This window comes from Cannabis sativa, chromosome X (assembly GCF_029168945.1).
Source record: "Cannabis sativa cultivar Pink pepper isolate KNU-18-1 chromosome X, ASM2916894v1, whole genome shotgun sequence".
Classification (NCBI taxonomy): Eukaryota; Viridiplantae; Streptophyta; class Magnoliopsida; order Rosales; family Cannabaceae; genus Cannabis; species Cannabis sativa.
The window spans coordinates 55,261,767-55,333,855 of NC_083610.1; the positions used below are offsets into that span (position 1 = coordinate 55,261,767).

The 72,089-nt window shown below is 35.0% G+C and overlaps 2 protein-coding genes and 2 long non-coding RNA genes across 4 annotated transcripts; 2 read left to right on the forward strand and 2 right to left on the reverse strand.

The window, feature by feature from the left end:
* Positions 1–8,824: 8,824 nt before the first annotated feature.
* Positions 8,825–10,144, reverse strand: LOC133031918 (uncharacterized). The gene is made up of 2 exons (XM_061105694.1): positions 9,859–10,144; positions 8,825–9,787 (listed from the first exon to the last, which is right to left on the reverse strand). The coding sequence occupies exon 2, from the start codon at positions 9,783–9,785 to the stop codon at positions 8,988–8,990; it is 798 nt and encodes a 265-aa protein (XP_060961677.1). The 5' UTR covers positions 9,786–9,787; positions 9,859–10,144; the 3' UTR covers positions 8,825–8,987.
* Positions 10,145–19,614: 9,470 nt separating this feature from the next.
* Positions 19,615–20,961, forward strand: LOC133031893 (uncharacterized). Its single transcript, XR_009684940.1, has 3 exons — positions 19,615–20,177; positions 20,239–20,439; positions 20,622–20,961. It is a non-coding gene; the product is annotated as an uncharacterized LOC133031893 (long non-coding RNA).
* Positions 20,962–24,687: 3,726 nt separating this feature from the next.
* LOC133032518 (uncharacterized) lies at positions 24,688–25,649 on the reverse strand. Its single transcript, XR_009685148.1, has 2 exons — positions 25,331–25,649; positions 24,688–25,260 (listed from the first exon to the last, which is right to left on the reverse strand). It is a non-coding gene; the product is annotated as an uncharacterized LOC133032518 (long non-coding RNA).
* A 10,373-nt stretch (positions 25,650–36,022) lies between these two features.
* On the forward strand, positions 36,023–40,449 carry LOC115706853 (serine/threonine-protein kinase TOR-like). Its single transcript, XM_061106619.1, has 7 exons — positions 36,023–36,573; positions 38,059–38,168; positions 38,257–38,430; positions 38,755–38,820; positions 39,351–39,419; positions 39,504–39,614; positions 39,956–40,449. The coding sequence occupies exons 2-7, from the start codon at positions 38,157–38,159 to the stop codon at positions 40,109–40,111; spliced, it is 588 nt and encodes a 195-aa protein (XP_060962602.1). The 5' UTR covers positions 36,023–36,573; positions 38,059–38,156; the 3' UTR covers positions 40,112–40,449.
* The last annotated feature ends 31,640 nt before the right edge of the window (positions 40,450–72,089 follow it).

Here is a 72,089-nt window from a genome sequence, read left to right on the forward strand (position 1 = left end):
CCTACTTATTAATTCTTCGTTGAATCCATTCTTAGAACTTAGAATTGCACTCTCAGACTTATATAGAGCATATTGTATGTTTCACGATACCAATATACTATCTCATTTAACCATTGTTATAATCTTATTGTGATTTAAAGATCCTCTATATAGATGATTTACATCGAGATGGGATTTCTTTACCGTTCTCACCCCTCAATGTATTTTGCCCCTTAAAACACTTAGCTACCTGTAAATGGTGTTTAGTGATCTAATAATTAGTCAGTTAAACAAGAGCTCATCCATTTACTTCTATTTGCTAAGCTCGAAGGGAATCATCACTTGACTTCTATACACCAGTAGAAGCTATAGATTCCATATTTATGTTCAGCACTCCCACTCAATCATACTATCATGTTCCCAAAATATACGTATCACCCTGACCCAAAGGTAGGCTTAACTAATAAATCTAAGAACATGAATAGCACTCCTGAGTTGAGCCTAAGCATATCAGGATTTAGATTCTTTTAATCTTAAGATCAACTACTGATATTGACTTGGAAAGATATGTATAACGGTAAGTTTGTAATATCTTAACTTAGTTGCAATATCGGTCCAGTCCAATGTATACTCCATACATTCGAAACTAGTATACTTTACTAATGTCCTGGAAAGAACATAACACTTACTCCAAGTGTAAGTACACATCATCGCTGATTATCACATCAGTGTAAATCCAATAACACTGATGAAACAGGGACCAAAACTTTTGATTCATATGTTCACAATCACATTCCACTGTGTTGACGATACTGTAATTGTGAATAAACATATGATCTGGATTTAACTGATTTTGTGTGTATGAATGTAATAAACATATTAAACATATTAAACCATTAGCATGTAAAATTCATGCAAACATCAATCACTTCTAATTTCTTTTATTGATAACTAATCAGATTGTAAAGAGTTTTATTTAGGGCATAAAACCTAACACATTAGAGGCATGAAAAGTAGTATATATTTTTTCTAACATTTCATAGTCAGTAACTTTTTCTCCACACAACATTAATTTAGAAGTGATATTAAACATTGCAGAGTTATAATCACTTACTGATTTAAAATCTTGCAACCACCGGTGCAACCAATTATTCTTAGCCTTTGGCAATATGATAGTTTTTTGATGGTCATATATTCCTTTCAAATTTTGCCAAAGCACAAGAGGATCTTTTACGGTTAAATATTCAGATTTTAACCCCTCATGGAGATGATGGCGAAGGAAAATCATAGCCTTGGCCTTATTTTATTTTGTTTCAGTATTTTGATCTTTGATGGTGTCTCCAAGACCCATAGCATCTAAATGGATTTCAGCATCAATAATCCATGATAAATAGTTTTTTCCAGAAATATCAAGTGCCACAAAGTCAAGTTTTACAAGGTTTGCCATGAAGAAAACTATATCAATATAAAGTGTAAATTATTAGACATATACATAAATTTTGAAAAAAAAATACAACAAAATATAGTACAATACTAAAATATAGAATAAGATAATAAAATTAAACAATATAATATGATAAACAAATCAACACACATATATACTATATATGCATCTATATAGATATATATGTTATAGTGAGATTTCTCTCACCTAGAAACTCGAGACTAGATTCCTCCTTAAAAGGACACGTGTATTCAGATTCCCAATGAAAGCTGAAACGTCCGTGAGAGACTTCTCGGAGTTTAGACCTCGCCCAGGATAGAACCAGCGAGATATTGCGGGTGCGACCTAAGTCGCACCGCATAACCACAATCCTCATCATGCAGGGTAGACCCAACTCGCATATGTCAGAACATGTGCGAGTGTCCCCCTCTATACCTCCGCGACGAGTATGGAGACCGATGCTCTATGAGGCAGATTTGGTCCCAGCGACCCAACAGCCCTAACGGACCAATATAAGTTCGCATGTCCAGAAGTTACCAGCTTCAACATGCGACGTCTACAACAGGCGATTACTTAAGGACGCAGACGTTCCAAACGTATGTGCGATCCTACGAGCTCAACAGACGGAACATGAACGGTCAACTCGCAGATGCGAAAGACGCATACGTTGATGAATTCAGTAACTGTCATACATTTATTAATGTTAACGTTGTTTGAGTTTGATCATTGCAATTCAATGTGTAAATAATGGATTAACAATAAATGTGATCCTCTTGTAACCGATTGGGCACCTGCTTTGTATATAAAGGGGTGATCCACCGTGAAAATGGACCTACGAAGCCCTTGCTACAGTGGACTAAGCAGAACGAAATCTGACTGAACCACTATAATTCACCGTCTCATCTATTTTTCCAGCTTTGTTGTTTACTCTCGCATTCCTAATTCGAGTACTCGCCATTCTAGGTCGAATACTCGCATTTGTCATCTCTCAAATAATTCTCTCTTTTTCCAGTTAAATTGTACTTTTTGGTGTTGCGAAATATCAGTAACAACATTTGGCGCCGTCTGTGGGAAGCGACTGTAAGATTCTATTCACATTCAAAGAACATCACTCAACATGGCTGGAAATCACGCTAACGGAGCTAACAATGAATCCATCAACATTGGATCGATGAGCGTACCATTGCCTGGAACCGGAGTGCCACCGGTAGACGTCATCAACGGCGGGGTAGGGAGGAGCAATATCAGACCACTCAACCTATTTCCAGAGACGACTGGTCCTCAGGTCGGAGGCACGTCCACACCACCAGCAACCATGCACTTTCCCCCTGTCACCCCGGCGGTCGTGTCCGAAGGAGTGGTCCAGCTCACGACTGATCAATACGCTGCAATCCAGGATCAGTTGCGAGCACTACAAGCCGAGGTGGATGGACAGAGCCGAGCTCGACGCCCTCCTCGGGTCCCTGCCGTTCGTAACGAAAATCCTCAGGTAACGGTTTCTAGACGTCAAACTAACCATGCACGCAGGGAACGACGAACTGATCCTGAAGTCTTGGACTTGAATCACCCAACGTCAAGAGACCAATACGCAAGGTTACCTAACCAGAGCGCACAAACCGACGAGGATCCTGAGCGCCGCAACCCTCGCAGTCGTCACCCTCGGGATAACGACGCAGAGTCAGCCTCTTCCTCCTCGCATGACCGTACTCCAAGCAGGTATACGAGGTCTGGCTCTGTGCAGACACAGCAAGGAGGACGCTACCGTGTACACCGAGGTGATCTGCGTGATCATCTCAATGCATTCTTTAGGGCGCGCTCCCGCGGTCCTCATAACACGGAGACGCTCCATGATCCCCATACGGGCGATCAGGGTGTCAACACAGTTAACAACCCGCCCATCGCGCCGATCGCGACCACTGGGATTAATATCCCTTCGAACCTTGCCGCAGTGGCTGCGAGCCCTACTGTTGTAGCAACTCCGCCTCCTGCGACAGGAGGAATCGACCAAAGTATGCTTCTGCAAGCTTTGAAGATGCTCGAGCAGCAGCGTAAGCCCATTTACAAGCTGCACGGCACCTCGCCCTTCACCGCAGAAGTGCGACAGGCCCAACTTCCAAAGGGATTCCGTTTATCCGAATCCCTCAAATACAAAGGTACTTCTAACCCTTTAGACTACCTAGAAAAATTTAACACCATAATGGAAGTGGACCAGGTGCCGCAACTCGCGAAGTGTCGCATTCTCGCGGCCACACTCGAGGAGAATGCCCATGATTGGTTCACCCAATTACCAGAGGCATCAATATCGACATGGGAGAACTTCGTCGATCTGTTTCTCACACATTTCCAGGCCACAATGACGTATAGGCCACCCTATACGACTTTGGCGAACATCAAGCAAGAACCTGGTGAGTCTTTGCAGAATTATTTCAAGCGTTTTAACGCTGAAGTAACAAAAGTTGAGAAGGCCCCCGAGTCTTCGCTTGTGTGTATGTTAATAACAGGTGTCTTGCCAAGAACCGACTTTTGGAAAGAGTTACAGGCCCGCAGGCCAGAATCCTTGGTAGAATTCTTCGCCATGGCCGAACCTCATAAGAGGATCGAGAACTCCTTGGCGGAATTGGAGAAAGGCAAGAACAAGCGGCGATCACCCATACCGCGGTCGCGGTCCCGCAGTCCGCGAGGAAAGAATTCCAGGGGCCGAAGCCCCAGGAGACGCAGCCCACGCAAACCGCGAAGCCCGAAGTTGGCCAAGTCGCCTCCAAAAAAGGAGTCCTCACCCAAAAGAAAAGGAGGACCTCGCTTTGTCAATTACACCGAACTTGCCGTACCTCGAGACCACATCTATGCGGTTGAGGAAAGGAACGGCATCTTCAAGAAGCCACCCCCCATCAGGGGAAATCGCGATCGAAGAGACCCCAAAAAGTTCTGTAAGTACCACAAGGATATCGGCCACACTACCCTCGAGTGTTGGGTCTTGCAGGACGAAATTGAAGAACTGATCAGAAGGGGAAAATTCGATAAGTATAAAAGGAGCGAGGAAAGTCACCCCCGAGCGGATGACAAGGAAGAAAACCAGAATGCGAGTGGCTCTAGAGCACCTCGCAATATCTTGACTATAATCGGAGGGCCACACATCGCAGGCGACTCTCGCAAATCACAGGAACGATATGCCAGAGAAGCCAGAGAGAAGCCGCTTACCAATGTGAACAATCTTGGTGAACGGCCAGAGAAGCTCTTCAAAAGAGAATGCGAGGACATTGTCTTTATGGAGAGCGATGCGAGATGGGTCCACCACCCGCATTCTGACGCACTTGTGATAGTCGCCAATATAGGAGGAGACAATGTCCATCGCATATTGGTCGACAATGGAAGCTCAGTGAACTTATTGAATTTCCAAGCCTTCAAGCAAATGGGGCTACAAGAAAAAGATTTGCGGCCAATGACATCGAGCATCTACGGTTTCACGGGAGATGTCATAGCCATCAAAGGGATGATCAAACTCCCAATCACTTTGGGAACTGCCCCAATAACTGCCAAGTCGATGGCCGACTTCGCAGTAATTGATCAATACTCAGCATATAACGCCGTAATTGGACGGCCAATTCTGAAGGAGATGAAGATCGTGACTTCGATCTATCATCTAACCATGAAGTTCCCTACTCCCTCTGGAGTAGGGTCAGTGAGGGGAGTCCAATCTGACTCTCGAGAATGTTACAATGCGGCTGTCAAGCTCGCAGAGAAAAGGACGGTGAATGTTATCCACCTTTTGGACGCACCACCACCTCGCCAGGAGATCCTCAGGATCGAGGAGGTACCGCACATAGACAAACCGGACTTGGATCCGAGAATCCTTGATCACACCGCCGCAGCCCAAGCCGCGGAAGACACAATCGAGGTACCTATAGATCCTATAGATAATAACAAGGTTTTAAAAATTGGTTCTAGATTAAACATACAGTTGCGAGAACAATTAACAACTTTTCTGAAACAAAATCTTGATATCTTTGCCTGGAAACATTCAGATATGGTCGGGATATCTCCACAGGTCATGTGTCATCGCTTGAACATTGACCCCGAAGTGCGAGGTGTCCGACAAAAGCGCCGCAAAATGGACCCCGCGAGGTACCAAGCGCTGAAAGAAGAAGTTGACCGCCTCCTTGCCTGCGGCTTTATACGGGAGTCATTTTACCCCGACTGGTTAGCCAATCCGGTACTCGTGCCAAAGCCCAACGGCTCATGGCGTACATGCGTCGACTTTACAGATTTGAACAAAGCCTGTCCCAAAGACAGCTTTCCTCTTCCTAGCATCGACCAGCTTGTCGATGCCACTGCAGGCCACGCACTTTTGAGCTTCATGGATGCATACTCGGGATACAATCAAATCCCGATGTACGAACCAGACCAAGAGCATACCTCGTTCATTACTGATCGAGGATTATACTGTTACAAGGTCATGCCTTTTGGTTTAATAAACGCAGGTGCAACTTATCAAAGGCTAGTGAATATGATGTTCGCAGATTTGATTGGAAAGACGATGGAGGTATATGTTGACGATATGCTCGTAAAGTCGCAACGTGCGGAGGATCATATCACGCACTTGCAGGCCATGTTCGACATATTGCGACGATATAAGATGCGTCTAAACCCCTTGAAGTGCGTCTTTGGGGTGGGTTCCGGAAAATTCCTCGGTTTTATGGTGAATCAGCGAGGAATAGAGGCCAATCCTGCGAAGATTAGAGCATTGGTAGAAATGCCGTCTCCGACTAAGCCAAAGGAGGTTCAAAGCCTCACAGGTAAAGTCGCGGCCTTAAACCGCTTCATATCCAGATCCTCTGACAAGTGTAAAGAGTTTTTTCAGATCCTGAAGGGTAACAAGAGGTTTCATTGGGACGAGAAATGCGAGAAGGCTTTTCAAGCGTTAAAAACGCATCTGGGGCAACCTCCAATTCTTTCAAAACCGTTGCCCGGAGAGGTCTTGTCTATTTATTTAGCAGTCTCCGAGTATGCGATCAGTTCAGTACTTGTTCGCGAGGACCAAGGACGTCAGCACCCGGTGTACTACGTCAGTAAGCGGTTATTGGACGCCGAGACGCGTTACCCCCAGATGGAGAAACTAGCTTTTGCCTTGATAATATCCTCAAGAAAATTGCGACCTTATTTCCAGGCTCACAGCGTTGAAGTTTTGACAAACTTCCCCTTAAGGCAGATCCTGGCAAAGCCAGAGGCATCGGGGAGATTGTTAAAGTGGGCCATGGAGTTGAGTCAGTTCGACATCAAGTATAAACCAAGAACCGCGATCAAGGGGCAAGCCCTAGCAGATTTTATACTTGAGTTCCCGAGCACAGAGGTAGCGGTTGTAGAGGGTGGAAATGATATCGCCGTGATAGACAAAGAGGTATGGACATTGTATGTCGATGGGGCCTCAAATAATGAAGGTTCTGGCAGTGGGATATTGTTAATCAGTCCCAATAATTTCAAGGTACACGCTGCTCTACGTTTCGAATTCTCTGCATCTAACAATGAAGCCGAGTATGAGGCTTTAATCGCAGGTCTGAAATTGGCTCTCGAGATGAAAGTCGAATACCTACAAGCATTTAGCGACTCTCAAATCGTGGTATGTCAAGTAAGTGGAGAATACCTAGCGAGAGGCGGAAGATTGGTTAAATACTTAGCCATCGTTCGCGAAATCATGCAGAAGTTCAAACATGTAGTTGTATCTCGAGTACCGCGTACTCAAAATGCCCATGCAGACGCCTTGGCCCGACTGGCCTCCACTAGAGAAGCCGAATTACTCGATGTAATTCCGGTAGACGTATTGTCTCATCCAACCATAGATCGAGAAACAATCATGGAGATCGATGACGTTCAGGAGATTACCTGGATGACCCCTATCCTCGCATACCTCGACAAGGGGCTCTTACCTAATGATAAAGTAGAAGCAAGGAAATTGCGACAACGAGCAGCCCGCTATGTGATATATGACCAGAGCCTGTATCGCAGAAGTTTTAGTCAACCACTTCTCAAATGTATCAGTGGAGAAGACTGCGGTTATATACTGCGTGAAGTACACGAGGGAATTTGTGGCAATCATACTGGAGGTAATTCCCTTGCCCTAAAAATTATGCGACAAGGGTATTACTGGCCAACATTGCGACAAGATGCCCTCGCATTTGCAAAAAGATGTGATAGATGCCAGCGAATAGCCACTTACACACACCAGCCCCCAAGTAACCTCCATTTTATCACGAGTCCCTGGCCCTTTGCAATATGGGGAATTGATTTAATTGGCGAGTTACCCAAGGGAAAAGGAGGAGTCAAATATGCTGTAGTCGCGGTTGACTATTTCACAAAGTGGGCTGAAGCGAAAGCACTCGCGACCATCACAGCAACGAAGTTACGCGAGTTCGTCTACACTTCCATCATCTGTCGCTTTGGCATTCCGCACAAGCTCATTTCAGATAATGGGAAACAGTTTGACTGTAAAGAGATGCGACAGCTATGCGATGATTTAGGAATTAAAAAAGCCTTTTCTGCAGTCGCTTACCCGCAGAGCAATGGGCAGACTGAAGCAGTCAACAAAATAATTAAACACACCATAAAAGGAAAATTAGAAGACCGCAAAGGGGCATGGCCAGATGAATTACCGCAAGTCCTATGGTCTTACAATACAACCCCTCGATCTACAACTGGCGAAACACCCTTCTCACTTTCTTATGGGTGCGAAGCCATGTTACCAGTAGAAGTTGGGGCGGGATCCTTGCGCAGAGATGCTTTCGATATCTCGCAGAACAGCGAGAATCAGTTGTTTTGCCTTGACCTTTTAGAAGAAAAGCGTGATAAAGCGCAACTACAAAACGCGGCTTATCAACAACGAACAGCAAGGTACTTTAACTCGAAAGTAAAGATAAAACCTCTGCGAGTAGGAGATTTGGTCCTTAAAAAGTAATGCCAAATACCAAAGTTCCAGCCCACGGGGTCTTTGGAGACAATTGGGAAGGACCATACAAAATCGCAGATCAAATTGGTGATGCCACTTATCGACTCGCAACACTCGATGGAACCGCGATTCCACGAGCATGGAATAGCGAGAGCTTGAAATTTTATTATCAGTAATATTCGCGTTATTCAGTTATGATAATTCGAGTACTTATACTTAGATATTTTTTGTTCAAAATACTTCCTAAGTATAGGGGCATGGTACCCGCATGTATTACTGATTGCTTGAATAAAATCACTTATTAAGTTTTTCGAGTAATTTAATTTACCGAGTTACACCAAGCTGTAATTAAAAGTCACATATATAATTGCATTCACACCAAGCTGTGATCAAAGTTAAATATAATTGCGTTCACACCAAGCTGTGATCAAAGTTAAATATATATAAAATCGCAAGTACCCGTGTACTGCGTAAATATAAAACGTAAGCTATCCCTGCGAGGATAGAAAGATGTCCAAAAGTAAGATAAAATTCTCCAAGTACAGAAGTGCGAGTACCCGTGTACCGCATATATAAAAAAAAAAGAGTAAGAGTGAAAATTAAACAACAACATAAGATAGCAAATAATCAAACGCCTGGAACGATGGGAGTAGTCTCATCAGGAGCAGCCTCGTCTGCAATCTTGCTCACGACTTCATTCTCGACCTCTTCAGCCTGTACTCCCTCGGTTTCATCAAGAAGGTTACCCTGAGTCTGAGTAGGAGACATCGCGCGAAAAGCTTCAGCCATTTCCGCAGCCTCAGCTCCAAGCAGCGAGAAGTCGAAGTCAGGGACCTTGGAAAGAGTAGTGTAAATATAGTCAGACACAGCCTGATCGTACTGTTTCTTCCCACTCTCTTTTTCAGCCTCCAAGTCGCGAGCCATCTCAGCGTTAGTGTCCTGCGACTTCTTGAGCTCGAGCTCCACCTGTTCTTTGGCCCTGTTGACTTCCTCGAGCTCCTTCTCCTTGGCCTTGTTAAGCTCCTCCATCCTCGCCACCTCCTGCTTCAGCTTCTTTATGCTCTCTTGAAAATGGACGTTCTGCCTCTTCAGCGAGTCAGTTTCCTTTGAAGGAGTAGCCGCGGCTTTCATAAACAAAGCCATGGATTGCACGGCCAGTTCAGTAGATCGAGAAGCAAGATCCTCGTATGGAATCTCAGCCAGTAATTTTTCCTGCATGGCCAGAAAATCGCGAGCACGAACAGGAGAGTCGATGACGACTTTCTTCCCTTTGTCCTGAGTAGTCTTAGCCAACTTCTTGGAGGAATCTGCAGCAAGCGAAGTCATCACATCGCTCTTCCTCTTCTGGGCAACGACCGGCGAAGTCGCTGGTGTTCCACCCTTTTGCTTGATCTTCAGGACAGGGGCAGACTTCAAGAAAGTCATGTCTACAACACAAGGAACAGATAAGTAAAAATCACAATCCTATCCATCAATTTATAGCAAAAGGGCGAGTTACCTGAAGTTTGTCGAGGAGTTTGTTTAGAAAGACGTTTATCTATCCGCTCCTGCTGTTTCTCAGAAGGTTCTTTATATACTGGCTCCCGTTGAAGACTCGCGTTCTCAGGGATCAGTTTATGTTCTCGCAATTTGGCAGTCGTACACAGCAATCGCCAGTCGCGATCTTGTACCGGAAGACTCCCAAGAATTTCGGCTACCCCCTTCTTATTCGCGTCAAGCGTTGGTCGAGCTGGTCTATCTGCGATGACAACAAAGAAGAACGAGTTAGCAAAAGATCTCGAAAAGCAAAGTAACAAGTTTTATCTAAGTCAACAAAAATGCGACATACTGGGTCTGCGATTAAAGTCAGTCCTGATCCCAGGAACCTTAAAAATATAAAACCATTTCGACTTCCAATCGCCCATGTTCGAGACCATCCCCTCAATACCGTTTATTTCAGAAGTCGCCCATTTACTAAAGCAAAAGAAGCCATTATGAAGACCCACGCTCTTTATGTCATAGAAGTAACTAAACTCCTCTACTGACGGAGCCCTATGGGCGTACTCCATGTACATCGCATAGAATGCTAGAACAGTGCGATAACTGTTGGGTGTTAGCTGAAAAGGCGATACGTCATAACGTCTGAGAATCGCTGCAACAAAAGGATGAAACGGGACCGATACACCACATCGAAGAATGGGTATTGAGATGACCACGTCCTCTGTAGGGATGATCGCAGGGTTGGTGAACGGAAGATGCGCTCTCTGGGAGGGTTTGGGACTTTGAAACGCGAGTCGCAACAAATTCAACCTCACAAAGGTAGTGAAGTCAGATTTGACGACTCTCGAGACTAGGTCTTCGCATGAGAAAGGTTCGTTCAATTGGGAGTCATCAACTGAGTCCGTCCCACTCCCTTCCGCTTCCTCTTCTTCCTCACCTGACTCGCGGACTGGAGTAGTCCATTCCTCCTCCACCTCCTCCACCTCGATGTCGGGAGCGTGTCTCGTATGGATGAGGTAGTCGCGTGCTGACACTGTGGATTCGCTATCCCGGATATCGATTGTCCCAGGTTCAGCGAGCTCCTGTACCATCCTCTCGATGTCTACGGAGGACATCGGACCTAGCTCTATCTCCGCAGCCTCCATTTCGGAGATGTCCGTAGGGAGAAAACTGTCTCTCTCTTGTGACGACTCCCCGTCAAAAGCGCGACCTCCTGAGCCGAGCTGCTGGCTGTCCGATAGATCGCTCATCTGAAAGATAGAAGATCTTTTCAGCGTGATGAATGTGTGAAAAAATAAAGATAAGTGATCTCACCCGCAGTAAACTATAAAAGTCGCATTCAGCAAGAAAGTCAGACTCTGTGCGAAAACTGACCCTTCTATCGATATGCGAGAAGAAATGTAACTATCTTTGGGCGAGTAATTCACGCATCCTCGGTTGTGCGGTATACCTCCAGAAACGGCTGGGCGTTTCCCAGTGACTCAAGAAGTATGCATTTTCGAGCATAACCCTGAAGTTACTGGGAGACACCCACCGTTTCGAGACAACCTACCAACCAAAAAGTACGATCATTCGAGCATTAACGCACGTCAACAAATGGCTGGGCGTATCACAGTATCTCAAGGGACATATAATCGCATATATAGCCATTAGAATACTGTGACACACCCACCATTTGGAATGGCAATTAATGCTCTCACCACTCAGCCCGCGACATGAAAAGATCCTAAAAAGTCTAGTCAACAGTTAAGCGAAAATAAGTCTTGGAAATATGCGAGTATTCAAGTTGTTCAACTGAATACCCGCGAGCATTCAAAATTGTTCATCCGAATGTCCGCGAGCATTCGAGACGTGAATCAGTGCATATGAGTTGTATGCGATTATGTCAGTTTACAGGTCCTACACTATGAATGTTGCCCAGTTTCATTGACCCAGAACACATAAATACCCACTAGCATACACTCCTAAAAGTTTTCAAAAAAAAATCCTAACCCAGAAAACAAAGCACATTATCTCCAAAAACAGAAAGCGAAAATGCAGTAATTTAGAAGCTAACCTTCAGTTTTGATCCCTGCGGTTATTCTCGATCACTTCTGAGAATGAAAATGTTGTGGAGAAATGGCAGAAAATCTGGGAGTGGATTTTGTCTGAAGTATATGCACTGGAGGGAAGTTAAGAGAAAAGAGGGAAAAATGGGAAATTTGATTCGTATCAAAACGTTTAAATACCCACATCCCTTATTAATTGGGATCGTGACACGTGGCGGTCGGAATGCCTAAGGTCGCCCAATCTAACGGCCAATTATGGCCACGCCTACACGAAAACCGAAGGGTTTTTGTGACGTGGCATCCTAGAGATAATGAAAATTAATCATTACAGCCGTCATTTTTCGAAACCCTCGATGGGACAACCAAAAGGTCACCTCCTCGTGACAACCTTTCACCTGTCTCTCGAGCAATAGTTTCCCTCAGTGACCGCACTAGTCACATCGCGAAACTAGGGGCATGTGTTATAGTGAGATTTCTCTCACCTAGAAACTCGAGACTAGATTCCTCCTTAAAAGGACACGTGTATTCAGATTCCCAATGAAAGCTGAAACGTCCGTGAGAGACTTCTCGGAGTTTAGACCTCGCCCAGGATAGAACCAGCGAGATATTGCGGGTGCGACCTAAGTCGCACCGCATAACCACAATCCTCATCATGCAGGGTAGACCCAACTCGCATATGTCAGAACATGTGCGAGTGTCCCCCTCTATACCTCCGCGACGAGTATGGAGACCGATGCTCTATGAGGCAGATTTGGTCCCAGCGACCCAACAGCCCTAACGGACCAATATAAGTTCGCATGTCCAGAAGTTACCAGCTTCAACATGCGACGTCTACAACAGGCGATTACTTAAGGACGCAGACGTTCCAAACGTATGTGCGATCCTACGAGCTCAACAGACGGAACATGAACGGTCAACTCGCAGATGCGAAAGACGCATACGTTGATGAATTCAGTAACTGTCATACATTTATTAATGTTAACGTTGTTTGAGTTTGATCATTGCAATTCAATGTGTAAATAATGGATTAACAATAAATGTGATCCTCTTGTAACCGATTGGGCACCTGCTTTGTATATAAAGGGGTGATCCACCGTGAAAATGGACCTACGAAGCCCTTGCTACAGTGGACTAAGCAGAACGAAATCTGACTGAACCACTATAATTCACCGTCTCATCTATTTTTCCAGCTTTGTTGTTTACTCTCGCATTCCTAATTCGAGTACTCGCCATTCTAGGTCGAATACTCGCATTTGTCATCTCTCAAATAATTCTCTCTTTTTCCAGTTAAATTGTACTTTTTGGTGTTGCGAAATATCAGTAACAACAATATATAAGCATAGACATATATTGATTCATTACAAAATAAATAAAAGAATAAAAAATAGCTAACTCGAATGTGTTTCAGTCAGATGAGTATATATATATACTAATATATATTTAGTGTATCATGACTTTGAAGCAATTCGAGATCACATATAAAAAAAACATTATTATACCTTGGTTAGAGGCTCGTGCTGATAAGGTATTATGAAATATTAGTATTATGTAATATTATAATTTAGAGAAAGAAAATAGAGAAGATATGAGAATTTTCTGAGTGTTTTATTCCAATAAGTGATCTCCTATTTATACACATACAAGAGTCAAATATTAAGAAACTAAGAAAAAGGGAAACTAAGAAAAAGGGAATGTTGATTACATTAATGGTAAAAGATTTGGACATCCACATAATTAATAATATTTATAACAGTAACCTTATAATAACCTGAAAATTTATTTCCTTATAAAATTTTAATTAAAATTAATTATTTTTAAAATTAAATTACCAATAATTATTAATTAATTTTTTACAATTTGTTACTAAATAAGAATCTTTTAGAAATTAATTTTTTGGATTTAAATTATTAAAATATTTATAATAAATCCTCTTATAATTTAAAATATTACACCCATAACCTTAATTTTAAAAAATAGTAAGAATAACCTCTAATTAAATGTAATTCTACACTCAATCTTATTATTAATACTTTAAGTGCCAAATAAGTGTGCTAGTCCAAGATTGGTTCAAGTGATTTATTTTTTTTTTTAAAAAAAATTAAAATCTAATAGCAATTATAAAATTAAAGATAATTTTTTTTGCCGCACTCGACACATCTGTACTTCATTCCACCCTCTGCCATGTAACTTTTCTTTCTCAAAGAAAGTCACTTTATCCTTCCTTTTTTGCAGTTCTAAATTAATATATTATATATGTATCAATTGATGAGAGTGGAATCATAAAAAAATAAAAAATTGCAAAAGTTTAAACGTTATTGATCGTTATTGGTTATTGGTCTTGAATATATATTATTGAAAGGTTTGAAAGTTACTAGCTGTCATCGGTTATTGATCTTGAATACGTGTTATTGAAATAGTTTGAAAGTTAATAATTAGTATTGGTTATTGATCTTAAACATGCATTATTAAAAATTTAAAAGTTATTAATTGTTATTGGTTATAGATCTTGAACATGTGTTCTTGATAAACTTAAAAACCGATGTTATTGATTATTATTAATTATTAATTTTGACTAGGTATCGTCAACAAAGTTAGAACATCATTTACTGATTATTGATCTCGAATATATGTTAATGATAAAAATATACATATATAAAGTTGTTAGTTTTTTTTCAAGTTCTGTCTAAAACATGTAACTTGAAGATATAGAGATGAAATAAGAATTTAGATATGATGTATAAATCATGAATTCTCATATTCTAGTATTTCACACTATTCTTAGAATTTGTGATTAATTATTCAAAAATATATTTTAGAAGGGGTGAAAGTTTAAATTTTATAAAATAATAGAGTTTTATTGTAAATATTATAATTAAATATCTTAACTGTTAAAAAAAATATAATAGAGACTCAAATATAAAAATAAATTTATTAATATTAATTGCTAAAAAGGGTCTTATTAAATATTCAAATTAAAAATTAATTATTTTAAGAAATAGTTAATTTAATTTTAAAAAAGAAATTTTTACATATTGCTAACCTGCTATTATAGGTCAACAAAAATGTAACCATCATGGTTACAATAAAAATGTAACCATTGAGTAATTATCCATTATATATATATATATATACTAGGCGGCAACTACGTGCAAAGCACGTTGTGTTTCATTACATATTTACATATTATATTATTTTACATATTCATAAATTTTAAGTTCTATTTTTTTTTTACATAAGATGTTTAAATATTTTAAAATATTACATTAGATATCTAATTCATAAAATATTAGTTTTATGTTATTTATAATTTAAGATGAAGAATTAGCAACTTCTTCTTGTTTTGCTTCTTCAATTGAGTATACATTAAAATTTTTGTATCTTTGAGTCTTCATCTTCTCTTGGTCAACATAAATTTGTAGTATCCAATACTTAGTTTTCAATTCGTTTATAACATTTTCAATATATTTATTCTTTTCCTGAGAAATAGATTATAAAAGTTGGTATTAGTTTTTATTTATTATTTTTTTAGTATATAAAGAAATAAATATGTGTAAATTGAAACTATACCTCTTCAGAATATTCTATTATTTTTGTTGCATAACAACCCAAAACTTGTTCTGCTTCATGACCAAACATAATTACAGATACGCTTCCAGTATCATCATTTATTTGAGCATGTATTCTTGCACTGCAAATATAGTATAATTTATATATATGTTAATATTCTATTTTAAATATATGTTTGACATTTATATTTATTAGATTAGATAGGTACCGTAGTGTAGCTGTTGATTCATATCCACATAAACAAAGAAATCTTTCATTGTAGTTTTTTTGAGCTCCTTTGTTACATCCAGGACACGACATGTAGTAGAATGATTGTGATAAATTTGTAATAACAACTTTTCCTTGTATCCAGAATTTTGCAATCTAAATAATTAGATTATATAAAATTGTTAGCAATATTTTTAGATATAATTATTAATATATGGAAAGTAAATTTTACATTTGTTGGTTGTAATGCTATCATTAAATATTGGATATTTCCGATCTTTATAATTTCTCTAATTCCAACTGATGATGAAGAGGCTGATGGATACGTACAACTTTTTGCAATTATATTTTTTATTTTTAATTTATTCTTCTCTACCCTGAAAAATGTTATAATAATATATTGTTATAAGTAATTATATGTTGTAAGTTTTTATTAGTGGTTTATTCGATAATATAATGAATTTAGTTTTTTTTGATAATTTACCATTTTTTCATTGTTGTTGCTTGTTGTAGTCGTGGATTGATTATGACGTTAGTCATTTTTGTCGTTGACAAAGTTAAGCATCATATAAAATTAAAACAATGAACGAATAAATTATTATCTATAGGAAGAGGTTTCAATGGTTACATTTTTATTGTAACCATCATGGTTACATTTTTTTTAAGCCATTGGATTACTATTAAATGGTTGTGATTAATTTGGAAATTAAATAAAAATAAATTATAAATAACTTGTAACCTGAAAGTAACCTAATCATTTATTTCCTTATAAAACTTTAATTAAGATTAATTATATTTTAAAATTAAATTATTTATAATTATTAATTAATTTTTTGCAATTTATTACTATATAAGGATCTTTTAGCAATTTATTTTTTTATACTTAAATTATTTAGAATTTTATAACAAAACTTTTTATAATTTAAAATTATACACATATAATTTCATAATTTAAATTTTATTATTCTTGTAATCTTAATTTTAAATTATTACACTTAATTATTTAATTTTTTTATTTAAATATTTAAAAAGTAAAAGATGAAATAAGTTGAAGGATTTTTTTAAAAAAAAAATGGCTGCACTTGTTATCGATTGATTAGCTTGAGGCCTCATACTTAGTTCATATAATTGTAACAAAATAATTAAATATAATTTAAAAATAAATAATTAATTAAAAATTTATTATAAGAAGAGAATTTTAATTTGTGTCAAAAGAAGTTTAATTTTTGTAAAAAAATAAATTTTATTGTAAATATTATAATTAAATGGCTTAATTATTAAAATAATTCAAGTAAGGATTTAAATATAAATATTAATTGCTAAAAGAGGTCTTGTTAAATATTTAATTAATTATTTTAAGAAAATAGTTAATTATAATTAAATAATTCTAAAAAAGGAATGTCTATTTAATTAATTATTTTAAGAAAATAGTTAATTATAATTAATTAAATCTAAAAAAAGAAAGTCTACCTATTGGTAACCTGCTATTACAGGTTAAAGAAAAATGTAATCATATGGTTACAATAAAAATGTAACCATTGAATAGTCACCCATTATCTATAAAATCTACCCAATAAATTAAAATTTCTATATAAATTAATGTTATTAGTGTATTACTAATTATTAATATATATTTATAAATTTCATTAAATATATATAAAAATCTTTGATATAATATATAGTGAAATTAATACTCTAAAACTTATTTCGAAAATTTATATTTCTTTCTTTTTATTATACTATATTAATTTTTTTTTATAAATTTTACAGTTACATATTTTATAACTTAAATATAAAAGTAATTATATATAAATATAAATCTATTGCACATGCTGTGCTTGTGATTTTCCTGTGGTATAAATATATATATATATATAATTGTAGTAATTACCTTTGAATGGTTTTACAGATATATTTGTTGCAAGTATGATTGGTTTTTCTTCAATCATGTCCGATATTTTTTGGGCTTCATCATTGACAAAGCGACCCCACATGGTTAAACAAATTGGCTTGAAACTAAACATTATAAATATTTGTTAAGTTTATATAATATAATTTAGAAATTTAATTTATTTTAATAGGAATTTAAATTTAGTTTAGTTAAGTTTATTTTTTACCTCTTATCAATCAAGTATATTTCTTGTATTCTTTTTATTCCATAGGTTATTGTTACATCTTTTGGTTCCTTGACTTGTATTGCAACGGCTAATATATCTGCATTTTGATTATTAATTTTGTTTAGATTTAATAAAAAAATTTCATAAAAATAAAATATATTAAGTATATTAATATATAATTACCAATGTCTTCTTTAGAAGATATGTAGGGGTCTAAGTCATTAAAGTTGACTATTTTGTACTCTGGTTGTTGGTTTTTGTCTTCATTTTTTTTGTCAATTCTTCTATTTTTATTGTACAGGTGATTATCTATTGATATGGATAATCTTTATATTTAAAATGGTCATGTGCTTTAGTAACACGTGCATTACTGATGTAATACCATTAATACATATTTAATGTATCTCTCCAATTGTCGATATCAGATTCAAAAATTGTAGCTTCTATTTTATTTCCCTGTGTTAAAGTAAGTATTCAATTTCAATTAAATATATGAAATTTTAAAAATAATATTTAATGTTCAAAACAGTATTAAATAATTTAATTTACCTTTGTATCAATAAGAGTTAACTTTTGATATTTTTTATGTTTGTATGGACTTGTATGCACTAAGGACTTATAACCAACGATCATCTTTGCTTTCCAGTTACTTGTTGTTGGATTGATATTGTTGATTGTAGTCTCCATATTGGTTAATTCTGTATTTTTTAAGATTTATTAACTATAGTGTTAGAAACATAAAAATTTAATAATAATATAATTTATAAAATTTATTTTATATTATAATATATATCAATTGAATCATATATATGTGAAATAATATAGTACCAATTTATACTTATAAAAGTATACTATGATTATTATGCATTTGTTAGTTTTTCTTTCTTATTTCGTTTCCCTGTTCTTATCATTTGTTTTGTTTACTAAGATAAATGAATGGTTACACCATGCATGTAGTAATTAGTAAAATTTTTATTTTTGATCTGAATAGTAATTAATAAAGTTGAAATCCGAAAATTCCATTAAAATGATGAATAACAATTTAGTAAACTAATAGAATCACACTTATTAATTAATTAGGCATACAATAAAAATGGTACATTTAAAAATTAGCAATACAATCTACATGAAATAAATGCATACATGTAGGCATTTTTGCACCATTTGTGCCTATTTTAAATTCTTCTAAGCATACGGGACAATTTTCATCTAAACACTTATCATTTTCTCCAACTAAATAAGCATTAAGGTAAGAAATTACAATGCCGGCATTATCCGTAAATAGAAACCAATCCTCATCATTAGCCATGTATGCTTTTTAATTTGTAGCTGTATTTATCAATGTTGTAAAGAATAATTAATGAATTATAAAATATCAACAAATAACAGTTAAATAAAATAGTATATTATAATATAATTAAAATGAATAACATCATAATTAAGTGTATCAATTAAATTAAAGGTTAAACCTATAAACAAATTAATACAAATTGTTTTTGATAGTTTGGCTCAGCTGCTCCTACACGAGGTCCAAACCCTATTATCTTTTTTGGCCATTTTTATTGCATTATATTATCAGTTATAAGAGGAATAGAATTTACATCTTTTTTTATATAAAAAGAGATATCTACATAAAAATAAATCATTAATTATTTAGCTAAAGACTATCCTAAAATACATACAAATATTTATTAATTATGATATATGACTATATTTGACTAATACAGCAGGTGCTTACTGTATAATTTTTATTATTATTATGATTACCATGTGTATCATATCTGTATAGAGTTATAATTACTATATATATTTTTTCTACACGAGGTCCAAGTTGCATAGTCAAAAAGGGTCAAACTAAGATTCTTTCTATCAATTAGTTCAGCCCAACAAGAGATGAGATCAGCCCAATACACAAACAAACAAAGAAACCCTAATGCCATAACCCTACTATAAAAGGTAAATTTCCAAAACACTAATAACTACTTCATCCGTTCATCTCAACTTCCCTCATTCAAATTTTTCCAAACTTCTTCTCCTTCCTCAAAGTTTCTTTCTTTTTCTTCAACCTTACAGTCGCACCTCTACAATGGTTTCTAGGGTTAGGGTTCGCTCAAGATGTCAACTTCTCTTCTTCTTCTTCCTACCGCAGCTACCCCAAGAAAAGAGAAGCCCTAAATGGCAAGCCCTAAGTAATTTTCCATCTAATTATAATATCACTTAGGGCAGCCATTATTTTCTCTAAAAAATTCCTAATTATGAAATCTTCTTCTCCTCTCTTCTTATGGGAGAAGCTAGAATTTTTATGGTTGAGTAATTTTATTATGGTCGATGGTGGTAATGGTGGCGCCGTTAGTGTTCGTGGGTGGAGAATGTTTGGCCATTCACACTAAATCTCACAGGTATACGCTTTGTATGGTTCTATGTTTTTTTTCTGTTACATAGAAGCCATTTTTTTTATAGGAAATCAAAGATTGAAGGAAAGGTATAGAGAATGGCAGAGGAAGAAGACTCCTCTTTATCTATCGATTTTCTTCAAAAGTCGATTCTTTTTGCTTTAAAAAAATGATTGAAGGGAAGGCCATAGAGAAAGGGAGGGGAAGCAGAGCAAGAGGACTAATCTTATCATAGTCCAGTAATGAAAATAATCAAAGATAATTCCAGGTTTGTAGTTCTGTTACCTTATATATAATGTATATATAAATCAAATATATAATATACATATATAAAATAAAATTTCTTTCAATTTCCTTCTTTCAATCTGCTATTAAATTTATTAAGTTTTCTCTATAAATTTATTGGTATTAAATTTACAATAATGAAGCGTAAAAAAAATACCTTTACAGATTGCAGCGAGAACTTTGCAGATTTTATCAGATTATAAGGCTTCAAGAATGAGTGGAAATTAATTTGGAAGGCGGTAGCACACAAAGTTTTTGATTTGTATAATTGTTGCAAAAATGTTTAATTTTTCATGTATAACATGTGTAAATGAATGAGTGATTCTGTGAATAGGTATCTTCCGATTCCGAATAATTATGTCGTTTTGTATAATTATCGTAAATGGTTTCTTTTCAGTTGTGTATGAATAAATGTCTGTTAAAGTTAACTTGTTTTTGAGTATATTATGTTAAATAGATAACAAACTGTTAAAAGGACACAACAAAAACCGTTACATAGCCATTTTATATAAGGTAAGATATAAAAGACATACACTTTAATTATGTGAGATTTTTTTCAAAATAAAATAAATCATATAACATTTTTTATTGAGACAAAATATAAAACTCTACAATTATTTTAAAATAAAAAATAATAAAAATATCATCTAAACTCACTTGCACTTTTTTTAGACTATAGAATATATATTAATAAATTAATATTTACTATTATACATTATAGATGAGATGAATTTGAAATTATAAATTAATTAATTGAAACAAATAAAAAATAAAAAAATGATTTATTTATAATTGTTTATTGAAATTTTTGAAAAACTAATTATAAATAATCAGAACTTAAGAAATAAACAATTAAACGAGAAAAAAATAAAAAGACGCAAATAGTTTTGACGTGGTTAGGGCGTTAACTAGCCTTACTTCACGAGTCGATGCTACTAAATAGTTCTTTACCTTAAAAATCCTTTGGAAATACAATAAATATATGTAATATCCTGAAAAATGTTACTATATGTAATTTGACATATTTTATTAAATATGTAATTATATGAATATTAGAGTAACATTATAATCTTACTTAAGCCAATTATGAGATAATTCGAGATTTTTGAGTAAATGAATAATTGAACGTAATTATTAATTATGGAGATTTTATTAGAACATGTGGGTATTATATATACTATTTTTAAAATAAAATATTTTTGGGTTCGGCGACCATAGAAACTCGATGGTTTGACCAAGGATATCACGACGATAATAGAATGAGTTTTATTAGAATTGTACCGATTTATTTAGTATTCTCGTAGTGTCAGATTAATTGGGGTAGTTAGCATTAACCAAAGTACCCCTAAATTATAAGCTAGATTAAGTGGTTGATTGAGGGTAAAATAGTCTTTTGCTAAGTTTTATTGTTTTGTTTTATTTGATAACCTAGAAAATACTAGCTGAGTTATTAGATTTGTTAAATTAGTTTTATTTGGTCAGATAATTAAGAATTAAAATCAAAAAATAATAAAATTTAGCACAAACCTATCACCTCTCTCTCTCTCTCTCTCTCTCTCTCTCTCTCTCTCTCTCTCTCTCTCTCTCTCTCTCTCTCTCTCTCTCTCTCTCTCTCTCTCTCTCTCTCTCCTGTTTGGCTCAAGGAAACCAGCAAAATACAAGGAAAAACTCAGCTCAAATTCTTCATTTCTTGTCAATTTTTTCAGTCCTAGGAGTTATCCAACTTGAGATAAACTTTTCTTGGTACTCTTGAAGGTTTTACGGTTTCAAAGTTAGGTTTTGAAGAGGGTTTTTGATAAATTCTGTTCTATGTATGCTTACTTTGTTAGAGCTTGTTTTTAGATGTTAATTAGGGTTGTTTAAGCTTTAATTTAATGATTTTAGGTCTGTTGTGTTAAGAGTGGGGTAGTTTACTCAGAAACTCACTCAATAATGGTGAGTCACTAATATTGATGCATTTTTGTGTTTTGAGTGATGATGTATGTTTAACTATTACAAAAGTGGCTTTTTCTATCAGTTTATAACTGTCTTTTATACTATTTCCTAACAGTTCCGTATATCGTTGGCTATGTGGACGTCATAAAAATACAAAATTTTAAAAGATGTTTTATAACTGTTGGAAAAAAGTCACTTTAAATGACGATTTACAAATGTTGGAGTAAAAGTTTCTTTAAATGATTATTTATAACTGTTGACAAAAATATTATGTAGATGAAATTGAATTACTTGTTTATATATTTTTTTAATAATAAATATATATAATAATATTAATTTTCATCAAAAAATAAATAATATTAATTAAAATAAATAAAATTAAATATTTTCAAATTTCAGAAGAGATACAATTCAAAAAAAAAAAAATACTACAAATGCAAAATAAATTTTATATAAAAAATAAATACTAAATATCAATATTACAACCTAAGTGAAACTGATTAAAAAAACTTAAGTGAATTTGTACGCCTGGCGATGGCCTTCAAGCCAAAAACGAGCCTCTCCTTGATGGCAACCCTAACCAGGCCCGTCGATAGCCTTTCTCCGACCGTCCAAGCCAAAAATGAGCCTCGACTTCACTCCCCTTGATGGCAACCCACACCAGGCCCAGCGATGGCCTTCCTTCGGCCATCCAAGCCAAAAACTAGTCTCGCCTCTTTCCCATCCCTTCCCCCTCAAATCTCTCTCTCCTTTGTTCTCTACACGGTAGCGACCTCTAGTTCTCTCTAGCCCAAACAAACCCCAAAAAGCTTAACCCCAACCTTCTAATCTCGACCTCACCCCCTCTCTCCTTGTCTCTTTTTCTCTCGGCTCATATCGAACGAGCCTTGTCCGGTGGCTTCTTCTGCCTATCGATAATGGAGCCACACCCAACGACAGGGTTCAACTCCCTCGAAAGCCCGTGGTCAAGACTATTCCACCGTAAAATCCTTTGCAGCTTCATGCTCTGATCTAAGTACTTTGAGGCTCTTTCACAATATAGTCTTGAGTTAGAATGATAAATGAGAAGAGAGGGAGGCAGCATGTTATTTGTTAGGGTTAGAAAATAAATGTGAATAAGATGGAAAGAGAAAGAGATTTTTAGGGTTTTTTATTTTATATAATAATAAAAAAAATAAAATATATAAGTGAGAGAGAAATAATATAATAATAATAATAATAATAAATATTTACTCTTTATAGGCTGAAAAGAATCTTTCCAATATTTAATAATTGTACGGAATACTAACTATATCCAACAATATATAACTAACAAGTATAAACTGTTGGGATTCACTATTTTTTAAAGAAAAAATCATTTAATATTGTCTATGGTTCTCCACTGTTAGCATTGGTTTTTTCTAATAGTAAGCCATTGGGAAGAAAAAAATTCGCTTACTTTTTTCAATAGTTTTCATAATTGACCCTCTTTAATTGTTGGAAAAAGTCTATTTTGTAGTACTGTATGCTGTTAAACTAATCTGGAAGGTTTCAATAGGTTTGGAAGAACTTTGGGTTGGTTTTGGTGTAAAAACTAAAAGTTAAAGTTATCCGTTTGTGTTGTAGGAAACGGTTAACCGTTTGACCCAGTAGGGAACCCCATTTTTCTAAAAACAATTAGTCGTTTGGGTATTTTGAGTTTAGGGCCTATTACAGGTTTGCTTAAGTTATTTATCAAGTTGTCATTGTCGCATTACAAGAAAAAGTTGTTGTGCCAGTGACTAAGCTCGCCGGAGTAAGTAAGAGTAGCTCATTGACATAGTTTTATCGGTGACATTTTGTACCAGCAATGATTCGTGGGCATATCACCTTTCACTACTACAAAATTTACTATTCACGTCTGTTTTTAAGTGACACTTAAAGAATTTACGTCAGTTTTCTAAACTGACGTATATACCGTAGTCGCAAATAGTTTTTATTAGCGTCATTTTCCAAACGACGCAAAAAAACAATTTTTGACATTTATAAACTGACGCTAAATAATTACTTTTCTATTTTATTTTAAGCGTCGTTAAAAAATGACGCTAAATGTTTCATGGCATTTTAAAACTGTCACAAAAAACTTATTCCGTCGGTTTAAAAATGCCATATTTATTACGAAAATACTTTTTTTTTTACCTATTACGTCACTTATAAAATGAAGCACAAATATAAGTAAGGGAAAATTACAAATTTTTCATGCAATTTTCCCCACCTGCATTATCAAATTTTAGAATAACTCTATATAATAGTAAATACATAATACAAAAAAAAAAAATTAAAATAACATTTCGAAAACTTATATAAAATTAGTAATCGATTCTATTAACTAATCACACAATACCAAAATTGTTAATAAAATCGATTCTAAAACTTAAATTCCATGTATATCGTAAACTAAATATAAACTAATAATATATGCAAAAGATAACAATAATCATAAAACTTGTTACTCATGTATTATAACAAAAGTGTAGTAACCTTAAGTACTTAATCTATAATCAAAGGCTTCACAAATTCGGCCCACTCATCCCGTACGGCATTGATCTCCTCGTTACTATAGGGAGCATCTAACTTGAACTGTAAAACAAAAGATAAAAAAAAACATTAATCATTATATTAAAAGTATATATAATTAAAATACAAACTAAATAAAGAAGAGTAGTTATTCATGTTTACATGATTTTTTAAAAAACTTGTAGGATTAACAATTGTCATGAAACTCTGGATAATCTTCATAACATAATAACCACATTGTACTCCATCCGGCTGCTGTCGACACGTGTATTGGTTGATTTTTACTGGACCCTTGTTTCGTATATTTTTTTCGATCCTGTACATGTCCACAACACTAAACAAAAAAGAAATTAATTAATGAATTGATTTGTAACATAATCTAAATTTAAAAAATTATAACTTACTTTTGGATACATTTCATAATATCAGATCGGATAAAGTCATTCGTCGAGTTAAGATATGCAACACTTTGAGTATTGGCATGAATCATAATTGTCAACCAGTGATCACTACAGAACAAAACATGTTAATTCAGTCAACTCACTAATCGATCCATTAGTTTGTTACATTTATTAATATAAAAACATACTTACTCTGAATTCCACGGACATATCAACCATTGTTCAGGTTGCATACCCATTATTCGCTGACATAGATTCTCTAAACGTTGTTTGAGTTTACCAGCTTCAGTTGACACCGAAGCAGGATTATTAAATGCATATGTATTCCTCAACCCACCAAGATTAAATGTGTGTTCTTGCAAATAACTAAATTAAAACAAATTATTAATAAACAGTTGTATATATAATTTTTAACTTAGATATTAACTTAGTTATTAACTATTATACCTGCATCAAAGAGACATAACAATATTTCCAATCTTATAGAGCTCGCACACATCTTCCACCTCGTCAGTGCTGATCCAACACTCTTGGCCTTCTCCTCCGAACACTTCCGGTTTAATATAGTATCTCTTTGATTTCTTAGCAAGCCAATTCTTCACAATCTTTGAAAGTCCAGACAATAATTGTGTCTTTGCAGGCGAAATGTACCGTTTGACAGACTGTTTATTAGGCCCCTTTGGGTTTATCGGTGGCTGAGTCGGTGGAGCCAAATGATCTCTTGAAACTTTCTTCTTTCCTTTCATCAATATCAAACAATTAATTACAATTTCAAAATATAATAATATTGACAACCTAAGATGCAATTTTAAGGTTTTTGTAAGAAATTATTAGCATCCAAGAGTTTAGAAAACATAAAGTCATAAATCATAATAGATTTGTTTTCTCCTGAGGTTAAAGCCTTAAAATACTGACAAAACTAGCTTTGAATAGATCATGGCCACAAAATCTTCACCAATAATGCATTCCCATCCCACTAGACACTATCATTAGCTTCTTTAAAAAGAAAGTATCACCAAATAACTATTTGAGTTCAACCTACTCATTATTCAAGAAAATATACTTGAAAAGGAAAAAAATGATGTACCTTTGCTAAATCATCTGGATGTATGTTGATTAGGTTCTTTGGCCAAGCTACAAAATTGTTTACAGCTAAACCAACTGTGTCGAAGCCTTCATGTTCTATAGGGCATGGTAGAATGGCATTTTCTTCAACCACCTTCTCAATAAAGACACGTTTAAAATCATCAAACTTCTTTTTTACTCCATGTATTATAATATTGTCTTCTTTGTCTGCCTTTTCAAGTTTGACATAACCTGATGCAACTAAGGGCGGATCTTTTTCTTTGGGATCAATCAGGTACATATCACACCTCAATCTCTTCATTTGCAAACAAAACAAGAGACAGACAAAATTTATTTTAAAAAGAACTTAAATAATATGATATAAAAATTAAACATGCATAATGAAAATTATTTTAAAAAGCAAGTAAATAATACATTATCAGAAGTAACAGGAGATGGTGCTGGTGGAGCGACAAGTGGAGGTGTTGGAACAGAGGCCTTGGGAGCTGGTGGAGCAAAGGCCTTGGGAGCTGGTGGAGCAGAGGCCCTGACAGTTGGTGGAGTAGGGGCCCTGACAGTTGGTGGAGCAGAGGCCCTGGCAGTAGGTGTTGCTCCTAGAACTGAGGTAACAACAGCAAAAGTGTTGGATATTATTTTACTAGGATCTTAGATCTATTCACAAGTATGTTGATTAACACCCTAAATATGAACTTTCTAAAACGATGAAATAAACACATATAAAGTTTAGTAAACCTTACATTGGGTGTAGCGGAATAATATGACTCCTTCCGTTCAGATCTCTAACCCTTGTATCCTTTCTGTCCCAGAGTATTATCAAGATCTGAACCTGGATCTCTTTCTCTGATTCTTTAGTGCTGAAACTCCTTCTTGCTGAAATTCTTTCTTCACAATCTTCCTCACTATGATTGAGGTATCACTTGCTGTGTGTGGGCACTACTCTAATCACTAAGTGTTTCGAAATCTTAAGGAAGAAGAGAGAGAGGGAGTGGTCGGCCAAGGTATAGAGAGAGAGGCTCAGGTTTTTCTGAATGAAAAGTGTGTAATTTTCCTGAAGCCTTCACTATCTATTTATAGCATTCCACCAGGATTAAGTTTGAATTATTTGGCATTAAAATAATGAAAATATCAGAGGATAATTCTTATAAAAGTGGCCGGCCATGGCAGTATGGATTTGGGCCTCACTTTTTGCAATTTTGCAGTTTTATCACTTTTGCATCTGATTTTCTCAAAAACCCCAATTTTCTAAGTCAACCATTTAAATGCCAATTCTAACTATTTAATAACTATAAATAATTATTAAATAATATTGTCATTTATCATATTTATTAATTGAACCATACAAAGTATCATAATTAACGAATATGCCCCTAAAACTCTTTCTTTACAATTTTGCCCTTACTCAGTGAAAAATTCACAAATAGACATAGTCTAATTTGAGAATTATGATTGATTAATCAAAACCAATTATATGAGTCTTACAAGCAATATTATCTCAACTAGTGGGAGGACCATGGGTCTATATAACCAAGCTTCCAATAAGTAGATCAAGAATTTATTACTTAAATTCACTAACTTATTAATTCTTCGTTGAATCCACGCATAGAACTTAGAATTGCACTCTCAGTATATAGAATGCTCTATATGTTCCACCATATAGACACATCATTAGTTATCCATTGTTATAATCCTAATTTGATCAATGATCCTCTATATGAATGATCTACACTGTAAAGGGATTAGATTACCGTTACACCCTACTATGTATTTTATCCTTAAAACACTTGACCCCGTATAAATGATATTTCAGCTTATGTGAAATGAGTACTCCACCATTTATTTTCGTTTGGTCAAGCTCGAAAGAGATCATCCTTTGCTTACTATTCGCCAGATAGAAGCTATAGATTCCATGTTTATGTTAGCGCTCCCACTCAATTGCACTACCGTGTTCCCAAAATATACGTATCACCCTGACCTAAAAGTAGGCTTAACTAACAAATCAAAGAACACGAATAGCCTCATGAGATTGAGCCTAATCATAACAGGATTAAGATCATTTGATCTAGGATCAACTAGGCGATATTGACTTGAATAGATATTACGGTAAGTTTAATAAATCTAAGTCAAAGTTCAATATCGGTCCCTTCCGAAGCATACTCCATCCATCCAACCTGAGCTTTACTTTAACCAATGTTCTGGAAAGAACATAGCATTTCTCCAAATGCAAGTAAACTCTTGTTGTAGATTATCATATCAGTAAAACCCTGTGTCTGATAAATCTAGGAAACTTTATTCACATAGTCATGTTTACTTTCCAAAGTGTTGACAACACAATAAACAGGATCAAGTATGTGAAAAGGGTTTCAGATGAATTTATAAATCAAATAGACAAGCAATTGATAAGGTGAACCAAAACATACACAAATGAATGAAAAATACTTTTGTTTCTTTATTGATGTTGAATAAAATAGATTACATTGAAATGGAGTTTTATTTAGGGCATAAAACCCAACAAAAAGTTGGTTCGTTGGATGCTCCCCCAACACCTGAACCAGATGCAAGTGAGGTGCCCGCAACATCACTTTGGCTTTGGACTATTTGGAGGAGTTTATTTAATAATTCGTCTTGTCTATGACGATGTTCCTCTGACTCTTCAAGTCGCTTCTCCACCTCACTCATACGATCATTGTCATCGACTCTCTTTCTTTCAGGACGTGGGGTTTTGAAAAACTGTGTCTGTGTGACACCACCCCCCGTTCCTCTAACACGTCCTCCATGCTCTTCTGTTCCCAAGGCTAGAGTGAGTATGTCTTTTGAGCCTTCTACTAATATTGTCCCCTCCTCAACTTGCTTTCGTATATCAGCCTACATTCAAGAAAGTAAAATTTGTAAGAATTTGAACAACATAAAAGTGTTTAAGGATTTGATCAAGCACATATATGATAAATGGAACTTACAATTCGGTCAGCAACCTCCTAAGCAGGGTCATGGAGCTCGCCGTTTTTGTTCTTGTGTATTCTAATCCACAAGTCTGCCCTGTCATATATAGTCAGCTGGTGGCCCAACTCTTTCTCCAACTTTTCTTCAACTTTCTTAACACCACCTCGGCCCGCATGGTGATTGTATGTATTTTGACTCCTGATATCTTGCATTTTCTTTCTCTTTTTTTGCCCATTCAGGACTACATCTTTTGGCGACAAATTCTTTCCAGTCTTTGGGCTTGTAAAATGAAGCATAAGCATCTGGAGGACGATCGAGCATTGCTGGAACTTTATCTTTGTATTTTAAAATTAGGTTTCTTGTTAGGAATGCTTTCCAGTCTTTCCATCTTCGTCCAGCAGTTTTTAAGGTAGAATGCTTAGCTTCTGAGCCTAACTTGAACATTGACTGCAAGAATTAGCAATAATAGTTAGAATGACATTAAATATTCAACTACATAAGCAAATTAATCTTAGCTATTAGCATTACCTTGACGTACTCCTATAATAGATTTTTAAATTCCATTGGAACTTTTCTCCAATCATTGTATGCCAGTGGAAGATTTCGTCTTGCATACAAGCTAATCTGGCTAACCAGTTCATTTGCAGTGTCCCCAATGCACTGGCCCCATTGGTTGTACTCGACTTCGAGAAGTATTCCTTCACTCATATTCTTTATATGCTTCAGACCGTTATATGCCCCCCTACCATTTTTCTTCTTTGGTTGTGAATCAGGGTCAGGTTCCGGTTCTGGTGCAGCTGGATCAGATTCAGATTCACCACCAATGGATTGTCCCCAAAGGGCAAAATCATCATCATAGTCATCGGGGTCATCCATAGTCAATGTACCTACATATTAAAGCAAAATAATAATATATAAAAGTAACATAGAAATTTAGATTAGGCGCAAAAAAATATAAAATAATATAAAACAAAACACACCAATATTTATAGATTGATAGTTTACTCAATCCATAATCCTTCACCGTCTTCACGAGAAGAAATGATTTCGACCCGAACGGCGACATCAATTGGTGGTGGATTGATTTCAAAAGTTTTATCATTGAGATATAAATCTCCACCAGACTCTTGGTAATCATAATCTTTTGGTTGTGTTGTTAGAACAACTGACCAGCGACCATCTAGTGGGTCACTCATATAAAATACTTGTTTTGCCTGGGATGCCATTATAAATCGATTAGACTTGTTTCCTACTCGATTCAAGTCCACTAGCTTGAATCCAAACTCATCTTCTTTAACTCCATTATCACTCCTCACCCAATCACAAAGAAAAACGGGGATTCGAAAGCTAATGCAATCTAATTCCCAAATTTTTTTGATTACACCATAAAAGGTCATATCACATTCAATAGGGTTTTTGTCTTTTGAACTAGCTACTTGGATAGCACTAGCAACAATCATGACACCACTATTTTGTGTTTTTCTAGAAGCATCACGATCTTTCGTGTTAAATTGAGTACTATTTATGTAGTATGATTGATACTTTACTACAGTAGATGAAGGAAAATGCGATATCAAAAGTAGCAACTGAGATATATTGTTCGGGGAGTCACTCATTTCCACAATCACCTAGCATAAATGAAATTAATTAGTAGTTACATTAAATGATTTTGAAAAAAATACCAATTTCAAATCACTCGGTATTGCATAATACCTTTTCTTTCAACCATGTACTAAAATTTCAATAATGTTCATCTTGCACCCATTTGTGATTCCTCGACTTACTAGGATAAGTAGTCTTGATCCAATCAAAATGTTTCCTTCAAGATGTAGTTAAACATTATTCTTATTAGTACACTTTTGATTTGAATTGAATATTAAAAATTAAATTAAACTTACTCAATGTACGGTTGAACCTCATCAACATTTTGCAAAACGAGTCGGTGTGCTTCATCTCGATCAGCTCGACTTACGTCGCAAACAGAAACACCCCGACCCCCTTTACTAATTTCATTATCAATTCGAGGAAGACACGACCCAACAGTTGCTACATTTGACAAGAAGTCTGAACAAAATTCTACAGCCTCTTCAACGATGTAAGATTCAGCAATTGAACCCTCTGGCCTGCTTCTGTTTCTTACATAACCCTTTAGGATTTTCATGTACCGTTCCATTGGGTACATCCATCTCAAATACACTGGCCCACACATTTTTACCTCTCTCACCAGATGAACAGTTAAGTGGATCATTATGTCAAAAAAGGATGGAGGAAAAAATTGTTCTAAATAACACAACACTTCAACAATTTCTAATCAGAGATTTTCTAACTTTGACACATCTACCACTTTGCAACAAAGAGATTTAAAGAATAAACATAACCTGGTGATAGCATAGCGAACTTTCTTAGGTAAAACAGAACGGATACTCACCGGCAGAATATGTTGCATCAGTATATGATGATCGTGAGACTTCACTCCAGAAAAAATTAATTTGTCCATATCTACCAAATTGGAGATATCTGAAGAATACCCTTCGGGTACTTTAACGTGAGACAATGATGTACAGAAAGGTCGTTTTTCTTCCTTAGTCAGGGCATAACACGCCGGTGGTAAAAAAGTTCGTTTACCAACAATTTCTGGTTGTAAATTTCCTCTAATCTGTTGGAATTATATTTTACCAGGATCTTAGATCTACTCACAAGTATGTTGATTTAACAACCTAAATATGAACTTCTAAAACGATGAAAAAAACACATAAAAGTTAAGAATAACTTACAGTGATGGCAGCGGAATTAAGTGTCTCCTTCCACTCAGATCTCTAACCCTTGATTCCTGTCTGTAGCAGAGTATAATCAAGATCTGAGCCCGAATGTCCTTCAGTTGGATGTGATCCTTCACAGTCTTCCAAACTATGATTGAGGTATTGAGTGATGTGTGTGGGCACTTCTCTCTCACAAGGGAATTCGAAATTTCTCTCTTCTTTTCTCTCTTATTTTCGCAGGTTATGATGCATACAAGAGAAGAGAACAAGGGCTGCTATATATAGGGAGGAGGGAGAGCACAACTTTCTAAATAAGCAGTTTCCTCTTTTACTGTGTAATTGATTAACTGCCTTATTTAGTGTGATCCACCACTTTCCTATTTTTGCTAGGCTTTGATTAGCAATTACATGGCAATTAAAATTGAAAATAATAATTGGGAAACAAGCAAGCATGTGGCCGGCCATGGTGTGTATGGGCCGCCTCACATGGATTTTGCAGTTTCCTCAATTTTATTTCTATTTCTCCAAAAATGCTATTTTTCCAATTCTAATCATTTAAATGCCAAAACTAATTATTTAATAACTAAAATAGATTATTAAATAATATTGTCATTTAAAATAATTATTAATTAGACATCCAAAGTCTCTTAATTAGTAATTAAACCTAGAAACCCTTTTATTTACAATTTCATCCTTAAACTGTGAGAATTCACAAATTAGACATAGTCTAACTTTTAGAATTATAATTGATTAATCATAAATCAATTATGGAGTCTTACAAACAGTATAGTCTCAACTAGAATGGGGACCATGGATCTATATGCTGAGCTTCCAATAAGTTGAACCGATTTACCAAGTAAATCCCTAACTTATTAATTCCTTGTTGAATCCACTCTTAGAACTTGGAATTGCACTCTCAGACTTATATAGAGCATATTATATGTTTCACGATATCAATATGCTATCTCATTTAACCATTGTTATAATCTTAATGTTATTAAAAGATCCTCTATATAGATGATTTACATCGAGATGGGACAAATTTACCGTTTACACCCCTCAATGTATTTTGCCCCTTTGAACACTTAGTTGCCTGTAAATGATGTTTTAGTGATCTAATATATAGTCACTGAAACAAGAGCTCATCCATTTACTTCTATTTAACTAAGCTTGAAGGGAATCATCACTTTACTTCTATACACCAGTAGAAGCTATAGATTCCATATTTATGTTCAGCACTCCCACTCAGTTATGCTATCATGTTCCCAAAATATACGTATCACCCTGACCCAAAAGTAGGCTTAACTAATAAATCAAAGAACATGAATAGCACTCCTGAGATTGAGCCTAAGCATATCAGGATTTAGATTCTCTTAATCTAAGATCAACTTCTGATATTGACTTGGAAAGATACAACGGTAAGTTTATATCTTATCTAAGTTCCATATCGGTCCAGTCCAATGCATACTCCATACATTCGAAACTAGTATACTTTACCAATGTCCTGGAAAAGTAGGCTTAACTAATAAATCAAAGAACATGAATAGCACTCCTGAGATTGAGCCTAAGCATATCAGGATTTAGATTCTCTTAATCTAAGATCAACTTCTGATATTGACTTGGAAAGATTCAACGGTAAGTTTATAATATCTTATCTAAGTTCAATATCGGTCCAGTCCAATGTATACTCCACACATTCGAAACTAGTATACTTTACCAATGTCCTGGAAAGAACATAACACTTACTCCAAGTGTAAGTATACTTCATCGCTGATTATCACATCAGTGTAAATCCAAAACATTGTTGAACAGGGACCAAATATTTTGAATCATATAATCACAATCACATTCCACTATATTGACAATACTATAATTGTGAATAACTATATGTTCTGGATTTAACTGATTTTATGCATATATCAAGTATATATATTAAACCATAAACATGTAACATACATGTAATCATAAATCACTTCAAAATTCTAAATTGATAACTATTCAGATTGTAATGGATTTTATTTAGGGCACAACACCCAACATAATCCCCATCTCTTTCAAATCTAGACGGGATTTAATTCCATCTTTACTCCGACCAGGAATATTAAACAAGGTATTAATTAAGCTATCTGAGACATTTTTCTCAATATGCATCACATCTAAATTGTGACGTAAAACCAAATGCTCCCAATACTCAAGCTAAAAAAATATTGATTTTTTCTTCCACGGTCCCTGAGGTTCATTTGTGACACCCTTACCTCCTTTTCTTTTCTTCGATTTTGACTTTCGCTTTCCAAGATTGAATTGAATTTTATTCAATTTTTCTACCAATTGTCTTTCGCTTAAAGGTGGGGGAGGCATTTCAAATTCTTTCTTACCGTCAAATGCCTTTTTCCAGGTCCGAAATACATGTTCGGGTGGCAAAAACTTTCGATGTCTCATATAACAAATTTTTCTCGAATGTGTTAAATAGCGAGAGCATGTTTTCTCTTCACAGATAGGACATGCATTATAACCTTTCACACTGTAGCCAGAAAGATTCCCGAAAGAAGGAAAATCATTGATGGTCCACAATAACATGGCCCTAAGATTGAATGCTTCATTCCTAAAGGCATCATATGCATTAACACCGTCATACCACAATTTACTTAAATCATCAATAAGAGGAGCTAAGTATACATCAATTGTTAGAAATTATTTTACGAGGATCTAGATTTACTACCATGTATGTTTCATTAACATCCTAATATGAATTCTAAAACAATGAAATAAACACATATAAAGTTTAGGAAACCTTACATTGGGTGCAGCAGGATATAATGACTCCTTCCGTTCAGATCTCTAGCCCTTGATTCCTTTCTGTAGCAGAGCATCACCAAGATCTGAACCTGGATCTCTTTCTCTCCTTCCTTTGATGCTGATTCTCCTTCTTGTTGTTTGGAATCTCCTACAGTCTTACACACTATGATTGAGATACCACTTGATGTGTGTGGGCACTACTCTATCACTCAAGGTTTGAAATTTAGAGAAGAAAAGAGAAGGGAAGTGGTTCAGCCTATAGAGAAAAGAATAGGAGGCTCAAATTTCATCTGACAGAATTAACAAAGTTAAGTGTGAATGAGAGCCATCACTATCTATTTATAGGTAACCACCTAGGTTTAAGTTAAAATTATTTAGCATTAAAATAATGAAAAAATAAATGATAAAAGCCTATAAGAGTGGCCGGCCATGGGCTTTAGATAATGGGCCTCACTTATGCAATTTTGCTGTTTTATCATTTTTGCATCTCATTTTCTCAAAAACGCCAATTTTCAAATTCAACCATTTAAATGCCCATTCTAATTATTTAATAACTACAAATTAATTATCAAATAATATTTTCATTTAATATAATTAGACATATCAAGTCTCTTAATTAATAAATAAACCTAGAATCTCTTTTCTTTACAATTTTGCCCTTGCTTAGTGAAAATTCATAAAGTAGACATAGCCTAACTTTAGAATTATAATTGATTAATTAAAATTAATTAACGGAGTCTTACAAGCAGTATGGTCTCAACTAGTATGGGGACCATGGGCTTATATTTCCGAGCTTCCAATAAGTCGAACCGAATTTACCAAGTAAATTCCCTAACTTATTAATTCCTTATTGAATCCACACTTAGAACTTGGAATTGCACTCTCAGTCATATAGAACGCTCTATATGTTCCACGATATAGATACGTCATTAGTTATCCATTGTTATAATCCTAATTTGATCAATGACCCTCTAATAGATGATCTACATTGAATAGGCACTAAGTTACCGTTACACCTTCAATGTATTTTATCCTTAAAACACTTAGCTCCCACTACTACAAAATTCACTATTCACGTCGGTCAACGCGACTGTTCATCGCGTTGACTGACGTGAATAGTACCATATTCAATATATACGTCATTTGTAAAATGTCACAAAAAATAGATAAATTGCGTCGGTTATATATCCCTCACTAATTACCCAACCGACGGTAAAAGTCAAAAAATTGAAAAACTTTGTTCATTATTAACGTCGTTTTAAAAGCCTCACGAATGCTTTGTGTGGCATTTTAAAACCGACGGTAAAGATTTTGCGAGTGTGAGAAAACGACGCAAATCCTCCTATTGTTCAATACTTACCCCCAAATCGACGAACTGGTCTCCAACTTTTCCCTCTCTTTCATTTTCATTTTCGAACAGCGCCTCTCTTTCCCTCTCTTTCTCTGAAGGTCTGAAGGTCTCCCAACTGCGATTTCGAACCGGCGTAGGTCTCCCACCTCCGTAAGTCTCTCTCTTTCTCTCTTGCGTTCTCTCTCTCTCTCTCTCTCTCTCTCTCTCTCTCAGTCTCTCGTGCTCTGTGTTATAACAGCTCTTGCGCGTCCTCAGCTCTGAAGGTCTCGAACATGGGATGCGATTTCGAACCGGTGTAGGTCTCCTCTCCCACCTCCGTAAGTCTCTCTCTTTCCCTCTCTTTCTCTCTTGCGTTCTCTCAACTAATCTCTCTCTCAGCTAGTCTCTAGTGCTCTATGTTATAACAATAACAGTTGGTTTTTCTTCTCTGATTTTAATTTGGGTTTCTGGCTATAGGCTTCATTTCATATAGATTTTCAGATTTGGGATTTTGTTTTAGCTTTAGTATAAATGCCATGACTTTCCTTATGACTGAAAACAAAACAAAAATTATTTCTTTTCCCCAAGTATTATATGCTCTGTTTTGATGAAAGATGCAAGTGAAGATTGTTGATTATAGCAAGTTAGACGCTCCCTCTAGTAATATGATAAAACGTTACTGTTTCTTATATGTCACATTGGAAATGTAAGTGCTTGCATTTACCTTGGTAATTTCACCCTCCTATAATTATCATGATGTATTGGATTGTGTTTACGGGTTATTGTAATTTGTTAGTCTAATTAGCTTAAAAAAAAAATACTGTATATTGACAACTTTGAGGCTGTTTGGCAAACATTTGTGTTTCTCTTTCCTCTTTCCTTGAATTAAAAAAATCTGAATATTTTTTCAAAAACATTCATGGTAGAAGGTTTTTTGTTATGTCTTTTCATTTTGTTGTTTTAATTTGTAATCATTTTTGTTTTTAAGTTTGAAATGTAATGTCAAATGAGTTTGATTTGTCATCTCCTTGTCTCATTCTCTTTTTCCCTACTTTTGCTTTCCATACTTCTCCTTCCTTCCTTTCAGTACTCTATCTTCCACTTTCTCTCTACTACCTCTCTTATCCCTCGTTCTTACCATTTCCTTTCTTCGTTTCTTTCTTGATATAATACTATGTTTTAATATGTCAATATGTAGTTGGGTTTTCCAATGTTACATTCTTATAATAACAATTTTAAGAAGTAGTAGTTGCCAAGTGTATTCTGTTTTGTATAAAAAAGAAAATAAGAAAAGAAATATAGTTAACAAGCACTCTTTTTATTTATTTATTTATAATTTAATCATAAATGAATAAGAAAATACCTCTAATTTTCTGTTTTAAAAATTACAAAATAAATGTAGTATTTTTAGTTTAATATTAGCATAATTTTACTGTACTTTTGTTCCTTGTTTTAATTAAAGGTGGTGCCCATCATACCTTATATTTTTGTACATTATAGCTAAAAGAAAAGGACCAAGCTTTTTAATTTCTGTTTTTTTCCTTGTTAATAAAATTCTGAAAGTCAAGGTTTGCAATTTCAATGTGCAAATAGATTGCTTGTCGAGTATTGTTAACCTGTATGCTCTTCTGATTGCTTGGCCTCCCAAGAGAGAAAAAAAAGTTTGGATTAGAGCTTTTTGCCGTCTTATTTTTTTTATCTGCCATCTCATATTTTATTTTCAGTGAAGCATCACAACTATTACTTGATTTGATTTGCAATTTTTGTATTTGAAACTTTATAGCTATGCATTGTCATAAGGCTTCGTTTGGTATCTTATGTAGGCCGCATGAGATGCCTTGCTGCTTTGGCTAGGTAGGAAGAACTTAACAACTTTTGCAAGGAATATTGGAGTCCTGCTGAACCTGCTACTCGACTAGAAATGGCACCAATGGTCAGTTTGTGGTTTTTGCTGTCCTTAACTTCTTGACTATATTGATAATAATCCTTGATTGTATTCATAATAGATTTTATTGTGTCAGGCTGCAAATGCTGCTTGGAATATGGGGGAGTGGGATCAAATGGCTGAATATGTGTCTCGGTTAGATGATGGTGATGAAACTAAACTAAGGGGATTGGCGAATACTGCTGCCAGTGGTGATGGAAGCAGCAACGGTACATTCTTCAGAGCTGTTTTGTTATTTCGAAGAGGGAAGGTATCATTTACTCTAGACTTTTATCCTTACTTTTGGGAACATTGATCTTATTGTTGGAGGGGGAACTTTAGTGTTTTCTATCTGTGTTAATGATGCAAATCTAATTTCTTTTATCTGTTGTTGTTATTGTTATTACTTATTGTTATTGTTGTGGGGACTTATGGACCCCACACCTACTCAACCACTAAGCAATGAACAATGTAAATGATGCAATATTTTATGTAGAAAAGGGCTACTTTTTAGTAGTTCCCTTATTAAAGACATAACTATTTGTCAGTTAATTATACATTTTGTTATCTCTTTTAAATTTAACTTTCTCCCCAGTATGATGAAGCACGCGAATACGTCGAGAGAGCTAGAAAATGCCTGGCGACGGAACTTGCTACTTTAGTAAGTGTTCATTTTATATATATATATATATACATATATATATTTATACTGTGCTCCTCATAAACTGTTATTTCAGCATTCAACCAAAATTTGATATGTTGATTTGTATGGTCAAATTTGGATTGAAAAATATACTTTGTATGTTGATGCCAAGGGGAAGATTTCACCAATGGGTAGATATTAGGATGTAAACTTGAATATTTTTAATATTACTCTAATATAGTTACAATGAAATAAATGTCAGCCTGTTACGTTGTTGTCTTTACATTTTTGCCATGGCAAGGCAACATTTTAGGTGTTTGCGTATCATTATGATTCTTATAACTCCTAAAGACATCTTTAAGTTCCCCGTGTAAAATGAGCTGTATATTTCTGTCAACTATTAGTATTACAGTGCGTCTTTCAATTTTCATGTGGTTTAGCCCTATCACTTGATTTGCAATCCATATGGAAGTGGACTACACTACTCACATGTTATGTGTGAAACTTTTTTGCTTTACATACTATAGTTACACATATATATGTTGTAGGTTTCGGAAAGCTATGAACGAGCTTATACCAATATGGTCCGTGTTCAGCAGCTGTCAGAACTCGAGGAGGTTTGTTTTTTTTTATATTTATATATATATGTTTTTATTCTTTTTCAGTTTTATTTATTGTAGGTATAACATATAAAGTTATAGGTCATTGATTACTGCACGCTTCCTTTGGGAAATTCTGTTGCTGAAGGTCGTCGAGCCCTTATTTGCAACATGTGGACTGAGCGAATACAAGGAGCAAAACGCAATGTTGAGGTAAATTCAGCTATCTTTACTATATTCCACTCGCCACAAATAAACAAATAAGTCAAGAGTATTACAGATAATATATGTAGCTAGACTTGAAATTGGGTATGTAAGCAAACCTTTATTCTTGGAAATTTTCTTCTTGTTAGCAGAAGCTATTAAGTGATTGGAGAGTTCTTTGTTTCATTGTTTAGTAGATGGCTTCTTTTTGTTAAACTGATACAAGAATATATTTATTCAAATTTGTATTTTCATGGTGGGCTTAGTGAATTTGATCTGAAATCTCTTTTATGCATTAAATTCTTGATCTCCTCTTTCTAGTACTTATTCTTTTTCTTTATTTACTTCAGGTTTGGCAAGTACTTTTAGCTGTTAGAGCACTTGTGCTTCCACCTACTGAAGATACGGATAACTGGCTTAAGTTTGCTTCACTATGTCGGCAAAGTGGACGGATTAGTCAAGCTAGGTCCACTCTAGTGAAGCTCTTACAGGTCAGTGGTGTATAATGGCTTTATTGAGGTTGCTATAGTAACGAGTTAGACGTTAGACCCTCCCTATAGTAACGAGGAGATCAATGTTGTACGGGATGAGTGGGCCGAATTTGTGAAGCCTTTGATTATAGATTAAGTACTTAAGGTTACTACACTTTTGTTATAATACATGAGTAACAAGTTTTATGATTATTGTTATCTTTTGCATATGTTATTAGTTTATATTTAGTTTACGATATACATGGAATTTAAGTTTTAGAATCGATTTTATTAACAATTTTGGTATTGTGTGATAAGTTAATAGAATCGATTACTAATTTTATATAAGTTTTAAAAATGTTATTTTAATTTTTTTTGTATTATGTATTTACTATTATATAGAGTTATTCTAAAATTTGATAATGCAGGTGGGAAAAATTGCATGAAAAATTTGTAATTTTCCCTTACTTATATTTGTGCTTCATTTTATAAGTGACGCAATAAGTAAAACAAAAAAGTATTTTCGTAATAGATATGACATTTTTAAACCGACGGAATAAGTTTTTTGTGATAGTTTTAAAATGTCATGAAACATTTAGCGTCATTTTTTAACTGACGCTTAAAATAAAATAGAAAAGTAAGTATTTAGCGTCGGTTTATAAATGTCGAAAAAATTTTTTTGCATCGTTTTGAAAGTGACGCTAATAAAAAACTATTTGCGACTACGGTATATACGTCGGTTTTATAAACCGACGTAAATTCTTTAAGTGACACTTAAAAACAGACGTGAATAGTAAATTTTGTAGTAGTGTCCATATAAATGATATTTCAGCGAAGTGAAATGAGATCTCCACCATTTATCTCTGTTTAGCCAAGCTCGAAGGATATCATCGTTTCACTTCTAAATTCCTTTAGAAGTTATAGACTCCATATTTATGTTAGCGCTCCCACTCAATTATACTATCATGTTCCCAAAATGTACGTATCACCCTGACCCAAAAGTAGGCTTAACTAACAAATCAAAGAACATGTATAATACTCTTAAGATCGAACCTAAACATATCAGGATTAAGATCATTTGATCTAGGATCAACGGGTGATATTGAATTGAATAGATATTATGGTAAATTTTAATATATCTAATCAAAGTTCAATATCAGTCCCTTTCGATGTATACTCCATACATCCGATGCTGGTAAACTTTGCCAATGTCCTGGAAAGGACATAACACTTATCCAAGGTGTAAGAATATCTATCGTTGATTATGATGTCAGTCTAAATCCAGTGAACTGACCAATCAGGGAATAAACTTTCGAACATATAATCAAGATTATATTCCACTATGCTAACAACACTATAATCATTAACAAATTCATATGTTCTGGACTTAAATAGAATTCATACATTATATATATAATCATGAAATAATTCATGTGAACCATGCAACATCAAATGTTATTTCTGATCTTTATTAATAAGTAAATCTGATTATATTGAAATGAGTTTTATATTGAAAAAATCATTGATTTAAGTTGGTCCAAAATTAAAATAAATAATTTTCAACTTTAATCTATTTTTCAAATAAAATTTGAAATTTCTGCATTTAAGAAATGCAATTTCGAAATTGTGGGAAAAAGATTAATAAAATATATTTTGAAAATTATTCAAATTTAAGTTATTCTGAAATAAGATTTCAAACTTAAAATAATTTTCAATTTTAATTAAATAACATGAAAATAATAATATTTAAGTATCATGATGAAAATCAACTTAAATATTTAAATTTTCAATTTAGTTAAATGTATTAAATTCAAGAAATAAATAATTAAGTATAGAGGAGACTTAATTATTAATTCTAGTTTAATACTAGGAAAAATATACTTAACTTAGATTGTACAAAAATTAATTATTAAACAATTAATTTCACAATCTATGATATTTTCCTAATTAAATATTAGAAAAAAATAACTAGTTCTAGAAATAACTATTTAGAATATATTTCATTTACTAAGTGTTTTTCTAAAATTAACTTTAAAATATTAAATGAAAAATTAAATTTCATATATTTTAAAAGTTAATTATGTTGCTAATTCAATTTTAATTAGGTTATACTAATATAATTAACATAATACAATTATTTAAATAAGGCAAATGGGCCTTCACAATTGGGGTAGTTCATGTGAGGGGGAGTTGGGTTCAGTATGTCGTACCCACTTCTATTGGCCCCCAACTCTCACACAAGGCCCAAAAGAGAGGAATTTAACCTTTAAATAAACAATTGTTATTCATTGAATAACCTCAAATCTAATTGGGCCTAAATAAAATTACTTATGTCAAATTTTATTTTAGCAACCTAGTCTATTTACTTAGTAAAACTTAAATGGGCTTCCTATATGCATCTAAGCCCAATAGCAAACATATAGGCTCACACAGGTCAAATGATTTGGATGGGCCCTATCATGTTACTAGGTTTACACAGATGAAAGAAATTGCAAAATTTACCTGTTACAAATTATTTATAAGATCTATTGACAATTGAACTATGATTAAAATCAGATCATTGGATCTGTCAACAAGTTAATCATAGCAATTTAGATCAAATAAATATTAGGTTTGTAAAAATTTTTTTGTATATTAATATATATAAACAAACAATACAAACAAATAACTGATCTGGAATATCTGGGAAGTAAGCTAAAATATCTCAATTTTAAAATTTTTAAAAAAAATTTAAATTTTAAAATAAATATCTTAACTAGAATTCCAATTTAGGTTGTTAGAGAATATTTGAAAAAATTCAAAATTCAACAAACTCCTAAATTTTTTAAATTCTAACAAAAAATCAAAAAATATCTAACCGATTTTTCAAATATCAAGTTTATTCAAAATTTAAATTTATTTGAAATTTCTAATAAGATAATATAATAAAATATCTTGCATTTCAAATTTAGATATTTCATTATTATATTCTAAGTCTTATAATTTAATAAATTTAAATATTACATAAATAAACTAATTGAAAAATAAGATATTTTATATGGTTAGGAAAATAAAATAAAATAATAAGTTTGAAAAAATTGAGGTTTAAAAACTCTAAAATATCTATTCAAACTAAACTAACCAATTTTTCAAATTTCATGTTATTTTTCCCAAAATATAATTTTAATAAAAAAAATGTCTAATAAGATAAAATGTTAAACTTAACATATTCCTAATCTTATAATTTTAATTAATAAAATATATTTTGAAAATAACAAATTTGAAAAAGATATGATATGGTTAGCAAATTTTGAAATTAGTACAAGATTTTTTTAAAAGATAATATTTTAATATCAAAGTAAGATCATTCAAATTTAATAAAAATAATATCTGATCTTATAATTAAAATAAATAAAATAATCTAAAATTTCCAAATTAACCATAAGACTCCTTTGTGAGAAATCAAATTTTCAAAAATCAAAGCCTACTAATTTTAGAAACTAATTTTAATTAATTAAAAAAATAATAAAAATTAATTTTATTCTGACAATTAGATTTTTGATTGAAAATTCAGATTCTACACAAAATTCTACCAAAAATTGGCTTTTGTTTCAATGAAAACGATTTTTGAATCAAAAGTTATGACGAAAACAAGGACGTGGGCGAGGACAGAGGCTCAAGCAGCCTCATTTGACCCAGCATGCTCGGACACGCCTGTTGTCTGAAGCGCTTTTGTCTGAGCGAGCCCAAGTACCGTGCGCGCGCGTGAGTGATTCAAATCCTGATATTTTCGTTCAACGTCAAAAAATCATAACTAATTTATAAAAAATTCAAATTAGGTTCAGTAAAAGCCTAAACTTATTAATTTTTCGTTTAATTTCTAGAAAAAATAATTCCAGATCGAAATAAAAAATATTTCAGTAACATATATTGTGATTTCTAAACTATCATCAAATAAGCACATAAACCACATGAAACCATCCAAATCAACACATAACATCGTTTTAATTCATATTTCATGAAAGCAAATCATTACCATGGCTCTGAGGCTAGTTGTTGGAACTTATTTTACTAGGATCTAGATTTACTATCATGTATGTTTCATTAACATCCTAATATGAATTCTAAAACAATGAAATAAACACATATAAAGTTTAGGAAACCTTACATTGGGTACACCAGAATATAATGACTCCTTCCGTTCAGATCTCTAGCCCTTGATTCCTTTCTGTAGCAGAGCATCACCAAGATCTGAACCTGGATCTCTTTCTCTCCTTCCTTTAATGCTGATTCTCCTTCTTGTTGTTAGGAATCTCCTACAGTCCTACACACTATGATTGAGATACCACTTGATCTGTGTGGACACTACTCTATCACTCAAGGTTCGAAATTTAGAGAAGAAAAGAGAAGGGAAGTGGTTTGGCCTATAGAGAAAAGAATAGGAGGCTCAAATTTCATCTGACAGAATTAACAAAGTTAAGTGTGAATGAGAGCCATCACTATCTATTTATAGGTAACCACCTAGGTTTAAGTTAGAATTATGTAGCGTTAAAATAATGAAAAAATAATGATAAAAGCCTATAAGAGTGGCCGGACATGGGCTTTGGATAATGGGCCTCACTTATGTAATTTTGCTGTTTTATCATTTCTGCATCTCATTTTCTCAAAAACGCCAATTTTCAAATTCAACCATTTAAATGCCAATTCTAATTATTTAATAATTAAAAATTAATTTTCAAATAATATTGTCATTTAATATATTTATTAATTAGACATATAAAGTCTCTTAATTAATAAATAAACCTAGAATCTATTTTCTTTACAATTTTGCCCTTGCTTAGTGAAAATTCATAAAGTAGACATAGTCTAACTTTAGAATTATAATTGATTAATTAAAATCAATTAACCGAGTCTTACAAGCAGTATGGTCTCAACTAGTATGGGGACCATGGGCCTATATTTCCGAGCTTCCAATAAGTCGAACCGAATTTACCAAGTAAATTTCCTAACTTATTAATTCCTTATTGAATCCACACTTAGAACTTGGAATTGCACTCTCAATCATATAGAACGCTCTATATGTTCCACGATATAGATACGTCATTAGTTATCCATTGTTATAATCCTAATTTGATCAATGACCCTCTAATGGATGATCTACATTGAATAGGCACTAAGTTACCGTTACACCTTCAATGTATTTTATCCTTAAAACACTTAGCTCCGTATAAATGATATTTCAGCGAAGTGAAATGAGATCTCCACCATTTATCTATGTTTAGCCAAGCTCGAAGGATATCACCGTTTCACTTCTAAATTCCTATAGAAGTTATAAACTCCATATTTATGTTAGCGCTCCCACTCAATTATACTATCATGTTTCCAAAATGTACGTATCACCCTGACCCAAAAGTAGGCTTAACTAACAAATCAAAGAACATGTATAATTCTCTTGAGATCGAACCTAAACATATCAGGATTAAGATCATTTGATCTAGGATCAACGGGTGATATTAAATTGAATAGATATTACGGTAAATTTTAATATATCTAATCAAAGTTTAATATCGGTCCCTTCCGATGTATACTCCATACATCCGATGCTGGTAAACTTTGCCAATGTCCTGGAAAGGACATAACACTTATCCAAGGTGTAAGAATACCTATCGCTGATTATCATGTCAGTCTGAATCCAGTGAACTGACAAATCAGGGAATAAACTTTCGAACATATAATCAAGATTATATTCCACTGTGCTGACAACACTATAATCATTAACAAATTCATATGTTCTGGACTTAAATAGAATTCATACATTATATATATAATCATGAAATAAATCATGTGAACCATGCAACATTAAATGTTATTTTTGATCTTTATTAATAAGTAAATCTGATTATATTGAAATGAGTTTTATTTAGGGAATAAAACCCAACATCAATATCATTGCCAGGCTGTGAAGGGCCTGATATCATCAATGTCAACATAGTGAACTTTCTCTTCATAACAAGCCACGGCGGAAAATTATATATCACAAGCAAGATTGGCCAGGCCAACAACTATACTTACTGCTAAGGGAAGTATGTGGATTGATACCGTCTGCAGAGAGACCAAGACGGATATTCCTAGGCTCATTGGCAAAATCAAGCCATCCAGCATCAATTGTTTTCCAAGCGGGAGAGTCAGCTGGATGTCTGATCATACCATCTTTCACTCTATCACTGGCATGCCAAGTCAAATTTTTAGCATGGTCGGCGTTTCGAAAAAACCGAACCAAACGAGGTATGGGTGGTAAGTACCACAATACTTTTGCAGGAACACCCTTCTTTACCTCATTAGAATTCTTTTTCTTTTGCCACCTGGACTCACCGCATGTTGGACATGATACAACATCCACAAATCTCTTTCGATATAGGATGCAATCGTTAGGACATGCATGTATCTTTTCATATTGCAAGCCTAACGAACTCTGTCAAACTCTTATCACTCCACCCATGTTTTGCTTTCAAATTGTATAGCCTAATAAGCGTCGATAATTTAGTAAACCTACTACAATTAGGGTAAATCGGCTTTTCAGCATATTCTCACATAGTTTGAAATGTTTCAGGACAAACTTGAGATTCAAACTCTGCTTCGTTAATCATCTCTGCGATGTGATCATCTTCATACTCCACTCAGTTTTAATTTATTGGTTTTTGGCACACTCTGCGTTATATGTATTTGTAGTCCCGAGTATAGTCTAAGAAAAGATATGTATGAATAAAATGCATACATTTTTCATATTTAATTAATGGTCTTGTTGATACAATTATTTCAAGCTTATTAATTTGGCATTTGTTATTTTTTAATGAATTCCATATTTTCAAATGCCAACACTTGCCAAGGATAAGCCTTGGTATTCCATTGAACAAGGCAGTGTTCATTTCACTGTTATATCAACTGAGCATAATTGGAAAAAAATTCAGAACAGGTAATTATCAATCTTCACAATAATATTCTGTTGTACTCTTCTAATATTTTACTAATTCAGTAATTATCTTTTCTTAACAGTACCTATGGATGAAAAAAGGTCATGGCTTTTATCAATAGAGCTAAAACTCCTTGGCTAATATTTATGGGGTAAATAATTAGCTATCAATCATTGAAAACCAATATTTGATTATAAGTACAAATCTAATATGTACTCTTTTAACTCATATTATTTCAGGCACAGACCAATGTACAATTCCTCAACTGGACTGTTTAGTGTTGATACAGATTTTGCTAAAGAAGTTGAACCCTTATTATTGGCCAACAAAGTAAAAATTAAAGCCTTAATTTCTTTTCTTACTATAAATTGTTCTTAGTGATTTTTTTTTTTTTGCTAATGCTTATATGATCTTGAAAATGAATTTTACTTGACTTTAATTTAATTATAGATATATAGATATATAAATATTTGTATAGGTTTTGGCATTTAGTTGAAGACTTATATTTCACTTCTACATTATGGTAATGTTTGATGAGAAAGAGTTGGATTAAAAGCACAATTATTCTCCTGGATATTTTTATATAAAATCCACAACTTCATTAAGAAAGTGTAAAAGGGAAAATAAAGTGTTATAATTTTTTTTTGGATTATTTGATCTCAATTAAATGGACCCAAATTTTGTAATGAAATCAAAGAGAAAAAAGGAATATTTATGAGAATACAACAAAAACTAAGAGAGAATTCATTTGACAGCATAATGAATTTTAGGAAGGCATTCTAGAATGTATTGTGGGCTTTTCTATTTATGTTTTGTTGTTTTAAATTATGTGTATTGTTTCATAGATTGTGGTTGCATTGTAATTGGATATGTACCTCCAACTATTTGTTATGGTAAATTTTCATAACACTATTTTGGTCGTATGAAAAGTATTTTTTCTTGTAGTGATACTAATCCTACTGAAATTTTTACTGAAATTTCGGCAGCATAACATCTATAATTTGGACGTTCTCGAAAGTTTTAAACATGCAATTAATCTATTAAAACAACCACAATAATACAAACAAACAAAACTATAATCAACAGTACAAATATTACCACCCATCCGACCGCAGTCATGCAATTCCAGAACTTACTTCACTATGGATGAATATCTAGGATATTCAAACTCTTCTAGGATTTATAAAATATAAAAAAATAAAGTTTGAGTAGCTTACCAATTCCAAGCTAGCGTTCAAGCAATTTCTGCGAAAGATACTACCACAATTGAAAAGCTACATTGTGAATAAAAGTACTCTTAATTCAACCATTCACTAGAAGAGGGAAGCTTCTTGCATACTAATTCAATAAAAGTACTCTTCTCTGTTTCTTGACATAATATAAAAATTGAAAAACTCTAGACAGCATAATAAACATAACTAATTCAAAACCTTTGCTAACCTGAAATTTGACATACCTCCCTAGTAAGTTAAAAGATTTAGTCACTATTATTAAGTTTTCTTTTATCACTTGTTCACCTTGAAATAACTAACCCAAACTAACAATTTTAGCCATTTCAACTACATTTCATACTCTACTCATGAGAATTTAAGTCATGTGCAGTTCAATAAAAAAAATAAACTTTATTTCTTCTGTTTCTGGAAATTAAGAACTCAAAACCTTTTCTAATTTGAAATACTAAATTTCGACTTAACCTCCATTTCCATAGCCAAAGACAGCAAATCTCTCTATCTCGTTATCATCAATATCAAACAAAAAATAACTTCTCACCACAACAACAACAAAACAGACCTAATTGGTGCTAGTTTATACATTATAATTATAAATACATAAATTAAAAGAAAAAAAAAGAAACTCAAGAAACCTAAACTGAAAAAAAATTGAAAATAGTATAGAGAACTCACCAATGGCAGCTAAGAGAGAGAGAGGGCGACAGAGTGGCTCTCGACAGTGGAGAGGCAGCGGAGGTGTGTTGCTGGTGGTGGTGGAGGTGTGTCACCGTAAGAGCGAGAGACCCGAGTGAGTGAGTGATCGAGAGAGACGATAAGTCGTTTCTTGTCCCTATTTCTCTCTGTCTTTGCTCACTCCCTACAAACCTGAAATCTGGGAAATTAACTATAATCAATGGGAAAATCAACCTCTCAAACACCCCTAACGTACACAGAGAGACTGAGAGAGAGAGAGAGAGAGAGAGAGAGAGAGAGAGAGAGAGAGAGAGAGAGAGAGAGAAAGCAAGACAAAAAGAGAGGGAAAGAGAGAGACTTACGGAGGTGGGAAAATCGCCGGTTCAAAATCACAGTTCAGAGAGCTTCAGACCTTCAAAATCGCAAGAGAGAAAGAGAGGGGAAAGAGAGAGACCTTCAGACCTTCGAAATCGCAAGAGAGAAAGAGAGGGAAAGATAGCTGTTCAGAGAAAGAGAGGGAAAAGAGAGCTCGAAAATGAAAGTGTCATTCGTCTGTTTGGGGGTAAGTGAACAATAGGAGGATTTGCGTCGTTTTCTCACACTCACAATCTCTTTACCGTCGGTTTTAAAACGCCACACAAAGCTTGAGTGAGGCTTTTAAAACGACGCTAATAATGAACGAATTTTTTTAATTTCTTGCCTTTTACCAACGGTTGGGTAATTAGTGACAAACATAGAACCTACGCAATTTGTTTATTTTTTGTGCCATTTTAAAAATGACGAATATATTGAATATTGTACTATTCACGTCGGTCAACGCGATGAACAGTCGCGTTGACCGACGTGAATAGTGGATTTTGTAGTAGTGTTTTGCTGGCGACTTCAGTAGATGCGACGGCAAAAGTGTTTACACCGGCGAATGAATTTGTCAGTATAAGTTCATCGCCGCTAATTTGGTGTCAGCTAAGATGTCCTGTCGATGTTTTGCTAGCGAGTTAAAGCGCTGGCAAAAAAACATTTAATATTAAAAAATTATTTATTTTTGCCGGCAAGTTAATGTGCGCCAGCAAATATATTTTTTTAAAATATATAAATATTTATAATCTACAATTAAAATTAAAATTAAAATAGAAATAATAACAAATAAATATAATATCAAATATATTATAAAACTAAAATTTATATTGTAATTGTAAAACTACATAAAACGTAGTAACCTAAATAAAAGTAGTTTTAGTTCGTAAACAATAATATTATGTAAAAAAAAAATACAGATCCATAGCAGTATCGTCGTCATCGTCGTCACTGAGATGGGCAGTGTGTGAGGAGGACCCAGCAGCATGGCCAGGAGGTTGAAATGGTGGAATCGGTAGAATTGAAGGCATGGCAAGCATGTTAAAGCCTAGAACGGTGCTAGCCAATTGGATCATTTGTTGCTGAAACACACTCATGATTTGATTATGAGTCTACATCATTTGTTGTTGCCACTCGTTCTGTGCTTCCTACTCTTCCACCCTTCACTTCAGTGCCTCATATTCCTCTTGAGTGACAGTGGGCTGCTTGGAGGGACCTGCCCTGGGAGTTGCTCTTTTGTCCCTGTCTTAAGTCTCAGCAACTGGCCCAGTCCTCTCAAGTGACGCGACTGCTCACCTAGCACTTGTGTCATAACAGGCATATTTGGGGGAAATTGGGTGGGGTTGACATTGTACTGGCACACGACATTAGTTGGCGTTGGTTGAGTTTCACGAATCTCAACCATTTTGGCGTACAAAAAATTTCATCAAACTGTTAGAGTTAAATAGAAATTAGAATATACAACTAGTTCATTAAAAATATAAAATTACTTATATGCAGTTGTTGTGTGTGCTCATCGCACCATTTGTTGTCTTTACAGTGGAACTTTACAAAAGTATCCACAGCAATAGGAAGTTCCCCCGTCTGGGGATAAACCTATTTTTATAAAATATAAAAAATTAGAAAAATATTATTAAAAAATATAAATTTTTAGACAAATTACTATGTTGAAAATATCATACCCCGCTCACAATGTGGCCAACTATGGTCTTAGATCCCCATCCTCCTTGAATATCTCTAAAATAATGAAATTAAATACATAAGAATTTAAAAAACCTTACATTGATTGCAGCGGAATAATATGACTCCTTTCGCTCAGATCTCTAACCCTTGTTCCTTTCTATAGCAGGGTATAATCATGATCTGAGTCTGGATCTCCTTCTCTCCTTCGAGTTGGTTACCACCGTCTTACCCACTATGATTGAGTACTTGACTTGCTATGTGTGAGCAAGGCACTCTATCATTATAGGCCGAATAGGTGAAGAACAAAAAAGGAGGCAAAATTACTATAGAAGGAACTCTCTCATTTACTAGTTGTCAGAGAATTAAAACTAGGTTTGATTTGGTTGAAGGTAATAGTTGGATGAGATGAGAGCATTGTTGGAAATTTATTTTACCAGGATCTTAGATCTACTCACAAGTATGTTGTTTAAACACCCTAAATATGAACTTTCTAAAACGATAAATTAAACACATATAAAGTTAAGAAAACCTTACATTGATGCAGCGGAATTAATGAATCCTTCCACTCAGATCTCTAACCCTTGTATCCTTTCTGTAGCAGAGTATAATCAAGATCTGAGCCCGAATGTCCTTCTTCTTCAAGTTTGATCCTTCATAGTCTTTCAATCTATGATTGAGTTACTGCTTGCTGTGTGTGGGCACTTACTCTCTCACTAGGGTTCGAAATTGATGAAGGGAAAAGAGAATAGGGATTTCCGCCAGGTATAGAAAGTGGGGAAGGCTCAGTTTTTCTGAAGAGAGAAATTTCTGTCAGAAAGGCTTGTGAAAACTTGTGAAAGCATGTTTTGTGACTGAGCCATCACTTTCTATTTATAGGCAACTACTAGGTTTAGGTTAGGAATTATTTGGCATTAAAATAATGAAAATATTAATTTGAAAAAACTCATTAAGTGGCCGACCATGGTGTTGTAGTGGGCCCCACTTGATTTTGCAGTTTTATCAAATTTTATCTCTATTTTCTCAAAAACGCCAATTTTTCAATTCTAACCTTTTAAATGCCAAAACTAATTATTTAATAACTAAAATAGATTATTAAATAATATTGTCATTTAATTTAATTATTAATTAGACATATAAAGTCCATTAATAAATAAATAAACCTAGAAACTCTTTTCTTTACAATTTCACCCCTGCTTAGTGAAAATTCATAAAATTAGACATAGTCTAACTTTAGAATTATAATTGATCAATCACGAATCAATTAATGAGTCTTACAAGCAGAATATTGTCAACTAGAATGGGGACCATGGATCTATATGCTGCGCTTCCAATAAGTGAACCAAATTTACCAAGTAAATTCCTACTTATTAATTCTTCGTTGAATCCACTCTTAGAACTTAGAATTGCACTCTCAGCCTTATATACAGCATATTGTATGTTCCACGATATCAATATGCTATCTCATTTAACCATTGTTATAATCTTATTGTGATTTAAAGATCCTCTATATAGATGATCTACATCGAGATGGGATTTCTTTACCGTTCTCACCCCTCAATGTATTTTGCCCCTTAAAACACTTAGCTACGTGTAAATGGTGTTTAGTGATCTAATAATTAGTCAGTTAAACAAGAGCTCATCCATTTACTTCTATTTGCTAAGCTCGAATGGAATCATCACTTGACTTCTATACACTAGTAGAAGCTATAGATTCCATATTTATGTTCATCACTCAAACTCAATCATACTATCATGTTCCCAAAATATACGTATCACCCTGACCCAAAAGTAGGCTTAACTAATAAATCAAAGAACATGAATAGCACTCCTGAGTTGAGCCTAAGCATATTAGGATTTAGATTCTTTTAATCTTAAAATCAACTACTGATATTGACTTGGAAAGATATGTATAACGGTAAGTTTGTAATATCTTAACTTAGTTGCAATATCGGTCCAGTCCAATGTATACTCCATACATTCGAAACTAGTATACTTTACTAATGTCCTGGAAAGAACATAACACTTACTCCAAGTGTAAGTACACATCATCGCTGATTATCACATTAGTGTAAATCCAATAACACTGATGAAACAGGGACCAAGTCTTTTGATTCATATGATCACAATCACATTCCACTGTGTTGACGATACTGTAATTGTGAATAAACATATGATCTGGATTTAACTGATTTTGTGTGTGTAATTGTAATAAACATATTAAACCATGAGCATGTAAAATTCATGCAAACATCAATCACTTCAAATTTCTTATATTGATAACTAATCAGATTGTAAAGAGTTTTATTTAGGGCATAAAACCCAACAAGCATCATGTTCTTTATATTAGGGCTTAGGTTTGAATTATATGGACCAAAAATGAACAAAATATTAGGCATAAATCACTAGAGTGGTCGACCACTAAAAGGACCAAACTCTAGTTACAATTTTGCCACTTTATTTTAACTAGTTATTCTTCTTTCAATAATACCATATTTTTTAATTCAATCATATAAATGCTAAAACAATTTATTTAATAATTATAATTAATTATCAAATAAAATTATCGTTTATATTATTTATTAACTAGACCATGCATAGTCTCTTAATTAATAAATTGACCCCAAAACCTCTTTTCTTCACAATTAAGCCCTTGTTTAGTGAAAATTCATAAATAAGACATAGTCTAATTTTAGAATTATAAATGATTAATTAAAATTAATTAATTGAGTCTGGAAGCAGTATCATCTAACCTAGTGAGGGGACCGTGGGCCTATATAACCGAGCTTCCAACAAGTAGATCAATAATTTACAAAGTAAATTCCCTAACTTATTAATTCCTCCTTGCGCCACTATAGATTTGGAATTGAATTGCACTCTCAATTATATAAAACGCTCTATATGTACCAAGATATAGATACGTTATGATTATCTATCCTAATAATCAAAGATCCTTTACAGATGATCTACACTGAATAGGGATAGATTTATTGTTCTACCTTTCAATGTATTTTATCCTTAAAACACTTAGCTACCTATAAATGATATTTTAGTAAACTAATATAATTACTGAAATGAGGCCTCAATCATTTATCTCTATTCAGCCAAGCTCGAAGGAAATCATTGTTTTACTTCTAAATACTCATAGAAGTTATAGATTCCATATCTATGATTAGCACTCCCACTCAATTGAACTATCATGTTCCCAAGATGTAAATATCTGCCAAAACCATTGGTTAGCTTCTACGAACAACTTGAAGAACACAAATAGTACAATTAAGCTGAACCTAACCATATCAGAATTAAGATCCATAGACCTAAGACCAACCAGTGATATTGAATTAGAATGATATAACAGTAAGTTTATGATATCTTGTCTAAGTTCAATATCGGTCCAATCCAATGTATACTCCATAAATCCGATACTGGTAAACTTTACCAATGTCTTGGAAAGGACATAACACTTATCCAAGGTGTAAGTGTACCTTATCACCGGTTATCGTGTCAGTCTAAATCCAGTTAAATGACAAATCATGGGAATTAAACTTTTGAACATATAATCATAATTATATTCCACTGTCCTGACGATACTGTAGTCATGAACAAATATATATATATATATATATGTATATATATGTTCTGAACTTAATAGAATTTGTACATTAAACATAATCAAGAAATAAATCATGTCAATCATGCAACATAAAACGATTTTTGATCTTTTATTAATTAGTAAATATGATTTTATTGAAATGAGTTTTATTTAAGGCAGACAACCCAGCATTCAGTGCTTCCAATCTCACTGGGTCTAAAGGTCTCTACTTTGGTCAAACTAAATTAGCTTTGGGATCTATATTCAGTATATGACAAATCACTCGGGGACTAATTCCAGTCATATCAGAATGACTCCAAGCTAATACATCATTATTTTCCTTGATTATGGAAATAATCTTTTCTTTCACTGCCAGAATTAAGTTCTTCCCCACTCTAATAACTTTAGTGGGATCTTCATCATTGATGCCTACTTCTTTTGCCTCTTCCATAGTTTTTATTGTTCGTTCCACGCCTACATGTGGATCTAACACATATTCTTCTTGGACCACCCCAGTGCTAGCTGGGAAGATGTTCTAGCTTCTGCTACATTTCCGACCTGGACCATGAGAATGATCTTAGTTGAAATGTTATAGCAGCTTCTGGCACTTTTCTAATTACCTCAAATTGTTCTAATGCTTCCGGTATTGTTGGGAAACTTTAGGCACAAGTGGCGGATGGACGTCACTCTCCAAAATCAACCAGAAATGGTCATCCTAGAATAACATTGTAAGCTGTTGGACAATCAAATATTACAAAAGTGTTGTACTTGAAAGAGGATATTGCATTGCTTCCAGAGACTTCTCCATTTATTGTTATTGGAAGTTGTATTTTTCTCATTAGGACCAGCGTGTCTCCATTGAGGCCTTGCAATTGAATTGCACAAGGTAACAGATTGGCTTTCACCAGACCAATGGCTTTGAAGGCATCTTTAAAAATGATATTGACAGAACTTACATTATCTAAGAGAATCCTAGAAACTCTTCTATTCGATATCTATGCTTCTATCACCAATAGATCATTGTGAGTGAAATGCACATGCTTGGCATCATCTTCTTTGAAATTCATTGGTAAATTCATCATTCGAGGACGTTGTGCAGGTGACCGTACCAAGTTACATGTGTCATCCTGATCCAATTCATTCAAGTACCTCTTTTGTGTGTTTCGAGTGCTTCTAGCAGTATGTGGTCCACCAAAAATGGTTGCTACATGACCATCTAATGTAGGCTAGGCTACTCCAGGAGGATATGGGTCTCCAGGATCGGGGGCTATAACAATTCTCACTGCTAAAGCATTTTGTGCCCACTGAAGGGCTTGTGCATTTGAAGCTTGAATTCTAGGAGTTTGTGGATGGCCTACACTGAGGAGGATTAATGGCTCCATGCTATCTCGGAATGAAAATTTTTCCATGTGCAACCCCCTGTCTCGGATAAATGACTAGAATTCTCACCTAATAGGACAGACGTTTGTTTTGTACCAATCCTACAATTTATTCCTTCAGATAGTCACACTCATTGGTGGTGTGTCCTATATCGTTGTGGTATTCACACCTCTTGTTTGGGTCTCATTTTTATCCTCTGCCCTTACACATTGGCGGAGCCTTCTTGTAATGGACCATGTAACAAGTAGCCTTATAAACATTCTCTCGAGTATCCACAAGACTTGTGTACTCGGAGTATCTTGGCCCTTGGGTATTTCCTTTCTTTTCAGAAACACTCCAGTTTAGACCTTTTGAACTCCTCTTGCTCCATGGTTGTGTTACGTTGGACTTTGGAGCTTCTGCCTTTTGGTTTGTTTGTGTGGGAGCGACACTGTATCTAGCTTGTACAACTTCAAACCTAGAAAAACTAGCATGTGCAACTGGCTGTGCAAAAGCACTTGGTCCGTAAACCGTTGGAGTCGTAAAGGTAGTTTCCGAAGGAAAAATTGATGGAGCAGTCATCAGTGAAGTTTAGGCATTTGGTATATCGGTGGAAAGTGTTGGAAGTACTCTGTATGCGTGGGCATAAGCATCTTCTAAATTTACGAATCCTTGGGCTCTTGCTAGGAAATAAGTCAAAGTATCTACTCTTTTACATTGGAGATCTTCACATAACAAAAATCTAGTAGCTAGTCCTAATGTTAAGGCCACCACCTTCATTTCATCAGTAACTTTTATTTTTGCTGCTACATCCATCATACTTTGAATGTACTTCTTCAGGTTCTCTCCTAGTTGTTGATTGACATTGGTCAGGGAGCTAACTTTTTAGATCGAACTCCTTCATTGCCACAAATTGTTTTTTGAACATTGCTTCCAGGTCCTTGCAACTGTAGATGGATCCTAGAGATAGTCTTTTCCACCTATCTTTCGCGGACTTACTCAAAGTTAGTGAAGCAAAAGTATTTTGCATCATCACTGGCCTTGGCAACTTGCATAATGCGGTTGTACTTACATAACTCGTACAGTTCCATCTAAGGCATTCTGAAACACTCTGGCAGTAGTGCATTTATAATTCTATTCACGCAGGCTTCTGTATCTTCCTCCTCAAAATTTGACTCAGTACCGTTTTGCTTTCTAGAGATCTTCTCCGTGATTTTCATCAACTCCTCGAATTTGCATTCCAGGTGTTAAGTTTTGTCATTTGAAGACTCTTCCGCGAATGCAATCATCTATATGATTTCTCAAATCGTTCTCACGGGGTCTAGCTTTTTCAACTTTGGCTCTTTCTTTGTCTTACTCAATCTTCTTCGAAGATCATTTGTGAGAGACTTCCACAATTGCCATATGAAACTGGGTATACTTCATCGACATCATCATCTTGATTGCTATCATCACTAGGGTGATTTTTGTCATTCTAGAATTCAGGCTTCTTGACTCTGGCATCAGTCTTATTCTTTTGTGACTCTGCCTCTAAAATTAGTCTTGTCACCATGTACTGAAGCATGGTTTCCTTTTTTTTTTCTATTGAGGTTGGTTGACATTTTTGGACTTTTTTTGCTGCTTGGCTGAAGGAGTCTTCTTTGAAGTTTCACTGGCTATCCATTTCCCTTTATCCTTGCGAGGATTTGAGGTTCCAGGATCTTTTGGATAAACTCTTTTAGGAGCATCAGTTGTTGGAGGTGTTTGTACATCAGGAGTTCCTTTGGTCAGGGGTGTCATCACGGCCTCAACTCTTGTCAACTTTTTGACCAGTATCTCGTTGAATTGTTCTTGATGAGACAACGTACTTTCTGTTAACTAAACTTTTTTGGCCATAATGACCATGTGGTCTAATTTTTCAGGTCGGTCCTTCCCTCCAACATCATCTCTAGCAGTCTTGTCCTGAGGAACATCTTCAGGTGCATCCTTGGGTAAATCATGGGGATCATCCTCAACATCGTCAAAACTATTCTCTCTTGACTCTACATCTTCGATTATGAGATCGTCTCGAATCTGATCTTCATCACATTGATGTTTCTGATGGCTAGTCGCCTCATGTGGATCACTAGTGCTCCCTACTTTGGTGCTAGGACCAGTAAAGTGTAGATCAAATTTTGTTCGGGTGAGTACCATGATTACTGAACGTAATCTCTAGCTAGTATCACTGCTTCATTCAGCTCAATAAAAGTACCAAAATATTTTAGAAAAACTAATTATAAATAATTAGAACCGAAGAAATAAATAATTAAAAGAAAAAGAGTAAGAACGACACAAATATTTTTTACGTGGTTGGGGTGTTAACTAGCCTTAGTCCACGAGTCAGTGTTATTATGTAACTTTGAGCTTGAAAAGCCTTTGGGAATACAAGGAGCATAAGTTCTCAAGTTTCCGTGAGCAAATATTACCAGAGAATTCAACTCTTAATCCGTAGAATTCGTTTGGTATTTATAGTAATTATAATATTACACTTAGTTTCTCTTTTCACTCTATTCGGGAGTTAATACTTAATTACATAACTTGAGCTGTCTTGTGAAGTCCATCCCACGAAGGAGATAATATGCTAACTAGGTAGATTAGATACGATTGAATTAGTTAAAATCGTGTTCTATAATTATGGGTAATCAATCGTGAATTAATTGTTTGATCTTTGTTTAGGAAGTTTCTCCTTTTAGCTTGATACGATCTTCTGTCGAGATCTGGGAGTATTTATTTTCTTATTTGTGCGTAGGAATAAAAGAGAAACCAGACTGATCTTCCAAGAACACACTGTTTGACTCTTCTGGTATCACGGTACTGGATCTCCTTTCGGATACGAGCTATCACTAACGGAAGATCATTTGGTCATGGAGCTAAAATATATTTTTGGAAGATCCTAGATAATGTGGATTTGGCCCACACTATCTTTCTTGAGACCCACTGGTGGGCCTTTGATGCTGACTTGGATTCCACGTGTCGCTTGCCAGGAACACAGATAAAATAAACATATTTTTGATAGTGTTAAAAAAAATATTTTTTTACTTTTTTTTTTAATTAAGTAGCTAAATTAAGCATAGAAATTCAAATGTCTCTTTTATTATATGTCATTGGATCAAAATCTAATAATTTAATATTTTTAAAATTAATATTTATAGTTAAATTTGTTTAGTAACTATTAATAGATAGTACTCATTGAAAAATATTCCATATATTTATATATATATGGGTGTACTTTTAATGGGTATTACCCATGAATGTGTATTTAACTATTGACCATTAGATTTGATCAAATGGATGATATTTATAGTTATTAATTATTTATTTTAAAATTAATATTTTTTATTTTACTTATTACATGATGACATATCAGTCATCATATTTTTCAAACCTTATTTTTGTATTCTATTCTTATTCCCGACTATAAAACAATTAAAAAAATATTAATTTATAAATATTCTCAGTTTCTCTCTTTCTATTTTTGTCATAACCATCCTCAAACTCAAGCTTTCTCATCAGCATTTCTCATGATCATTTACAATCTCAAGCTCTCTCATTAGCATTTGCATGGGTAAGTAGTTTCTCAACTTCATTTTTGCTATCTTTAATCATCTTCCCCATGTATAGATCTATCCTTATGTACATATCATCTTGCGTTAAATTTCTCTCTCTTTTTTTTTTTTGATTTCTCAAACTTCAAATTGATTTCCTCAACTCAATGTCAATCTGAGATGATAGATCGACGAGGCTTCTCAACATATTCGAGTGTTCTTCGATGTATGGGTGGTACTTCTTGATACGGCTAGTTAAATTTAGGTGTGATATTTGATTTCAAAGTTTAGATTACTTTTTTCCCATAGTGGTTCGCGGTCCATCGAGGTTCGTGGCTGTTTGGGGTTGACGATTAGTGGTTACTTTTTGATGGCGATTAGTGGTCGACGTGCTTCTTGGACTCGTGGTTGCCATTGAAGAGGCTGAAAAATATTTGGGATTAATTTTCTTTTTTATTTTTGTTGTTTTGGTCATGCTCATGTGTTTGTAGTCTTTTTTCTTGGCTATTTTGTTCATGCTTATCTTTGAATTTGTAGTCATTTCTGTTAAGATTTTATGTTTTTATTTTATTTTGAAATGCTTGTGTTGTGTGGTATAAGATTATTATTTCTATACTGAGTCCACTTTTTCTCATGACTACAATTCCTGCACAATATGAGAAAGTTAATGCTGATCTTGTTCAATATATTTTCAAATATTTTAGTTAATTTTTTGTTTTGTGTGTTCATTTTAGTTCATTCTCAATATATATTAATACATAAGATTATATAAATAGAATAATGACCTACTATTACCCCAAAGCATTACGTATTTGTGCAGATTCTTCGTCTTAGAAAAATATTAATTACAATTTCATCTTAGAAAAACATACAATTACGGTCAAAACATAATAATTGTTTCAACAATAGAATATGACAAAGAACCTGAGTTTTAAGCCAGCACAACAGAAGAGGAAACAGAAGGAAATACATGAGATAATTTAACAGACAAAGATAAAAAAAATGATAATGATTAATTATTTTTATAAATACCATCCAGATGACTTAATTTTTTATCATATAGTGGTCTTGAAGTCACCGAGAAATATGAGAGTTTGTGGTATGCTAATATTATAGCCCACATAGAGATTTTAACGAGAGGAAATTACATTGTATACCCACTTTACTTTATTTGTTTTGATTTTTACTGTTATTTTCATTTTTTTTTAAGATATACCCACTTTTATAGATGATATCTCCATTAGACCTCTTAGGTTAATGTAAATTATATGCTAGACTTAAGTAGAGAGTAAAGGTATATTGGACAACCCACTCAAGAAAGTGGGTATATTTTAATAAAATATAATATGGGGTATTTTTAATTAATAAATACAAAAAAGAGGTATTTTTCAGCTTATCCCTTTTAGTGCCATATAAAAAAGATGCTTCTTTATCTAATACATTTTTATAAGAAAAAAATTTAAATATAGACTAAATTTTAGATACATACACTTAACACATAGTGACACATCATCATTTAAGAACAGAATGGAATTCATATCAAATTTTTAAAATTGGTAACAATCTGCCCCATAAATTACACACGAGTGGTTACCATTCAATTTCATCGTCGACACTGCACGATGCCTTGACAAAAAAAAACCGTCATTATCAACATTGTAAAAGATTCAATAAAATCCACCGCCAAGGAAATTGCAATCGAAAAAAAAAAAAACCATTATCACTACAATAGACCCTCAAAAAAAGTTTCTACCACCTATAATATTAGTCAACATAGATTCCAGCGATCATAGTAAATTTCTACCAGGAACTTAATCCAGAAAACTAAAGTCTAAAGCAAGGTTGATAATACGATCAACAACCAATAAAATAAACATTAAAATAATGCTGAAAGGTCATCAAATTGAATAAAACAAAAACATAAAAAGAAAAAAAAAAAACTAACTAACAAGAGCTCACATATAAATAGCAACTCTAACACAGTAAAGAAAAAAATCAAACACTAGCACAAAGAGTAAATTATACATATAAACATGTTCCAATTACACCAATTATCTTGATTAATTTTTTAATTTGAAGTTATCTCTTATGCGAAGCAAATAAGAAACTCATAAGTATTTTTTTCATTTTAAAATGAACTCTTATACGAAGCAAATAAGAAACTCATTAGTAACTTTCAATTTAAGAAAATAGCATTTAAATAAGAAACTAAATAGTAACTTTTCATTTAAAATTTAACTCACATACGATTTAATCCATTAGATAAGAAAAGTAATAAAAGTACTAAAGTGGAGTACTGATGAAATGACATCACTATTTTAGTATACCAAATTCAAAACTTCATGTATTATTAAATCTGAATGTATATCAAATCTAATACCCTAAATAAAATACATTGAAAAACTACATTCTTAATAATTAAAGATATAAAATATTATTTTTTTTTAAAAAAAAAAAGAGAAGAGATAAAATAGTGTGTGGGCTTAATAAATGAAGTGACATTCTTGTTTTAATATATATATATTAAAAAAAAGAATAATTACATAAGACGCCATTTTTTATAAAATATTTACATTTTTACGTTCAAAGAATGTTTTTTTTACATTTTTACGGTTTTCCAAAAAATACCACGAAAACAACATAAAATTAACAAAAAAATAACATAAAAGTAACATGAAAATAACAACAAAAAAACAACAAAAAATAACATACATATAACAAAAAATTAACAACAAATGAACAAAATTTCAACTTAAAAAGACCGTATTTTATGTAAATAAAATTAAAAAAATCGTAAAAATATTTAAAATTCCGTAAAACCGTATTTTTATTGTTTTTTTGTTGTTTTTGTGTATTTGTGAAATTAACCCATAATATGTATCATATTAATGATCCACGTTATACAATAATAGCAAAATTAATATTAATTTAAACAAAAGTAAAATTGTAATGAAAAATAAATAAAAGGTTGTAAGTTTGAATTTCCCTTTCTATAAACCTTTTTTAATGAACATTATAGTCCATCAACAACTCTCTTTTAATAAATATTTTTTAAAAAAAAAAATAAAAATGAATGTTTTGTTCCTCCTAAAAAAAAAAGAAAAACTCCCCATATTTAATACATTTTTATATTTAGTGTAAGGATAATATAGTTATTTAAGCAAAGTAAATTTATTTCTAAAAATAATTTCTAATTCTTTAATGCTATTGGTTGGAATCATCATAATTAAAAAATAAATATATTTTTTTAAAAAAATAAATATTGTTGGTCACCTTCTATAGCAGGTCACCAAATTGCCACCTCATTAGTTTTTTTATTACCCATGAATGAGTATTACCCATTGAGAAATCATCCATATATATATACTAGGTGATTGTTACGTGCCAAAGCCACGTAGTGTTAGTTTTATTTAATATTTTAGTTTTTTATTTTAATTAATAATTAAAATAGTATAATTATTTGAACGATTTGTTTTATAAAAATAAAATATTTGTCAGTATATTTAGTAAGTAAAACATAGTTGTGTTATAATAATGTATGTTATTAATAGTAAAATGTACATTAATTTTCTAATTGAAAAAAGTTCTATTATCTCGTTTCATATCTAATAATAGCTACACAACTATATATTTATAGACTTTCACATTATTTGCAAATTACTAATAAGCACCAATAATATTTTCATATTCTAATATTTTTCAACCTTCTCCTCTTGGTGGTAAAATTAAAAATAAAACTAAAAATAAGCACAAACATATAAGGTAAATACTAATTACAACCCATTTCATCTTTTTTTTTTTTAATTATTTTTTTAAGCCCAAGCCCAAAAATCTGTAAGCCAACACAATATATTCTTTTAATTTTTTGGGTTTAATTATTGGGTTTATTTTTTAACGGGAGATCAAACCTAATCGTTAAATTTAACAGAATATTCTTTTATTTTTAAGTATATTCTGTTAAACCAAGAATGTTAAACCAATAAATGTCGTTAGATAGGCACTTTTAATATATAAAGATATATACTAGATGAGAGTTACGTGAAGAACCACGTAAATATTAATTTAATATAATTTCTAGTGGTTTTTGTTTAAGAATTCAGTAACTAAGCAACGGCAACAACAATGGTAGATATATCTATTTAAGTTTTTCATATTTGTAAAGATTATAAATCTAAAATTTTAATTTTCTTCATTTGAGATTTTGAATTGTTCTGATTTATTTGTTTATGAATTTATTGAAATAGTTGAATATTTATTTGTTCTTGTTGACCGAGTTTTTTGGCAACTAATAAAATATTATAAAGTTATAGAGCTGTAAGAAAATTAGAGAAGGATTTTTACGTGGTTGGGGCGTTAATGAGCCTTAGTCCACGAGTCTTTGTTATTTATGGATGTATTTAATACAGAGAATGTATTTGGTAAGTGTTTCACTCTTATAAATACAGAGAATGTTCTTGGTGAGTATTTACTCTACTTGCTCTTATGCAGCCCAAGATTCTCGATCCCATTTAATGAGCTTTGAGGGGGTATTTATAGTGTTTTTGGTGGGGTGATCCCCAGAATTATCATTACAAATGTATCTGTAAGTATCCATAAAGTTGGACATTCCCAATGAATATACCATGAGTTACGCATGGTGAAATCCCTAGGTGCTGTAGGGCTTTTATGTGGAATGTCCTTATTGTCTTTTGACTGATGTGACTCTTCACAGTGTAGCCGTCACTAGACTTAAATGATCATTACTTTGTAGCTGCTGGTTGGAGGTTGTGCCGTCAGACTTTATTGCGTGTAGCAGTCCCAACACGCTTCCTCCTATGCGTCATTAAATGCGACTTGATTGCTCAGGAGAAACCTAACACTTCGCGGAGATGCCTTAACGTTACCTCGAGCTTCCAGGAGCATATGGGGTTCCATATGCCTTCTCCGGGAGCTACGTCCTGGAAGCCTCCTTACGGCATAAAGACTTAGCAAATATTTTTGGATTGTACATTGCTTGGTCTACATGTCCTTGTTTGGTTGGTCCACGTATATTGGGCAAAATTAGGGGCAACATTTACCCCCAAGCCTTGTTTATTTGAAAAAATAAAACAAGGCTTGCTCAAGTGCTTCCGGTTGACTCCTCCGTTTCTTGGCACGAGCTTTGAGCGCGTGAGGGTGTATTTAATGATGGCTTTTAATGCAGCGATTCACTTTTTGCAGAGGTCGATTCGTTTCACGCCCATTGATTGATACGGCGCATTAATGGTGTCAGACGGATACTCAAACGTTTCCACCGCCTTAATTGCAAATCAATCTCGTTCGTTGATTTCTGAGAATTCGAATCGTGCGCTTCCCCCACCGTTCGATTGGTAGGTGACGACGCCTGTTCCTCATGCAGCTTTGCCTATAAAAGCCACCACCTTTCCTTCATTTTAGTTACTTCCCCTTTCTTGCGAACTTTGCTCAAATTTCCCAGAGAGAAAAACTCTCAGACCCAGAAAAACACTTTTGAACACTTTGCAATTCTTCCAGTTCTTCTTCGTTTGCTACTGTCAGTCCTTCTTATCTTCATTTGATTCACAGCAGGACCCCCAGTCTCAACACTTCATTGTAAGTTCCTTGCACCCTTTGCTTTATTGTTAATATGCATGGCATGCTGTTACTTATCTGCTTGTTCTTTTCTGGGTTTTGTATTCGAAGTTTCTGGGAATGCAAATGTTTTGATTCTTCATATAATCGATTTGGGTTCACTGCTCTAGTGATAGGATCACTCTTGTCACGCCTTTTGTGTTATTTTTTGTAGAAGACCATACGTTCTTCGTATAGTGGTCGCTTAGGGCATAGGATAGACTGTTTTCTTTCTACTTTCTGCCCTTTCTTTTTCTTTAGTGCGCAATGCCGTCTTCTGTGAATTTATTGCACCCGACTCTTGTCCAAGGAATCCTTCTAGTGTTTCTTGTATGACAGGTGTCTGGAGGGGGCCTCTTTCCAGCGGTTAGGGGACCCCCATTCCCTTATTCTTGGTTTAGGGTTTGGTATGGGGCCTAACTGCTGGAACCTTAATTCTTTTTACAGAATCGAAACATGTCTGCTTCTGGCTCAAAGTCATCTAAGAAGAGCGGTAAGCGCTTGGCTACCATCGAGGAGGTCTCGCTGGGTCCTGTTGCCTAGGAGGGTTACAAGTCTCGGGCAACCGGATGGGAGGCGACCGAGCTTCACTCCACTCTAACTTGTCCCCATCAGCTGGAAAACATCGTGGAGGTAGCTGGAATCAAGCCTTCCACATCCAGGACCTACCACCGGCCACCTCGTGATGCGAAGACGCCCAATCATAACTACGGCGGCTTTGGGGCCTAGAGCCAGACGCATCTGATGCCCGGGGCCATGCTTCCTCTACAAGACTATTTTGTTAATTTCTTAGTTTTTGTCGGCCTTGCGCCATACCAACTTATTCCCCAAGCATACCGTCTGCTTTCAGGCTTATTTATTTTTTACTCCGCCCGGGGATGGGGCTCTCCCAGCCCGGCGGAGATATTGTATTTTTACGAACTTGTTTCTGTTCCCAAGAAGGGGGACAAACTTAAAGACGATTTTTACGGGTTCCGGGTCCACCCTGCCAATGATGGGGTGGTCCCGTATAATAGGGAAACTCATGTTAAGGAGTATCGCCATCGTTTTTTCTTCTCTTCCGGGTTCCGGGCAGTGGACCATCCGGAGCTCCTCACTGAGTGGGTCAGGATTCCTCCTTACGAACGGACCGCACCTACTCAGGTCTTTCTTCAGAGAGCCCAGGCCTTTGCCTCTTATGACCGGGCTGATCTTGACTTCGGGGGCCTGGTTACTACGGAGAACTGCAGGAAGGCAAAACTCATCCTGTCGCACCAATCCGTGGAGGACTCTAACCTTTCCCGGGTTATCTGTCCCAACGTGAGGGTGCCTGCCGCGGAGAAGACCTTCCGGGATGAGATTATCGCCACCGCCGAGAAGAAGTACCAGGACTATCTCTACCGGAAGGCTCAGGAGAAGGCATACTCTAAGGCCCAGGCAGCTTCCGGGAGGCAACTTCGCGTGGGGAGCCCGGTCGAGAGAAGAAGCCAGGCGATCGCCGGGAAGCCCCTTCATATTGGGGACTCCGCGGTGAGAAGGGCTCCCAGACCACAGCCTTCGGCTCAGGAGCCGAACACTGGGGCTCCTGGTGCCAGCACTTCCGGCTTCGGTGGTAAGTCTCCTTTAGCAGTTCATTACGTCCCTTCTGTTGGCGAGTATGCCAGTCTTAGGCCTGTAGGGTTCGATGAGCGTCTTGATAGGTTTAGGATGCCCTCGACCCGGTGGGGAGACCATTTGAAGGAGTTTTATTTTTCCAACTTAGGAGATTTCCTAGGTCGGTCCCGGATGGGTTCTGGTCCTCTGGAGCCCGTCCCCTTAGGCCCTTCAGCTTATATTACATCCAGCTGGTTTCGGCCTTCGGACAGCTATCTTAAAGATGATGCTGCCAGCATCAAAATTAGCAACTTTGGTAGGGCCGAATTAGAGAGTCAGGGTAGGACTAGGTTGCTTGTCATATCTGAGTGTTGGTGGTTTCCCACGGATGTTATAACACTTGCTTTCTTTCTTTTGTTGTAGCAGGTGCTTCCATGGACGCCATTTTGGCCGAACTTGCCGGGGTTCACACTCCTGAGGCTCCTCCTCCCTTTACTTCTTCCCAGATGGCCCCCCCTCTAAAGATTTCTTCCAGTGCTCCTCCAGACACTATTGACTTAGTGGATGATGAGGTGCTCCCGGGAGAAGGTCAAGAAAAGCAATGGGGCTTTTCTGAGGAAGTTGAAGAAGGTGAAGGAGGGCACCGGGCTCTTCCTGAGGAAGTTGAAGAAGGTGAAGAAGAGCAAGAAATTGCTCTGATTCACAAACGCAAAGGCAAAATGGTTGCCCAGGAGGAGCCCAAACGGCCACGGAGAGCTGATACTCCGGCCCACGGTCTTGATGGCGGGCTCTCTCCCATGGAGGAACACACTGCCCCTCCCAATATTGTGCTGACTCCGGTTCCTGGAGATGAGGCGAGACAGGAGCTCCGGATAGCTAAACACAACTACGCCATGGACGAATACTCCTGGGGGTATGCTGAGGTGGAAGCCCTTAGGAGGGTCTTGCGAGTCGAGATGCAAAACACTCTCAACAACCCGGAATACCAAAATCCGTGGGACCTAAATTTGGACCCCCTGTCGGACTGGTTCGGTCGCTTCCTCGGGCCCAGCTTAGCTCCCTTTGCCGCGGAGATGACTGGCGAGTTTGCGTCCCAGCTTACCCGGTGTGCACCTAAGCAGTTCGCTGCTTGTGCATCCTTGAACTCCATCTTCCAAGTCCAGGATCTCAGCCATTCCCTCATTGTGGTAAGTGTTTTGTAGTTTGCTTTTCTCCTTATTGTTTTCTTTTTCGGAGATTCTTACTTATACTTGTATTATTTTTCTTTGGCTTGCTGTTGTTGCCGGCCATCTCTCCAAGAACATAATCAACCATGGTTTCGTCCTATCCGATTTTGGGGACATGGACGAAGTCAGGAAGATTCTTCAAGATCTTACTGCTGAGAGGCGGCTTTATCAGGTGGCTGCTGAGCGCCGGGAGGCCATTGCCAAAGCTAATGAGGAAGAGGCCAAGCGGAGGGAAGCACAGGCGGAGGCAATGATCCGGGAGGAGGCCCTGCGGAGAGATAGGCTGGAGGCCAGGCACCAGGAGGAGTTGAGGACGGAAGGTGAAGCCACTGCGAAGGCCAGGCGGGACCTTCGGGAGGCTAGAGAAGCCTTGGAGGAGATGGCTGCCAAGGTGAGGTCCTTAGAGGAAACTCACCAGGCAAACTTAGAATCCAGGGCCACCCTGGCCACGTGGCTGAAGGAGCTCAGGGACTTCAAGGAACAAGCCTCAAAGAAGGCAAAAAGAGATGAGCTTCTTTCTCCCGTCTCCTGCAGCCGGTGTGCCAAGCGTTTTGATGATGGCGTCTTCATGGCTTGGTCTAGAAACACCAGAATATCAAGCTTACCTTCTACCCCAAACCTGAGGAGATGATCGCCAAATTCCGGGAGAAGAAGAAAAAGCTTGATGCCATGGTGGAGGCACGTATCGGACCTCGTCTCCCTCCTCGCATCGATTAGGCCGCTCCGAGTTTGACCCAGTACAACCAGGATTTCACTCTCTTTTTTTTTTGTATATTTGTTTATTTACATCTATTTTTCTTTTATTTAAGACAATATCTATATAGCTGTTTTATTTAAAGGGGAGACAATTTCTAAGGCCTGTCCCCGGGCCATTTGTATATATTTAGACCTGCCCTTTAAGGCTAGGATTTTTATATTTATAGATGATCTCTTTTGATGCACATATTTTTCTTTTGGACCTGTCCTTTGGATCAGGATGTTTATACTTATGCTTTTTATTTTTGTGCATACTCTTTTTGACCTGCCCTTTGGGTCAGGATATTTTACTTTTTGACCTGCCCTTTGGGTCAGGATATTTTACTTAGTGACCTGCCCTTTGGGTCAGGATATTTTACTTAGTTTGTTTTTTGTCTGTCCGTGCGGCATACCCTAGTACCCCCCTGAGTGGCATAGAAACTTTATTTTTAAGGCACTCAGTTTTATTTAACATGCGGAGGCTGTATACATTTAGACGGTACAAACTCTTTTAACAAAATCTAAGTTACATTTTTGGCTATTGGTAATATTTTCTGAGGTGATCGGCATTCCAGGCCCTTGGCACAATGGTTCCATCCATCCTTTTTAGCTTGTAAGTGCCTGAGCCGATTTCGTCCTCGATTTCATATGGTCCTTCCCAATTTGGCCCAAGTACCCCCACTCCGGGTTCTTGGGTGGCTGGGAAGACTCTTCTTAAGACCATATCCCCAATAGCAAACTTTCTGTTTTTAACCTTGGAGTTAAAATACTTGGTCACCTTTTTTTGATAAGCTGCCATCCGTATTTGAGACTCGTCCCGGAGTTCTTCAACTTGATCCAGGGCTTCTTGAAGCAAAGCCTAATTCGTGACTGGATCGTAATTCGTTCTCCTGTGGGACGGGAATAACGTTTCTACCGGGACCATCGCTTCACAACCGTACGCCATTGAAAAAGGCGAGTGACCGGTCGTAGTTCTAGTGGTCGTCCGGTAGGCCCATAACACTCTTGGCAACTCTTCATGTAAAGCCCGCTTAGTTTAATTTGAAAATTAGCAGTTAATTATGATTAATTATGAAAATTATTTATAGCTATTTAAATAATTTATTATACTGTTATTTATTGAATTCAGAAATGCATTGCTATGTCATTCAGTAGTTTTCATATTTTGCATTTCCGGTGCCCGGTATTTTGGAACTTGGTGTTTGGCTCAGTAGAAATCACAACTTAGCATGTTAGTAGTTTGGGACGGTTTATTAGACATTGGGAATGTCGGGAATGGCCGGGAATTTAGAATTTCCCAAAAATACCCCTTTAGTGTGATTTATGTGGTTTTAGTGTGGAGGGGCAAAATGGTCTTTTTGCCCCATTAAGTATTTTGTCTTTAGTGACTTTATTATTTGAAAATAAATGTTATTTATTTGTTATTTGGCTGAAATGAATATTATATGTGTATTTTATCTCATTTCTTCATTTTTTCAAAAAATCACAAAGTTAGAAAATAGAAAAAACCTCTCTCTTTTCCTTCTCTCTTTTCGGCTGGGTGCATGTGATTCAAGGGCTGGGATTTTCATCAATTTTCAAGCTATTTTCTTCCATTCTAAGTGTTCTTCAACCTTGGTAAAGTTTCTAACTCTTTTCCTTTTGTTTTTTTTTAGAAAATGTGTGAAAAGGTGATGATGCATGCTTGATTTTAATATGTTCTTGCTGCTGTGAATTGAGGTTAATTTCTGTGGTTTAATCTTGCTATTTTAAGTAGTTTAGAGCTTGTATATGCATGAAAAGTACTTTGTTTCAAGTTTGGAAGTTCTAGCTCAAAAATGTGATTTTTGAAGAAAATGTTGTGAATCTGTTGCTGTGTTGTTGTTATTGTTTTTAATTGTTTTCAGAGGCTTAGTTAAGCTTGATTAAGTAGAATTTAGCTGGTTGGAATGCATGTTGTTTAGATTTGCTCAAGTTTGAGTTTAGAACTCAAAGCTTGAGCTCCAATGGTGTTTTTCGTATCTGTGATTTCTAGGTTGTTTTGATGCCTTAGAAATGTTCTAGGGGTTATATGGAATAGGTCTGGAAGGTTTGAGTTGATTCGGGGTTGATTTGAGCAAGATATGAAGTTTTGATTGTTGCTGCCTGCGAGGAACCGGAGTTCCGGTTGTGCATCCGGAATTCCGGATGAGGGTTCTGAATTTTCCAGAACCGAAATTCCGGTTGGGCAACCGGTCTACCGGTTGGGGAAAATTCAGGGACCCTAGTTTTCCTCGTTTTTACGTTTTAGGGGGTATTGCCATGCTTTTTATCGATAGGGAAACTTTTAGTTCCTAGTTTAAGTCCCCGGGAAGTGATTTAGCGTGTCACTTATAGTGTTGTGACTTTTATGGTTTAGGAGCCTGTAATCCGCCGCTCAGCTAAAGTTCCAGTCAGGTTGACCGGCACACCTGAATTCGGAATCCAGGTAAGATTAGTATAACAGTATGCATATGTAGAATACATGTTTAGCGTGCATGTAGGAAGCCTGTTAGATTACATTAGTTATGTATGTTGGCTTCGAACCATCCAACCCTGTCATGTCGGTACAGGCTGGAGTATGACCAGCAGCCGGAGTATGACCGGTTCGACCGATCAGGCTGACACTTGGTTGGTGGTTCCGTACTATTGACGTATCCCGTCGGTACAGGCTGGAGTATGACCAGCAGTCGGAGTATGACCGGTTCGACCGATCAGGAGGATATAGTAACACGTCAGTACAGGCTGGAGTATGACCGGTTCGACCGATCAGGTTGTTACGTGTCAATAGTACCGTCCCTATGAACGTTCAGAACTCAGTACCATGTTGGACATGGCAGTAGTGGCTCAGTACCGTGTTGGACACGGCAGTAGCGGGACTCAGTATCGTGTTGGACACGGCAGTTAGGGTTATGATCAGGGGTATGGGCGTCTGATCATGACCGGGATTTATGTATGAGTATTATTATGCTTTTCTTACTGAGTCTGTCGACTCACAGTTCTACGTTTATGTGTAGGTAAAGGCAAGGCTAAAGCTGATGGACCGTGAGCGAGCTTGTGAAGATTGTACATGTCGGGGCGGTTAGGCCTGGAGCGTACGATCATCGGGACAGCGAGGCTGATTTTGTAACTAGTCGCTAGGCGACATTATTTTGTATAAACAGTTAAATCTTTTTGTAAATGATTTTGTAATCGGGATCCCGAGTCTTTTGTAATATTATTTTATAAGTTTAATTAAAAAAGCAAAAATTTTAATTAATCACGTTTTTCATAAACCTCGTTGATTAGCAACGAGCTGCACAGCATGTTTAAAAATCACGTAATACGCCTTTGTTAGTTAGGGTGTTACACTTCAGGCCAGTTGTTTTTGCAGGCCAGCAGCTTTTTCTTCAGGGTGACCTTTAGGATTTTGTTGACTGGTTCCGCTTGACCGTTCGTTTGAGGTCTGGCCACCGCGGAGAAGCTTTTCACTACT

What these genes read in the sequence shown, in the direction of transcription:
- LOC133031918 (XM_061105694.1), bottom strand. Translation starts at nt 9,785, where the DNA reads ATGACTTTCTTGAAGTCTGCCCCTGTCCTGAAGATCAAGCAAAAGGGT.
- LOC115706853 (XM_061106619.1), top strand. An exon ending in TGTTATTTCGAAGAGGGAAG is followed by an intron (nt 38,431 to 38,754) that starts GTATCATTTACT and finishes CTTTCTCCCCAG; the next exon opens with TATGATGAAGCACGCGAATA. An exon ending in GAGCAAAACGCAATGTTGAG is followed by an intron (nt 39,615 to 39,955) that starts GTAAATTCAGCT and finishes TATTTACTTCAG; the next exon opens with GTTTGGCAAGTACTTTTAGC.